Source organism: Carya illinoinensis, chromosome 11, assembly GCF_018687715.1.
Source record: "Carya illinoinensis cultivar Pawnee chromosome 11, C.illinoinensisPawnee_v1, whole genome shotgun sequence".
In the NCBI taxonomy this organism is placed as follows: domain Eukaryota; kingdom Viridiplantae; phylum Streptophyta; class Magnoliopsida; order Fagales; family Juglandaceae; genus Carya; species Carya illinoinensis.
This window is the reverse complement of record NC_056762.1, coordinates 27,727,923-27,800,011: the sequence shown is the minus strand read 5'-3', so window position 1 is coordinate 27,800,011 and position 72,089 is coordinate 27,727,923. Positions and strand designations below refer to the sequence as shown.

The following is a 72,089-nucleotide window of genomic DNA, read 5'->3' as shown; positions in this document are numbered from 1 at the left end:
CATGAGTTTCATGTTGGTTGCTTGGTTATTTTTCCTCATGCCGTGAACCTCATCTTTACCTCTTGTAAACCAGTTCCATTTTCTTCAAATTTCACTTTAAATTTCCTTGTTTTCGAAATTCATTTTCAATCCAAAAAATTGTTATTTTTGGTGATTTCATTTCAGGCTCACTTTTGGCGGTAACCGGGTGCTTGGGTGCTTGATCTTTCAAATTAATTGCCTTTTTAACACTGTAAGTAATTTTCCAAATACCTTTTTTGAGTTTAAATATATTTTGCACTAATAATTCTTTGTGATATGGTTGGTTTTTGCCGAACTTTGAGTCTAAGGAGTTTGGCAGTCAGTTAGATTGGAGGATGGAGTTATTTGTGAGGTTGGATTGTGCTTGGTATTTTTATATCTTGCTTGGGTTCATGTTATACATTGGATAATTGCATGCATGCTCATGAGCATGAATGAAAGCTGGGTTTTTATGTGTAACATGATTTTTGGGTGCGTGTGTATCACGACCACAAGCCGAGATGGGGTATTATCTCGGTGGAGTTCTTTTGGTCACTCGGGAGCGGAATATATTGAGTGACGTCCCTTAGGTTGTCGCTTGGGGACAACGAAATTGGACGGGATGGTAATGCTCTCATGCTGACTTCATGGTCCCTCTACTGGAGAGGGCTAGAGGATGCTTGGCCACGACCGCATTGGGTGCTGAACTGGGTATCGCTCATTACGAAGGCACACATATGGTTGTTACCCGTGGTTTGATGAAGGGAGCCAGGGTGTGTGGATGGTCCCTAGGGGAGATTATGGTGGAAACAGGATATTTGGATAATGGGCCATTTTATGGAAAAATGACAAGCTTTGATAAAAGGATTCATGTGGACTATTTTTTGGACAAATGGTGGATTTCCACATGGGCTGTTTTAAAAAAAAAATGATGATATGTTTTAATGGACTTGTTTTGGGCCAAAATGAGATTTTGGTGTGCATTGGAAAGTAATAATTTTCTGGAAAAATGAGTTTTGGGGTCTCATGCATATTTCATCATATGCATGCATGTGTGTTGCTGCATAAATATATATATATATATATATATTTATCTTTCGGGCTGTTTCGTTTATTACTTACCTGCGATATCGTTTCTTGGTACCATAAATTTTGATGCAGATGAGGATGCATAACATGAGGATGCGGCTCTAGTGGAGGAGTGATCGGGGATCACTTTCTCAAGTGTTGGGATTTATTTCCCACTTTTGACTATTGTAATTTGGCTTTATCATATTTTTATTCAGATGACTATAATACTTTTGAAATACGTCTATTTAAGTGAAATTGTATTTAAAAATTCTGGTACTTAGTTGATTAACTTTAACTTATAAGCTACATCTTTTGTTTTACATGTGTTGCATGTGCGCACACTTCACATTTGTCATTGAGGTGTGTGACTTGTGTTGTCATCATTTCGATACCTCGATTCCCATGTTTCGGTATATGGGAGTTGGGGGTGTCACATTCATGATGAGGAAAATATCATGGAGGGCAACCATGCACTACTGGGGTCAATTTATATTACACTTATAAACAACCAGATCATTTTGCTCATGAATGTCTGAAGAATAAACAACCACAGCCAATTCAGAAAAATATTAGTAATGTGGGGAAATAAGTTCAAGGGCAAGTATATGCAATGACAATGCCAGATGCCCAAGCTACGGAAGAGGTGGTCATTGGTATACTAAATTTATTTTTCATAAATGCCATCATACTTTTCTTATTCTAGATCAATTCATTCCTTTATTTCCAGGGTATTTGCTAAGAATTGTGATAGGGAACCAAAACTACTTGATTATGAGTTAGGAGTTTCAGCTCCTGTAGGCAGTACATTAATGACAAATCTTGTACTCAGGTCATGCATGATTATTATTGAGTCCTGAGAATTGTTAGTAGACTTGACAGTCTTAGATATACATGATTTTGATGTTATTCTAAGAATGGATTGGTTGGCTACATATCATGCTAATGTTCATTGTTTTGAAAAGGAAGTTGTATTTAAACCTCTTGGAGAGTTTGAGTTTAGATTTAAAGGTTGTCCACCAAGTCTCCAAAACGAGTAATATCAGTTTTAAAGGCCAACCGGTTACTTAGGAAGAGATGTTATAGGCTCTTGGTTAGCATAGTAGATGTTCAAAAGGAAGAGTTAAAACTTGTGGATATACCTATAGTTAGAGACTTCCTTGAAGTATTTCCTGAGGATTTACCTGGATTACCCCCGGATTGAGAGATAGGTTTTTCTATTGATCTTATTCCTAGTATCAACCCTATTTCTAGGACTCTTATAGAATGGCACCATTGGAGTCAAAGGAACTTAAGGAACAATTGCAAGAGTTATCAGATAAGTGGTTCATTCATTCGAGTATATCACCTTTGGAAGCTTCGGTATTATTCATGAAGAAAAAGGATGGGAGTATGAGATTATGCATAGACTATCATTAAGCTAAATAAGGTAATTACTACAAGGAATAGATACCCCCTTCCCCGCATCGATGTCTTATTTGACTAACTACAAGGAGCTTAAGTATTTTTTAAGATTGACCTTTGACCGGTGCAAAACTGCAAGTGCACAGTATCGTAGTTTTATAGTAAAGTAATAAGAAGAGTATCGTCCTCAGGGATTGGTACCTTACTTATGCCAAATACCAAAATTATACTAAACCTGATTTTATCTAGAGGAATCACTAAGATTTTTGTAGTTGCAATTTAAACTAAAATCGACTCAAAGAAAAATATGCAAAGGAAATAAAATTGACGTTCGAAGATCAACTTAATAGGGAGGAAAACTTCTAGGAAATCGATTTCACCTAATTCTTCACTATGCTTTTCTCATCCAGCTAACTTAATTTAAATCTCTTTTGTCTATTAGCAAATCTCTAATTCATCCAAAAGCCTCTTTCGATAGTCAATTGGAATTGACTCTTGGTTATCAATTCACACAAGAATATGCAAATTCAATAATTAAGGACGCAATAAGACCAAAGATTTAATTACTACATAGGTTCATACAAGTCTTTCGATCTCTATACTTACCTATGCTGAAATATCCAAGATCTACCATATGATTCCCTCTTTCGATAGCAAATCACAAGATTAATTATCATCTAATCAATGGCCAGTTAATTAGAAGCAATAAACTCAGAATAAATCAGATAAACAAAGAGAGAATTGCATTAAATTAGCATAGATAAACAAGCATAGTTTAGAAATAGGTTACATCGTTTTCCTAGAATAAAGTAAATTTAGCTCATGCTAGAAATGGAATTCAACATAAACGAATTCACCATAATTGTTCTGAGAAGATTGGTAGAAAATAAACACTGAAAAATCCTCCTTGCAGCTGCAACTCGTCTTCAAAAGCTCAAGGGAACGATTCAACGCTTTTCTCCCATCTGTGCTCGTGTATGATTCCAACGTACGTGCAATAATTGGAATTCCCTCTCCAAAATAGATGATTTGAATCCCTCTAGCTATGTTTTTTTGTCCCAAGAAGTGTTCTCCAGTCATAAGTCGCGGCCCTAGAGTGAAAAATTCCTTTTTTATGGTGTGACGGTGGAAAACCTTAAATCTGTCAAAATACGATGTTCGCTCGAGCGGGGTGTCGAGCGCACATCGAGCGTTTAACTCTGCTTGATTTCGCTTCGAGCATCCTATCGAGTGCACGTCGAGCGTTTGACTCTGCCTGATTTCGCTCGAGCGGCCAATGTCTTCGCTCGAGCAATCTTTGTTTTTCAGCAACCCGCTCGAGCTCCCTGTCGAGCGGCAGTCGAGCGTTTGAATCTGCCTGAATTAGCTCGAGCGGCCAAAAGCCTCCGCTCGAGCGAACTTGTAAAATCTGCAATATGAAATTTTGCAAGTTATCAACCTTCATTCTAGATATTATCAATTGAAGGTGAAAAAGGAAGATGTGCTAAAGACAACTTTTAGGACTAGATATGAGCACTTCGAATTTTTAGTTATGCTATTTGGATTAACCAATGCCCCAATTGCCTTCATGGATTTAAAAAATAGATTTCTTCAAGAGTATCTAGATCAATTTGTAATTGTCTTTATTGCTGATATTTTGGTCCATTCTAGAAGTCGGTATCCAAAGATGGAATTATGGTAGACCCTGATAAGGTTGAGGTTGTGACTACATGGACTAGGCCAACTAGTGTCAGTGAAATTCGCAGTTTCTTACGTGTCGTGGGGTATTATAGGAGGTTTGTATAGGGTTTTTCTTGTATAGTGGTACCATGGATTGATGAATGCGAGAGTAGTTTCATAGAGCTTAACCATAAGTTAGTTACTACCCCGGTGTCAACCATACCCTTTGATTCTAGTAATTTTGTTATTTATAGTGATGCCTCATATAAAGGATTAGGTTGTGTGTTGATGGAACAAGGAAAAATGATTGCATATGCTTCCCTCTAATTGAAGGGCAATGAACTAAATTATCATAGTCATGACTTGGAGCTGCTTTCTATAGTATTTACATTAAAAATTTGGAGGCAGTATTTATATGGCGAGAAGTGCAAAAATTTACACCTATCACAAAAGTCTAAAGAATTTATTTACTAAAAAGAATGAAATATGTGGCAATGGAAATGGTTAGAATTAATTAAGGATTATGATTATACGATTAACTACCACCCTGGTAAGGCCAATGTAGTGGTAGACTCACTTAGCAGGAAATCCTTTGGTGTTATATATAGTTGTTTTAGTAACAACTCTGAGGCAAATCATGTTGGATCTAGAAAGGTCTAAGATTGAGGTTATAGTGGAGGATTCTCAATCTTTCCTAGTTAGATTAAGTGTAGAACCCACTTTGAGTGAGAAAATTAAAGAGAGTCAAGGCAACGATGCAAAATTGCTAAAGATCATGGAGGAAGTACAAAATGGAATCAAGTTTCAATTCAACATGTTAGATGATAGTATTTTGAGATTTAGAGATAGACTGTGTGTAACAAATGATCCAGAAATAAAAGGACAAAATTTAGAAGAGGCCCAAAGCTCTCGTTCTACCATACACCCAGGGAGTACGAAAATGTACAAAGATATTTAGGGTACATATTAGTGGAATAATATGAGATGAGAAATAGCTAGATTTGTAGAGCAGCGTTTAATGCGTCAACAAGTGAAAGTGGAACACCAATGACCTTTGGGTTTATTGCATCCACTTCTTATTCTAGAATGGAAGTGAGAGCATATAACTATGGATTTTGTGTCAGGGTTACTGAGGCCAAATAAAGGTCAAGATGCAATTTGGGTGGTGGTGGATAAACTAACAAAGGGAGTTGGAATGACCATCTACCTTTAGTGGAGTTTGCTTATAATAATAATTACTAGGCTAGCATTGGTATGGCACCTTATGAGAGGAAATGTAGATCTCCTCTTTGTTGTGACGAGATTGATGAAAGAAAAATTTTAGGGCCTAAAAGTATAAAATGGACTTGTGAAAAGATAGGATTAATTTAGAACTGGTTGCACACAACTCAAAGTAGACAAAAGAGATAGATGGACAGACGTAGCAAAATGTTGGAATTTGGGATTGGAGATAAAGTATTTCTACGAGTTACACCAATGAAGGGTATTATGAGCTTTGATAAACAAGGAAAGTTGAGTCCTTGTTATGTAGGACCATTTGAGATTTTGGAAAAAGTTGGTCTAGTTGCTTATCAAGTTGCATTACCTCTTGCACTTTCTAGAAAACATAATGTTTTTCATGTCTCCATGTAACGAGAATAAGTATATGATCCTTCCCACATATTGCATTATGAACCATTGCAAATCCAATAAGATTTTTCATACGAAGAGATCACTTCAATTCAAATTGTTGATTCCGCAAGTGTTATGCTCCAAAATAAAAAGATTTGTAAAAGTTCATTGGAAGAATCAAACTTTAAGAGAAGCATCATTCGAATGCAAGGATGAAATGCATGTGAAATACCCTCAATTATTTTTTTATGAATAATATATCAAATTTCAAGGCTAAAATTTCTTAAAGAATGGAAGATTGTAATAACCTAGTAAAAAAAACAAAAATGCCCACCCCACCCCAAAGGCGCAACTTCCCTTCCTTTTTCTTTACCTCACCCCTTTTTCCCTTCCTGTAAATCCCACCCCTTCTTTGACTCTCTCTTCCGCATGAACCCTCATCTTTCCCTTCCTTTAAATCTCAACCCCTCAATCTCCTTTCTCTCTCGTCTCACTCTTAACCCTCGTCATCTCATCTCTCTCTCTGTATTCAATAATTTATTTCTATCTATTTTCTATGTTTCCCTCTTAATTCTTATCCTTGCAACCTAATAACCTTCACCCACAACCATTGCTTCTTACTATTTTATCACCACTAACGACACTATTAGGTAAATGTTTCTCCCTCATAAGTAGTAGATTTAATGAATTTTGAAGATGAAATTTGTTAAGATTTGGTGTTGTGAATTGTTGAGAATATACATAGTTGATTATGCTGCTAGGATGTGTTGAAGATGAATTTAATATTCAAGTGATAGTGGAGGGTATTAGCTAGAATTAATTTAGGTTTATGTCACTGTTATATGGTTGAGTTTAGACCCTATTTACGTTGAAATAATAAGGGAATAAGGGTTGTATACGTCTTATCCAGCAGTATATTTGCAATCTAGAAAATTGGGATTCATCAATTTTGGAGGATAATCTTTTAGGACAATTTTAAATTCATATTATTAAAAATTGGGTGAAATTTTAGAATTAAGTGAGATTATTTTTAGTATAGAAGTTAACGGTTTGTAATGGTCTTGAAATAGGTTCCAAGTGTCTGTTGGTGAAGGAATATTGTGTGATTTAGTTTTTTATAAGAAATGGAGGTAGGTGGCTCTTTAATGGGTTTTTGCTAAAATAAATGGTTGGTTTTGTTTGGAATTGTGCACTTTGGTAATATATTTCAAACTTATGTAAACTTCGAATTTGTGCATATTTTTATGCTATTTTGTATTGCTTATGGGATTTGTGCAAATTTTGTAATGGTTGAAATGTTTAAGAAATGGTATGTGATTTATTAAATTTGAAAGTTAAATGTAAGTATGCTATTTATTCTTGAGCCCATGATTTTATCTCAATGTCTTTGCGACATGTTTGAAATCCCTCATGGTGTGATGTCTTTGTGGCATGATATCTTTGTGGTATATTGGTGATTTCTCTATTATCATGTGGCATTAAATATGATATTTTGCAGAATATATTGTTTGAGATAAAATTGTATTGCTCACATTATTTTATTAGAAATTCTTTTCACTTTCTTGTAGTCAAGAAAACTACCAACTCCCACACTCCCATTAAATTGCTACTTATTGAGCACATGGCGACTCACCACTTCATTTCATGTCTTTTTCAAAGTTGTAGAATTTCCATTCTTTTAATGTGATAGCTTTTGAGCCTAAGATTTTAGAGTGTACTTGGTTTAGTTACTTGAGGTTAGAAGTTTACGGGCTTAATGGTTTTATTGATTGAAAATGGTTTTAGTTGTACAAAGAGTTTTTCTTATGGTCATATTTGAGTTATTTTTACAGTTTTTGTCAGAGTATTTCATGTATTTGTATTATTTAGAATTTAATGGCTTTGGCTGAACTTGTGAATGGATATTTGATAATCATTGTATTATAGTTGTGAATAATTTGGAGGTTGAGTATTTGATATATTTGTAAATTGGGAGGGTTTTAAATATATAGGCGGAGCTTCGTTCATTTATGATTTTGGGTTTAGGGTGTTACACCATTTAAGAATGAGGGGAAGAAGAAGATGATGCAGAATTAGTTTTTTTGGTGGTAGATTTTCAATCAAGTCGTCAAGTTCTTTACGAGTAGACTCTCAACCAAATGTCAACCTGTTACCAAAGAGGGAGTGAGTGCTAGCCTAGAAAATGACAGGAAGCAAATTTGGAAAATGGGGAACTTATTAAATAGGAAGAAAATTGCAGAGAAGTGACATAATCATGTTTCTCTTACATATGGAAGACTCCATTTCTGTGCTTTTGATACCATTTTGACCATTAGGAAGAAATTTTCCGGATGAAAATACTGCCTTTTATCTATTGGAGTAAGCTTATCTTTATTCAATTTGTTATGAGTCTTCTAAATTCCATGCCTGTTAAAAGTGAAAATAAGAACTTGAGGTGAAGCTACAAGGTGGAGAAAATCTGGTTCTCATTGAACTGAATGTCTGATACAAAATTTTGTTACAAATATATATATACTACAGAAAAAAAAGGAAGAATCCCAAAGTTAACTTTTTATCTTATACTGATTTACAAGTAATCTCCTACAGTCAGTTGGTTAAGGCATTGCTTTACATGTCTGTGATGCCCCCAACTCCCACGTACGGACACGTGGAAATCGAGGCATCATGATGATGACAACACGGGTCACACATCCCATCACCAAGTGCCAAGTGTGTGTACATGCAACAAGTATACAATAAAATCACGCAGCAAATAATAAAAGTCTTAGAACTAAGTACCAGAATGTTTGTTTAAATACAAACTCGTTTAAATCACACATAATAAAATATTAGAAGTCTCAAATATTGTTTCAAAACCAAAGCACTGTGGTCGTGGGTTGTAAAGTACCCACTTTTGAATGGGGACGATCCAAGGCTGGGAATAGCTTAGAGGTGTTTATGAAACTAGTGGAAGTGAGGGTTGGCCGTTGGTGGCGGAGGAAACGGCGGTGGAAGGCCAAAAAGCCCAAAACGGAAAGTGTGGTCGTGTGGGCTACTCTGGTGATAGATCGGAGCTGGAAATGGGTGGTTTAGGACGGCAAAAGGTCGGTGATGAAGCTATGAAGAGATAGTGGCCGGAGGTGGAATGACGGTGACGAAATGGCCCAAAAGTCGTGCGGCTTGGAGGAGCTCATGATGGTTAACGATGGCTCGGATGAAGGTGAAATTTGGTGGGGATGTTCACCGATTGGAGGGGAAGAAATCTAGGTGGGTGGTGTAGTACACAGCGGCGGCGTTGGGTGGTTGAAGGCAAACGGTGAAAATGGGAAAGGAGAGTCTTCGTGCACAAGGGAGGGAGAAAGCCGAAGGAAAAAAGAGAAGAAAAAAGAAAGAAAAAGAGAAAAAGAAAAGATGGAGAAAAGAAATGAGGTCCAATCCTCATCTTTGGAGTCCAGAAACTGATCCAACGAAAACAACTTTAAAAGCTATAAAACGAATAAAATAATTTAAACATCACATCTAGCTAAAATATAATAAATAACTAGTAAAAACTAACAACTAAATTTTAAATCCAAAAATAAACTAAAATAAATTGAATAGCAATTTAAACACAAAACAAGAACTAATATTAAGAAAGCACTTCAAAATAAATTTCACAACTAAATAAATTCAATTCAAATTCGATAATTTAAAATAAAAGAACCAATAATTTAATTAAATTAAAACACTCATTCAATAAAAACACACGTAAAAATGAGATATCACATCCTCCCCCCTTAAAATAAATTTCGTCCTCGAAATTTGTAAGGTCAAATATTATTGCCAAAGGAGGATACAAGATACAACTCAAAAAACATTTGAGAGAAGCAGACCATCATTAACACCCAAACAATTAATAATATTTCTCTCTCATGTCTACTCCTATAAGCGATTCCATCAAATCTGCACTAGTCTCCCAGTGACCACCTCTAGTACTCCTAAGGCGATTGTATAATCCGAAATCTCCAATTCCACAAGAACCTTAATAGAACACCCAGTAAATTCCAATGGTTATTATCTTCGCGCCATAAACTGTGTTAATCTCAATCGACTCCTATGGTAAAAAAAAAACTTCCATACCTCTATTGTATTCCGCAAGTTGGTAACCTATTAGTCACTTCCGAAGCAAACCATCAATAAGCATAAATTGTACAACCAAATGATTAATCTTCCATTAAAATTTCGAATCACTACTAATTTCTCAAAATCAGCACAAAATTTGAATACCCAATTATCTCAAAAAAATCACGCTTCCGTGTGCACTCTGATAACTTGCCAAAATGCAAAAAGACTATGTCCTCATAAATCAATAGTACAAGCTAACTCAACACCTGAAAATAATAAAATCATTTACCACACTTCAATAGAAAATAATATATCTCCAAAACCCACTAATTATCACTCACTCCTCATTTGGCTCTTGCTGCCTTAATCAAAATTAACATTCCGCAAAAATACATCCATTAATTGATGATAGAAATCTATACTAATCAACCTCAATGCCCCAAATTGAAAACACATAACATCATCTCAAAATACACCTGTCTCTTCTAGAGATAAGAAACTTATACAAAAAGGCTCAAGTTCTTCCTGGCCAACCAACAAGAGCGCCTATAACTTCTACCCGACAACCCACACTTCCAAGCTCATTTCCTACATTCTGAATATCATCTAATCTGGCAGTGACTAAACTCACTATAAACTACCGTTGACCCCACCTAGACATAATCAAAACGCTCTTGGTAACTCACCCACCTGCTTGTACCCTCAAAACTCTAGTATTAAAACTTTTAATTCCTTCAATCGCACATCACAAATAAACCTCAAGACAGGCTATACTGTTTAAATCTTCAATCCATCAAAAACTATTGAACAACACTCATGGATCCTAATGTGTCATTACCTCATACATATGGTTATGCTATCCACCATTGATGCCTAAATTTCAACTTCCAAGATTTTATCATACATCACACATGGCAACCCAACAATATCGTTCCAAATTATTAACAATGTTCATAATTCTTCCAATTGGATGCTCAATCTCCATAGTAAAGTGCAGCCTCCAGAAATTTAAATTCCTATACGACCTCAATTCACAACTAATTCCTTAAGGTAATCATAACAATTATTGCCAACCAACATTCCATTAAGTAACACGCTTCGACTGAACACTCAAATCGACTCACCACTATCACGTGTCGATCTCATGCATCCTTAGCTAAAACCAATAATCATTCCAACATACAAGTGATCCATTACTACTATTTCTATCATCTGGACTTATATCCGCAAATCAACATGAATCATTCCTAAATTTGCTCAACTTATACCCTTAAAATCAGCAAACAACTATTGCTTAAAGTTTTGTACTGAGATTGACCTCAAACTTGCTATTAATCCATTCCCAAAAGTCTACGGATCATAAAGTCTCAAATTCTACTGCATTCAATATCAACACAAACCACTTTTTCCAACACCTCGATGGACCTATTTCTTCCGAATCAATAAAAATCATTTCCTAAAATCTGCTACTACAACCTCAAGTTAACAATAATCATTTTCTGAATTAGATCGATATCTTCAGTCATCAGAGAAATACACGAACTAGATCATTACCTTCAATCCCCAAAGAAATACTCTCTTGAAAAAAATTTCACACATCAGTAACTCAAATTTGATCAATCCTATTTAATGGTTGCAAACTAATCACTCTCTAGAGTCGATCAAGCTAGCACACCAAGTCCGTAAAACTAAGAACTCAACTCTTACTATAAATCGGTCCTTCAACTCTGCAATTCTAAAACCTTAAATCACATAAGAATCATTTTCTGGAATTTCTAAGATCAATGAACTTACACCCATAATAGAACAATCGACTCACAAAGCTTTCAAAATCTAAAACATTAATGGATACTAAATCATTTTCTGAAATCCTCAAGATTGATGGCCTTAATCCAAAACATTCACCGTAAAAGCTTGTAAATTCTAAAGCCCCAATTGCCACCAAATTGCTGATCCAAATCAGCGAAATTTAAAACTTGAAATTTAATTATTTTCCCCAAAGCTTGTTGAAGCTAACACCTTAATTACCATAAACTTATTTCCTAAAATCTATAAGGCCTCAAACCTTAGATAAAATTCTCTTAAACCTATCCGTAAAGTTCATTGAACCTACACTCTCCTATTCTATAGCCTCATTACATAAATTCTACAAAACCTTAAGCGACTTAAAACTATTTCCCCTCCTCATTGCGACGTGAGTTCCTACTTCACAAAGATTGCCCAAACCGTGACATTCCCTTCAGACCTCAACATCATAAAAGCAAACCACCTCGCTAAGAATTCAAGCCAACTACAATAAATGTTCATGCCTAATAATATTATTCTCAATCATACCGCATTCCTGCTTTAGCGTAACCCTTAACCCCACTTTCAACTCCGAACAAAACAAATCAAAATAAATTAAAAATAAATAAATAAAATTACGAATAAATCAATTAAATAAAATAACATACATTAAAATAAATAATACAAATAAAACAACATACTTTCAATTCAAATAAGATCAAATCAAACCAAACCAAACCAAACCAAATCAAATGGAATTAAATAAAATAAATTCAAATTTAATAAAATAGATTCAAATCAAATAAAATCGAATAAAGTTAAATAAAAACAATTCAAATTAGATAAATAAAATAATTTCAACTCAAGCTTTTAAAACTTTCTGATACTCCACCTATGGGACATATAGTTTTACCTAGAGCCGAATTGCTCTGATACCACCTGTGACGCTCCCAACTCCCACGTACGGACACGTGGAAATCGAGGCGTCGGGATGATGACAACACGGGTCACACATCCCATCGCCAAGTGCCAAGTGTGTGTACATGCAACAAGTGTACAATAAAATCACGTAGTGGATAATAAAAGTCTTATAACTAAGTACTAGAATTTTTGTTTAAATACAAACTCGTTTAAATCATACATAATAAAATATTACAAGTCTCAAATATTGTTTCAAAACCAAATTACAAGACGTAAAAACTAGTAGAGATAATTTTAACATAAAAGACTCCAAGTCAATACTCTAGTGGAGCCGCCTTCTTGGGCTCAGCCCCCTCCTCCTCAACCTCTGTATCAAAATCTACGGTACCAAAATGGTGCCGCAGGTAAGTAATAATCCAAACACCATAAGATAAAAATATATTACACTCAAAACATGAAAATATGCTGAATGCACATGTCCCAAAATCCACATTTTTCCACCCATGCCAAAATCCCATTTTGGCCCAAAACATATCCTTTAAAACAAGTCCTTGCCATTATCCCATATAATAGCCCAAACCAAGAAAACCACCATTTTCTTAGAAAATGGATCACAATAACCTTATAAAAAACCTCGCCATTTTCCCAGAAAATGGCCTATATCCAATATCCAAAACCAGCTCCAAATTAATGCATGCACCATGATCTCCCTTAGGGATCATCCGTACACTCTGGCTCCTGTGCCACACCGCAAGTAACGATTACGCATGTGACACCTAAATGAGCGATACCCAGTCTCGCGCCCAGCGCGTACCTGGACCAGGCCATCCTCTAGTCCCCACCAGTCGAGGGACCACAGAGTCGACACAATAGCATTACCGTATCGTGCGATCCGGTCGTCGCTCAGCGATAACCCAGGGGATTTCACTCAGTATTATCCACTCCCGAGTAACCAGAGGAGCTCTACCGAGATAATACCCTATCCCAACGTGGGGTCGTGATACACATACACCCAAAAATCCATTTACACTGATAAAATTAGTTTTTCTCAAATTAACGCATGCACATGTATGCACCATTCAATGCACACCTTAAGACACAAGTTATCCAACAAAACTCAACATCAACAACAACCAAACAACTCCATCCTCAAATCCAACCGACCCCCAACTCCTCGGTCTCAGTCCGGAATAACCAACTAGTCACAAAATTATTGTTAAAGTAATAATATATTTAAATCTAAAATGAAGTTTGAAAAATACTTACAGCGCTATATAATAATTTTTAGAGGATCAACAAGCTGCAAAAGGCAGAAGAAAAGCAACGTAACAGTGCAAAAGCATTGTGGCCGTGGGTTGTAAAATACCCACTTTTGAATGGGGATGATCCAAGGCTTGAGATTGATAGAGAATAGCTTAGAGGTGTTTATAAAGCTAGTGGAAGTGAGGGTTGGCCGTGGGTGGTGGAGGAAACGGCGGTGGAAGGCTCAAAAGTGCAAAACGGAAAGTGTGGTTGTGTGGGCTACTCTGGTGACGGATCGAAGCTGGAAATGATAGGTTTAGGATGGCAAGAGGTTGGTGATGAAGTTTTAAAGAGATGGTGGCTGGAGGTGGAATGACGGTGGCGAAATGGCCCAAAAGCCGTGTGGCTTGGAGGAGCTCGTGGTGGTTAATGGTGACTCGGATGGAGGTGAAATTTGGTGGGGATGTTCACCGGTCGGAGGGGAAGAAATCTGGGTGGGTAGTGTAGTACACGGTGGTGGCGTTGGGCGGTTGAAGGCAAACAACAAGGCTTCGTGCGCGTAGGAGGGAGAAAGCCAAAGGAGAAAAGAGAAGAAAAAAGAAAGAAAAAGAGAAAAAAAAAAAAGAGAAAGGCGAAAAGAAAAAGAGAAAAAGAAAAGATAGAGAAAAGAAATGAGGTCCAGTCCTCACCTCTGGAGTCCAGAAACTGATCTGACGAAAATAACTTTAAAAGCTATAAAACGAATAAAATAATTTAAAAATCACATCTAGCTAAAATATAATAAATAACTAGTAAAAACTAACAACTAAATTTTAAATCTAAAAATAAACTAAAATAAATTAAACAACAATTTAAACACAAAACAAGAACTAATATTAAGAAAGCACTTCAAAATAAATTTCACAACTAATTAAATTCAATTCAAATTCGATAATTTAAAATAAAAGAACCAATATTTTAATTAAATTAAAACACTCATTCAATAGAAACACACATAAAAACGGGGTATCACAATGTCTTTCATTACTTTATCTGCTTTTGTGTGCAATATATGCAACCTTTGAGAGCAATCTGTCACTCTACACTTTTCTTCTATTGCCTTACTTTTCTGTCCACTGCTTTACACCTTTTAGCTGTTGCATTGTGCTTTTTATCAACTTGGTTGCTACATTGTATGCTATGGTGTGTTTGTTTAGTGTTCTCTTGTTTCTTTTCCTTGTACTTATATTTTGTTTCGTGAAACTCCCCCTCAAGATGGGCATGGATGTTCAGTATTCCTATCTAGGATAGTAAGAACTGAAAAAACAAAAATTGTCAAGGCCTTAGTGAAGATATGTATTAGTTGGAACTTTGAGGCAATGCGGACAGGTGTGATGATTTCAACCAAGATCTTTTCTCTAACAAAATGGCAATCCAGTTCTATATATTTAGTTCTCTCATGGAAGATGGGGCTTTTTGTGATATGGGTGGCTGCTTGGTTATCATGGAGCAAGAGAGCAGGTTATGCATGACTGATGTTGAATTCTTTTAACAGACCAATAAGGCAAATAATTTCACAACTTGTAGAGGCCAATGCTCTATATTCTGCCTCTGTTTCAGACCTAGAAACAGTCACCTGTTTCTTTGATTTCTAGCGTATCAATGAGTCTCCAATAAATATAGAAAAACTTATGACAGACAAACCTCCTAGTCTTGGGACAAGCATCCCAATCAGAGTCACTATAGGCCTTCAAGTGTAGATATGACTTTGATGATAGGAAGATACCTTGGACTAAAGATCCTTTGAGAACTCTGTAAGCCGAGTGTAGGTGAGCTTGTAAGAGTTTGTCCACAAACTGGCTCAGAACATTTACAGTATAAGTAATTTCTGGCCTGGTAATGGTCAAGTAGATGAGCCTTCAAAAGAGTCTTGATCTATAGGTTGTTTGTAGGATTTCATTTGTGGTATGGCTCAGTTTGTGATTTAACTCAATGGGTGTGGAAGCTGGCTTGGTGCCAAGTAACCTTGAGTCTTTAAAGATTTCGAGGGTATACGTCATTTGGCAAATATTTATTCCAGCTGATGACCTTGCAACCTCTAGTCCTAGCAAGTATTTGAGAGGTCCAAGGTCCTTGATTTTGAATTTTCCATGAAGGTAAGCTTTGAGTAGATCAATTTCTTCTTGAGAATTGCCTCCTATTATGATATCATCCACATAGACTAAAGGTGTTGTGAATCCTCCTTTTTGACTATTTTTAGTGAATAAAGAGTAGTCAGATTTGGATTGATGAAAGCCAATGGTAGTGAGTGAATTAGAGAATTTTGAAACCATTGCTTTGATGCTTGTTTAAGTCTATAGATGGACTTATTCAGCTTGCTTACTAGTTTTTCCCCTTCAAGCTACCCTTTGTGAATGTTGTAACCAGGTGGTAAGTCCATATATATTTCCTCATCGAGAGATCCCATGTAAAAAGGACCATGAACATCCACTTGAGATAAAAACTAGTTTTGAATGGATGCTAAGGCAAGGAAGACACGAATTGTGGTGAGTTTAGGCACTGGATTGAAGGTCTCTTGGAAGTCAAAACCCTCTCTTTGAGTGTATCCCCTTGCTACAAGCCTTGCTTTGTATCTTTTAAGAGAACCATCGGATTAGAACTTGACTTTGAAGACATATTTACAACCAATTGTAGTTTTGTTGGGTGAAGAAGAGTAATAGTCCTTGTGTTGTTCTCTTCTAAGGCACTGAATTCAGTGCTCATGGCATCCCGCCAATGCCTAAAATGGATAACTTCACTATAGGAGGATGGTTCAGAAAATGATGAGAGGGAAACAGAAAAAGATTGGTGGGATGAGGAGAGATGTTTGTAGGCCAAGTGATGATGGAATGGGTGAAGAGTTGATGAGGGTGTGGATGAATTATTGATGAAGGGATGGGATGCTGGTACCTGACATAGTATTGATGGAGATAGGTAGGTTGATGTCTATCTCTAGTGGACATTCGGAGAGGAGGGGTGGTTTGCAGCTCATGAGGATGGGGTGGAAGAGGAGTTGAATCAAGGGAGGTAGAGGGGAAAGATGTTTCAGGATGGGGTGTTTCAGATTGTGAGATAGATTGTGAGACAAATTGTGAGTCATCTGGTAGGGCAAATTGTGACATTGAAGTGGGTGAAATTGAATCATCTAGTAGTGTAGGAGGGAGTACCATATTTTGGGGAACTGAAGAATGATGTCCTTAGAGGAATGGAAAGAGGAAATGGAGGTGGGAGATTGTAATGGAAAGATAGATTCATGAAAGATTACATTCCTGAAAATGAATGTCGAATGGGTTTCTATGTCATAAAGCTTGTAACCCTTGACATTAGCAGGGTATCCTAGAAGAATGCAGGGCCTAGCTCATGGCTCAAACTTAATTCTATGATGTTTGGTGGTGCTAGTATAACATAGGCATCCAAAAACTCGAAGGTGAGCATAGGAAGGTGGTGATGAAGAGAGCATTTCATAAGAAGAGTTATTAGAGAGGAGAGGTATTGGTATCCTGTTAATGATGTAGGCAGTTGCTAAAATTGCATCTCTCCAAAATTGAGTGGACCATGCAGGTTGAAAGAGAAGGGCTCGAGCCACATTAAAGAGGTGTTGGTGTCTCCTCTCAACAACACCATTCTGTTGAGGGGTACACACATAAAAATTTTGGTGAATGATGCCATGGTCTTTATAGAATTTAGCCATATCAAATTCAAGGCCATTGTCAGTCCTGATTTTCTTTATAGCTTTCTTACTGAATTCAGTGTGTATGAGTTGAAAGAATGACTGTAAGATAGATCTTGCATCTAATTTTAGTTTCATAAAAGAAAAAAACCCAAGTCAGTCTAGAATAATCATCCACAATAGCAAAAAAGTAATGAAAACCTAAAATAAAGCTTGAAAATATGGCCCCCATATATCACAATGTATTAGGTCGAAAGGGAATGAATTAGTGGACACACTTGAAGGAAAGGAAAGATGTTTTTGCTTGGCCAAATGGCAGATTTTACAATGAGATTGATCCTTGGACTTTATATTAGGTACATGAGAATAAATTAAATTCATCTTTTGTGAAGATAAATGTCCTAATCTAAGGTGCCACAGATCAAAAACTTGTTGTGTGGCTACTTAGTTGACTCAAGTTTGATTGGAGAGAGTTAAAGAAGGATTAATGTTGCTATCATGGGAACAAGGCAGCAAGTAATACAAGCCAACATGAACCTTAGTAGGTGCAATTGTCATCCATGAAGAGAGGGCCTGAATGAAGCACATATCACTTAAGAAAAATAGGCACATATCTGGTCTTTTATCAAGCTTATTAACTAAGATCAAATTGAATGTAAATGAGGGCACACATAGGACATTAGTCAAAAATAGTGATTCTGAAAATTTGACAGTGCCTATGTGTGTGACTTGAGCCTTTGTATCATTTGGAAGCTGCACAAATGCTTGTATGCAAGATGAGGGTTTGTCAAAAAATGAGGTGGGCCATGTGATCAGTGGCTCCTATATCCATGATCCATGGTGTGTTATAAACATCAGGGTGCTCATGTTGGGAAGATGAATTGTGTTTATAGTGATTCACAATACTGAGATGGGAGAGATTAACAGGTAATGAAAGAGTGGAGAGGTAGTGATAATTACCTGCTAAGTTTGAATATGTGTGATGGAGGAATTGGTTTCACAAGTATCTGGTTTGGCAGGTGCAAGAGTAGGTAATATTGGCTTGGTTTGTCCCAAGTTCAGCTGAGAGAATTAAGCATTGACAAGAGCCATGAGATGCTGTGCTTGTGCTTGAGAAAGATTCAGTTGAGAGGCATAGCAGGATTACTTCCAAACTTGGTTTTGGTGAACTTAAAGTTTGGTGTGAATCCTACTAATTTATAGCACTTATCCTTCGTATGTCTAACCTTACCACAGTGGTGACAAACCAAGTCTGATTTTTCCTTTTTCTTTAGGAAATATTGGTAGGCAAGAAGAGTAGAAGGCTCTGAGATGGGCAAGGCCGTGTTCCTTGCTTGCCATTGTATTTCTTCTTGTTAAATTAGTGAAAAGGTTTGACCAATGAAGGCATGGGAGGTAGTAAAATGATTTTTCCCCTCACATAATCATAACTATCATTCAAGCTCATTACAAACTTAAAGACATAATCTCCTTTGTTGGACCTCACCAACAGTTTTAAAAGCATCACACGTACACTTTCAACAAGAACAACAAGAAAGAGGCCTGTAACTGTGTAACTCTTCTCAAATAGCATTAAGTTGTGTGAAGTAATCACTTACTAAGAGATTTCTTTGAACAATGCTATTGAGCTTGTGTTGAAGGTGAGAAATTTGAGCTTCATTAGGTCGAGCAAGTCTTTCTTTAAGTTTTTCCCAAAGACCAACTCATTACCCAACTCATTTTCCAGTATAATTTTGAAACGTAATTCTGGGAAGATTCTAAGCTATATCTCATTGGAAAGTCTCATGTTTCTAGTTTCCAACACATCAAACAGTGTGCAATTTGGAGTCTTCCAGAGGAAGTTATAAGGATTTTACTGAAGACTATGCAAGTCTAGTGGAATGTTCCGAATTTTCAGATTTTCTCATGCCATTTGGAATTCTCTTGGCAATATTCTTAATTAATGTTAGTTGGAAAGTAGAAAACTTTAATTACCCATGCTTGGAGGGTGTTCCAAGTTTTTCTATATAACTTTATGTTAATGAAAAATTCAGATTTGTGTTGATTACAAAATTGAGCATTTTTACTTGTGAAGAAGAGCTTTTTCTTAAAACTCTTGTCCTTCTATGGATTCCAATAAGTGGCGAGTTCTTGCTCTGTATCCCTTGTGAGTTTCTTTAGAGAGGTGATTTTTGTATCCCTTTGGTGTTCTTGTTTGGGTGGTAAGCTTATCTTCTTTTGGGTGGTGATATCCATATCCCATTGGATCCCCTCATCTTTTATCTTTTATCTCCTATCATAATTCATAAGCCTGGTATCATGTTTAGCTGAGGTCATGAAAAAAACATTATATGCAATATCCTTTGAAACAGAGTGTAGGATCCAAGCAAGTAGTGTGACACCCCCAACTCCTAAGTACGGAAACACAGGAATTGAGGCGTCGAGATGATGACAACATGGGTCATGCATCCCATCGCTAAGTACCAAGTGTGTGTATATACAACAAGTCTACAAAAAATAACGCATCAAATAATAAAAGTCAGTCCAATAAGTACTAGAATTTGTTTAAAAGACAAACTTGCTTAAACACAAGTGTATCAAAATATTACAAATTTCCAGTAACATCATAAAATCAAAATACATAATTTATAGGCAAGGAAATAATTTCCAAATAATACAAGCAAAACTCCAATCAGTCCTCCGGCGGAGCTGCCTTCTCGTGCTCATTCTCCTCGTCATCTGTATCCAAATCTATGGTACCAAAGACAATACTGCAAGTAAGTAATAATCCAAACAACCCATAATATAAAAATACATTAAGCAACAACAATATCCATAAACATGATGCCATATGCATGAGGTCCGAAAGTCCACATTTTCCATGCACACCAAAATCCCATTTTAGCCCAAAACATTTCCAATTCAATAAAACATTTGTCATTTTCCTAGAAAATGGCCCATTAACTAAACCATCAGAGCACTGTAGGCGGGAATCACAGACGGGACTCTACTACCATCCCTGCTTACCACCATCCCCATAAGAGCACCGTAGGTGAGAATCGCAGGAGGGACTCTACCATCGTCCCTGCTTACCACCATCTCTACAAGTCCATCTATAGGCGGGAATCGCAAGCGAGACTCTACCACTATCCCTGCTTACCATCATCCTTACGAGTGCACTGTAGGCGGGAATCACAGGCTGGACTCTACCACCGTTCTTGCTTACCCCCATTCCTATAGTACCTCTGACTCAAACCATTCAATTCATTCATTTCAAACATACCTAAAAATCATTTATCACATAAAATCCAGTTTCCATTTTACAAACATGAACATGTGTGTACTATGCAATGCATACTACAAGATACAAAAATATTCAACAACAAGTTACAACATCAATTAATTATAAACAAAACTCCGTCCTCCAATCCAATTGACCCTGGACTCCTCTAACTCAGTCCGGCATAACCAACCAAATCACAATTATTGTTAATGCAAAAATATATTTAAATCTTAAAGGCCATTTGGAAAATACTTACAGTGTTATAAAATAATTTTAGGAGGATCAATGAGCTGCAAAAAGGTGGCAGAAAGGCAATGTCACAGTGCAAAATGCACTATGGCAGTGGGTCTCAAAGTGGTAATTTCGAAGGGGAGCTACGGGAGGCTTGTGTTGGCCATGGAGGGGTTCATGGAGGTCCATGGAGTTGGTAGTGGTGGTTACTGGCCTTGGGTGGCGGCGCATGGAGGAGATCGGCTAACTTTGAGGAGAAGAGGCCGTGAGAGAGTGAGGGAGAGTGGGGGAAGGTAGAGGCGCAGCTGGACTTGGGGACTCTAGGGAAGACTCACCGGTGTGAGGAGAAGACGATGGTGACGGCGGTGAGGTGGTGTGGTGGCTCTCGGCGGCACTACGGGGAGGAACCCATGCGTGAAGTGGAGCTGTGTTTGTGTTGCTTTAAGGGGAAGGATTGGTTGTCGTGGGTTGGGCTTCATGGTGGAGGATGCTGGGAGGTCATGGTGGTGTGGTGAAGAGTTGGCAGTGAACGGTGGAGGCACAGTGGCTAGGGAGCACAAAATGGAGTTGCGTTTTGAAGCCGTACTTGAGGGAGATGGGTGGCACATGATGGGCTAAAAACAGAGGGGAAAGGTCGTAGGCCGGAGGGGAAGAGAATGGGCTGGGCAGTGAGGTACAGAGCGGTGTGACGGTGACGCTAGGGTGGGAAGAAAAAAATGATGAGGGAGAGGGAGTGGGATGTCGCGAGGGAAGAGAGAAAAGCAGGGAAGAAAGAAGAAAAAGAGAAAAGAGAAAGAGGAGAAAAAAGAAAAAGGGAAAAAGAAAAAGAAATGGAAAGAAATGAGGTTCAACCCTCACAACTTGGGTTACTAAACTGATCCAACGAAAATTATTTTCAAAACAAGTTAAATAAAATAATTCAAATGCAGTAATTAAATAAAATAAAATAATAAAATCTAAAAACACAATAATTTTAAAGCCCAAAATAACTAGTTTAGATTAAAAAGTAATTTAAATATAAAATAATAATAAATAGCAAGAAAGCATATTAAAATAATTTCACAACTTAAAAATCATTAAATAATACTGCAAAAATCACCTTTAATTTAAAATAAGGAAAACACTAGTTATAATAATTTTAAAAAATATTCAATAAAAATACACATAAAAAGGGAATATCACAAGTAGGATGTTGTTGCATCTCAGCCATAACACATATGAGGGATTTGACCACTCAGGAGTAGAAATGGTGCCAGCTAGGAAGCCTAACTTGTTTTTGATTGAAATGGAAAGAGGAAATGATTTGCTTCAAGATATGTAATTCTAATCAGTTAATGGGGGTGAGACAATGACATTGTTACCATTGTCACTATGATGTAGAAAGAAGAGACTACTTGGGTAAATAGGAGAAGAAGAATAGGATGTCATGGCTTAGGAAATGAGGTTTGTTTGCAAACTTAAGCACATACAGTAGGACAACTAGCCTGCTCTGATACCATGTTAGAGGTGAAAATAAGAACTTAAGGTGAAGCCACAATGTGGAGAAAATCTGGTTCTCACTGAATTGAATGTTTGATACAAAGTTCTATTATATATATATACACAAAATAGAAAACAAAAAGGAAGAGTACTCCTAAAATCAACTTTTTATCTTCTATTGTTTTACAAGTAATCTATTGCAGTCAATTGGTTAAGGCATTACTTTCAATATCTTTCATTACTTTATCTGATTTTTTGTGCAATCTGTGCAGCCTTTGAGAGTGATTTGTTGCCCCATGCTGCTCTTCCATTGCCTTACTTTTCTATGCCACTGCTTTACACCTTTTATCTATTGCATTGTGCTTTTCATCAACTTGGTTGCTGCATTGTATGTTGTGGTGTGTTTGTTCAGTATTCTCATGTTTCTTTTCCTGGTACTTATATTTTGTTTCAATCCCAGTCCCTCCCTGTTCATATTCTCTAGGTTCTTAATTTTCAAAAATGTCATTAATTCCATTCATATAACCTTAGCTATTTTGTTTTATTTTTTCTGGAGGGAGACATGCGATCATTATAAGAAAAAGTAGATTTCTTGATTTCATATTTGTTGACCCACCTCTGAAGGAGGTATGTTGAAGAAGGTTGGATATTAAAAACTTGCACAATATGATTAGGGCTCTTGACTGTAAGTTAGCTTGGAGATTTCTTACTTCGAGCTCTCCTTGGGCTAATTTCTTGCACAAAAAATATATATTAGCAATTTTCCCTCATTGGATCTTATCATGGCTAAGGTTTTCATTTTAATTCTTAGAAAGTCATTTGCATTTTTCTTTCAATCATTAACCTTGAGAGTCAATGAAAAATTGATGAAGGTTCATGCCTTCAATTTTTGGTACAATAATTGGAGTAGAAACAATTTCTTAGCCCAAAACGGTTTCATTGTCTCCAACCCTCACTTGAGAATTAAAGACATTTGTTCATCCACATGTTGGAACATTCCTTTGCTCATGGCTGCTGGTGATAACTCTCTTCTTCAAGAAGTTGATTCGTTATGGCTCTATTACCAAGTCCCGATGCTAGAGCATGGGAATACACTTGGGATGGCAACTTTTCATCCACGTACGTCAACTTGGAATGTATTTATGGATCATTCCCCTTCTCTTCCTGCTCTTTCGTTTACTCAAAACCAGGTCATCCCTCTCAAGGTCTTCCAAGTACAATTTTTGGGTTGATTGACAATCATTTTTTCTTGGATTTTGCTTTATAGGCTTATGGTGTATGAGATTAGTTTTCATAAATTTTTTACTACATTCAATTGTGGTCCTTTTTTAGGGGCTCATGCCAATTTCATATGTTTGCTCAGCTTACTATAATCTCTCATTTTTTAGGAAGATTTGACTGATAAGGACAAAACTCGATTTGAAGACATACATCTCTATCACTAACATGAATATCATTTGGAAGATCAAGAAATTATTATGAGAGTTAAGTTCCTTTCTCAAGCCCAAGGCTTTAGATTCAAATGTTAATATTCTTGTTCTTGAAGCTCTCCAAATCCGGGTTCCTCCTTCTATTCATATATTAAAGCTAAATTCTGAGGTGCTTCCAAAGGTAATCCTGAGTCAGCTAGTTGTGAAGGTATTTTTCCTGTTCTTTTATTTCTGGTTTTTCCTGTTATTTTAGTACTTGCAATAACACTTTTTTAGAGTTGCCAGCTTTGAGAATTTGATTAACTTTATACTATGAACTCAATGCATCAAAGCTCATTGTGGAGTCAGACTCTCTCATTGCAGTTAACTGTTTAAATAATGATACCCAACCTCTTTGGAATAATTCCAATATTTGGGAAGGTATTTTACACTTTAAGAACTATTTTTCGCTTTAGTATCAATAATATCTACAGATAAATTCGTTTTTCTACATGCAACTTTATCTCTTATGTGGTTCCCGACAATACTGTAAGTTGCTTATACCCTTTAATTTTCAACTTCCTAAGCATATGCTTGGTATTTTTATCTGGGTGTAAGTATTTTCATTTGTCCATGGACTGATTGAATTTTATTAATAATGATTTGATAAAGTCTTCCTAGATGCTTGGTTTTGGGGTTTTGTTGTAACAATTTTGCTAGGTACAGTCGACATATACAAGCGGCAAGTAAACGTGAGGAATAAAAAAAGTAAAAAGGACAAAAGCAAACTAGACCTCTCTCTTTCTCTTTTCTGAAAACTTGTCTTTCTTCTGGTTTCTTCTTTCTCATCTCTCTTTCTCTTTTTTTCCTTGTTTTTTTTTTTGGGATCAATTATTTTGTGGCTGGTTATGTATTTTTTTCCAAAATTTTTCAATAAATCCATCTATTGGATATTTTGTTTTTCATACACTAGCCTGTTATCCATATACAAATTTTTAAGCAACTCTCTCTCTCTCTCTCTCTCTCTCTCTCTCTCTCTCTCTCTCTCTCTCTCTCTCTCTCTCTCTCTAAGTCTGAGTCATTATGCCATAGAAGCAAGATGGGTGCGGTTGTTCCATGAAAGCCTCTAAACCTGAACTCTCATTGGTCATTGACATGGCCATGGGCATGAGACAACCAATCCTGTTTAAGAGCGAGATATCTTCTACCGGCTTCGTTAATGTCACCCTTTGCATTCACTAGATGCGCATTGTCTTGGCTCATAAACAACTCCCAAAACCCCCAAAGCATAATACCCTCTACTACAAGGTGGGCAAAAGCTTCCCAAAGCATTACTTCCAAGTCATCTGCTCTAACATGTTCATTGATGGAAGACACAACTACAACACATAAGTGTTTTTCCAGCTAAATTATTTTTAGTATTGTATGCTTTTGATGCAAACAACAATTGAAGTCTATCTTCTTACGGCGACCAAAACAATGATTCTACAAATGATTTGTTGAGATAGAAATTACAATCACTGCTTCAAATATGATGGAGGATTGATTTTGCACTGGGTTATGATTTATTAGAGCGATCTTTATCCGACACAACAAATCTACACAAAAGCAAATTTAGTTGTAGCATTTTTCCTCACCATAACAAATAGGGGATTAAATATAAGGCCTCTATTTTTCTTCTCACCCATCCCGATACTCTACTGTACCGGAGGCTGTATCGGTCAAGGCATTGGAATAAAATATTTCGATACTAGTACCGTTTCATGTACCATTTCGGAATAGTCTATATACGAATATATACAAAAATTATATTCCAAAATAATAATCTATATATGAAGAAATTATATATAAATATATATATATAAATTATAAATAGTCTAAATTGGGGTCAAAAAATAAGTTTGCAGTTTGAAGAAATGAAATGAAAAAAAGAAAAAAAAAGTAAAGACTGAAATATCAACTGGTATAGACCAAAACAACTGAAATTTTAACTAGTATGAAACTATATTCTTATTTATACCTGCTAAGTCATGGAAACGACATATTTTGACCGTACTGGTATTGTACAAAATTCAAAACTATAAGGTCCCTGCATGGTTTGTGTAGACATCGAAGGAAGTCCCCCACGCCTCTACGTCACCGCCAAATGGAGCAAGTAATCTCTCTCTCTCTCTCTCTCTCTCTCTCTCTCTCTCTCTCTCTCTCTCTCTCTCTCTCTTTCTCTCTCTCTCTCTCTCTCTCTCTCTATATATATATATTTGTAGTAGAAATCGAACAAATCGTTGTCGATTGGAAACCAGCTCTCCCCCTCCGTCTGACATTTTCTCCCGCCCATAATCATGCCTCCCCAACAATAAGGTACATATAACTTGTAATCTTTTCTTTTCCACTCATCTCAACCTATGATTTCCTTTTTTATTACACATTCATGACTTGGTCTGTTTCACCCCCCTCTCTCAATATCTCTTGCCCTGCCCCTATCTTTGACGTGGTTCTTGTATATTATTGTTGATGATTGGTTGACTACACCCATTGCATGAAACCCTCAAATTCATGAATTATATGATTGTAAATTTAGTGCACAATCATATTTACTTCTGTCGTGAGTTGGGTTCTTTGTTTTTGCGTGTGGGTTTGAAATTATTGACCATTTCTAGTGCTTAATACATGCTACAAAATTAGTGACCAAGAATTTCAGATTTTTTGTCAACTATATTCACATGTTGCATACTGCCATTGGCTCCTTACGTTAATTTAAATATTTGATATCTGGATAAAATAAGCCACCAGCACTAGTCTAGCTTAATTGAAGGGCTGGATGTCACATTAACCTCAGGATTTAAATGCATTGAGGCTGGGGGTTGGATCATGCTGTATGCTCACGTCTTTGTGAGCTAATTCGTTGCATGACTTTTGCAACAATCTACCCATCAAAACTAAGATCAGCTCACCGTAGCCCATTAATTCAGTGGTTCATGAATGTTGAATCCTTGAGTTTCGTGTGTAATACAGTATATATATATTGGAATGTATATGTATATATACATTCCAATATATATATGCATTATAAGTAGCTTGGAGCTTATCTAAAAGCTTGCCTATATATATTTTCCTAATATTAATTTCATAAAGTTAAATCCTTTAAAAATAATTGGATATATTTTTCTTTAAGGATCGATGATTTTCCATTAAATTTGTGCATTTCTGCTGTTGTTTTTGTAATAGAACTAAAGAGACATATTAGATCAATTTTATAATAAAAATAATGTTACAACTTTTTTTTAACCACAACGAGTTTGTAAATTTTTTTTCTTGTGAGATCTTTCTTTGAACCAAATGTTTTTCTTATGAAATATTTATCTTATTTGCAAGGTCGCTTAGTGACACACTAAATATACTATTGTAATAAGGCTAAATCAGTCTAACAATAGCTAGTTTTTTTTATATATTGACCTCTAAGTAGCAATACTTGAACATAAAAATTAAAAAAAAGAAAAAGAAAAAGACCTTTTGATCTATATTTTGTAATTTTATAGTAGCTAGAAATTGAGTAAAATTGATCGACGACCCTGCCCTCATTATCTCTTTTACGCATTCATGACGAGTCTATAGGAATTAGTTGGCCTACATATACCCATGAGTTTGTACATGTTGCATTGATAGCTCCCTTCTTCTTCTTTTTTCGAATTTTTAAGGATATATTACATCTATCAACCTCGATGTATAATAGTCAAACAAAGTACTACGTCTTTCCCATGTGAATTCCAGATTAGATGTTGCTCTAATATTATAATTAGTAAGTAGCGTTCCCATGCATACCTTCAGCATACATACATGTTGTTGGCTGATGACATTGACATATTTTGTGACTGGCTTTCTGGAGTTATCATGGATGGGTGTTTGCCGAGAGAGGTGGATGTATCTTTGTTTGGACAACAAAGTTGGGGTTTTTTAAGTGCTTTTAGCCTGGCTTTATAGGTAGTAACGAACTCCCTCCTTTCTATATAGATAGAAGGGACTTCGGGTTGATAAGTTGGATGTGAAGGAGAAATGAACACAGGTTGGACTATACGGGAATGGGTTGTTATGAACCCCTGCTGTAGCCATGGCCAGTAAAGAGGGAAAGCCGATGGTACTGAAGAGTTAGATATGTGCAAGATCGCAGGACATGTTGGGGCAACAACCCTTTCAAACAGGTATTTTTCAAAAACTCCTACCATCTAGTTTGGTACTGCCTTCTCAGCATTAATTTAGGAGCATTTAAATGGCTGTCTCGTTTGATAGGGTAATTTCTGTTACATAATTCATTTGAAGTATGGGGTTAATTGATCTTTATAATAATGTTAGTTATGAAATAATTTTAGTTAATACATACACTTATGATTAGAATGGGTAGTTCTGAATGGCATTTATTAAGTTAGACGATAGACATTTAAATGTTGTGATGGTTTTATTTGGCACTATGAGTCAATGATATATGGACTGAGGATGCAGTTTCGGGGGACTTAATAGCACGGTTTTACAATTCTTTCTAAGAGGTATGAGTAGGGTACACTCACCTGTGATGGTTTAGGTTCCCCACATAAAATTTGTTCACCTTAGGTACATGTTTAGTTAAACAGCAATGTACTTGATGGATGTAGTTTGTTGTAAATTTATATTACTCGAATTATCTAACCCTACTGACTTTCTATTTGGATGCAGGAAAAACTGTTGGGCAAGATGAGGGCTGATGGGTGATTGGTGAAACTAAGATAGATGGCCAACTTCTGGTTCTGGGCCAAAGGGATACTGATGGTTCCATGATAGAAAGGACTCAAATGTTGTCTACTAGGGTACATTGTCTGCATATTTATACATATTATAGTTTCCTTGTATTAAATGTTCAAAAACTATTGCCTCATATGAATGAACAGTAAGAAGTTGCTAATTTAGGTTGCCTCATATGAATGAACAGTAAGAAGTTGCTAATTTAGGTTGCCTCATATGAATGAATAGTAAGAAGTTGCTAATTTAGGTATGTTGTTTCCTTCCTGCTATTATATGTAATAGAGTGATTGGTAAATCACTGGTAGTGGATGAAGACAGATCAAATCTTTGGTACATCAAAATTATGATAGCTTTCAGTGCATTGCTCTATGGTTGGAATATAAATGATACTATTGTAATTAGTTAGGAGATGCGTATTTCTGTTTGAGACCATGAATAGGTTGGATTATGTTGTTAATCATGTTTTAAGTAGCTAGCTAGCTACTTAAAACATTTGAGGTTTATTATGATTTGATTTGAGACCCAGGTTTATTTTTATTATGATATCACTACAACAAATTTCGGTTTTTTCCACAAGGCAATTTGGTGGCCATATCTGGGGGTTATGTGAGAAAAACAGCTTTTCCCACCAATTCCGTTCGTGACTCGTTGGTGGCATATAATTCATGAGCACTAACCTTTTCACATGAATTCATTAAGTGGTGGGAAAAAATCACTTTTTGTCACGACAGCTCGGGGTGGAGAAACCTGTTTCCCTTCATGGCAAATTGCCTTGCTACCTTGTCCTTTGTGGTGAGAGGAACATCACTTGTCACCACAGCCGCAGTCCGAAAAACCTCTATAGCCATGAATTTCACCGTCACTCGTCTACTCGTATAAAAGTTTTAGCCACTGACTTCATCGTGAGTATAAGTCGTTTCGGATTAGGTGATATAGTGATAAATAATATTTACTTACCAGCGTCCTTGTCAAAAGAAGGAATTCCTCGAAAATCCTTCCATTGCAAATAAGTATTTGTCATGAAATGTATCATTGCTAATAAGTCTTCCCCTCCATTTAAGATACTGGGTAAAGTTCTATAATCCATGAACTTGTGCCGTGACAAAAGTATAGTGCATCAGTGCGTTTGTGGTGGCTTATCTTGTTATTTCCATGAGTAACATTAGTCGGAAAAACATGGTAGTTACGTGGGAATTAAGAAATTTCCACCAAATGATGCCGTGAGAGTGTGGTGGCATATAATTCATGAACAATAACAGTTTATCACAAAACCTGCATTTGGTGGGTAAAAGTTATGTTTTTACCACGAAGAATATGATCGGAAATACAAATTGGAATCCATTTGTTACTCCATTTAGCACCAATCATTTATGGTGACAATAGGCTATATGGTATAATTTTCCCTGGTGGCTATTAGTGAATTCGGATGGTTTCACTCGTGGATACAATTTCAATAGTCATCAGTCCAATAATTACGGTTGTTGCAGAAAATGGAATTTTGCCATGACAACCTTCGTGCTGTCTATCTTAATTGGGAGTCCATATAGCTCCTCTAATTTTTTCCCCACCATTCCATTTCTTGGGTAGTAGATTTTGTACCACGAATCTAAGCATGCAAATTAAATATATATTGGCACAAGTGTTTCCTTTATACACTGCCACCTTACCTCACATTTTTGTTTCTTAACAATGATCATTGCAAAAAAGAATAGAATTCACAGTCATTGACACAAAGAATTATCATTTGACACTGGGTAAATCAGTGTAAAATCCATTCCAACAGTAGTGCATCCAAATATCTGCTCAATTTCAAAACCAATCACACAAAACCCCACCAATCTGGACAACCCTAATTATAATTAATAACCTGTTAAGCAAAAATCATATCCATACCATAAAGAAGCAATAATCTACCAACATCCATAGAAATAGCATTTAATAACCAAATTTGCCAACATATATATTAAACTGCTAATTACATTCCTTTCCACGTACAACAAGGGAAAGACAGAATTCATGTTACATATAGCAGGTGATAACACAACTCTCTCCAGCAGCATCTATTGTGAACATGAAGAATGTCCATCTAGACAGCTTGTGTAGTGTGGGTATGATGATGTTGCTGACATCTTTCTCCACAACAATCTGAAATCCTGATGAACACAAAAACAGGTTGCTAAATGTTACCTTAACATTTAGCAAAAAGTTAAGTGTAAAACTAAGAGAATACTTCTTACTATATGACATGGCATGGGGTGGGAATGTACTATACTAATCGTTGATAATACCCTTGGGTTTATTTTTAAATACAGATACTCAAGCCCTTATAGCATATACAGATTTATTAATTATAATTAGCTGTATGAATGCAATTCGTGCGTGTATGGAAAATTAAATATTGGAGACTCAATTGGCACATACAAAAGACCATCATTCAATGAGCATGTACACCTACCATTAGAATTAAGCTATTGTGTTCCTGCATGCATATTCTACAAGTTGTCATAGCTATAGCAGGTCTGCCATTCACATGCTTGCAATACATTAATACATGCTTAAATATATCCGTTATTTAAGAACAGCCCAATTGCTATTCGGAATTGGGCTAGTGTTGCAAGAAAACAACCGACCCATATTTATACCCAGAAACATCATCTTCCATAGCAATGGTAGATTACAGAGTATCTTGAATCTCCCATATGAGAGTATGGTTAGATACACATCATCACATGACCCACAATCTGTTGTAACAATTTACCCCTTCAACCAATATACATATGTCAAATATCCCCTCCTCTAATTTATGAGAGAGACTCATTTAAATGCACAATCCAATATCAAACTTAAAAAATTCATATGCTGAAAACTACGAAAACAAAATAATTTAAAGCTACATTATTTTCGCACTATCCATCAAGTGTTGGTCAATCAGCAATACCAGATATACATGCCACTTTATTATCCACACATAGATGATTACGGTAGTCCATTTTACTACCATTTCCTTATATATCCGAAATAGTTAGATAAGAGAGGGTTTCCTTATCTTATCTAACTACTTAGGTGTGAATATTTAACTATAGCATATAAACTAACAACTTGGGCTGTTAAACCAAACCTCAAACAGATTACTGGGTGCTTTCGATGGATATTAGTGAGAAAATTTCCACTAAGTGTGTAGAAATATAGAGTCCTAAACATACCCAAATTACAGCCCAGCTAATTACCTCCCGCTCTGAAAATGTATATCATCAGATGAGCAAACCCTGCATCTACTTTCCACGATGGACATTATGACTGAAAGCTGGACAGTACTCTTCTAACCTGCAATTTTGAAAACACTTAAATCAGCCTTCTGATTTGGAGTTTTTCTGTCAATTTAATCAAATCTGACCCAAGCATAAGATCATATCTTTACTATATGAGAGAGAGAGAACTTACCCTCTCATAACAACAACATAGCTACAACTCAAAAAGTAATACCCTTCAGCTTTACATTTCCTGCACTATTAATAGATATGCACCCTAACTATAATACTAAAGTACCAAAATACATATAATTAACTATAGTCTTTGGCCATTGGATTGTTACAAATGTTATAAACAACACACAAAAAATAGAGTCCCACAAAATATTTCCAATGGCCAAAAATCCTGGAATATCAAGTGAGATGCCTAAGCATCTCGCTGAGTCTCTCCATGAGACTCACTACCATAAAGTTGCTGATCAGTGCTCCTATAGCTCATTAAGACCTTCTCATGCTCAGAAAAATTCCTTCTCAACTCCGCAATATCGCCCATCATTGCATCGAGTTTGCTCTTATACATTTCCGCTTCACTTTTGTTCCGTTTATTCTCCTCCGATAGCCGGATAAATGCCCTACTGTTCTTCATTGAAGGAGAGGGGTCTGGAATCACCATGTGCCCTAAGCCTACCGCATAGCCAGGTCTGTTTCCCAAAACTTCTTTGAAGACCGTGTCAGCAGCTTCTTCTACATCGTCTTCAGTATCCTTTTCAGCTAACCTTTCAATCATCAAATTCTGAAAATGTTATCAAAGGAAAATCAGGGGGTTGTTAATGTTACTTTGAAACCTGTTAAAAGATATAAAATTAAATCTAACACTCTTACGTAATTGTGTTCGGTCGCTGCATTGATCCATTTACCCTTCCGTGTTGACCAATGTGTTTCCTTGTAGAATTCTACCATATTAGAAGCTTTCTCCCGCTGAAACACACAAATAAGAGTAACTTTATTGTCTGATATACCCATAATCTGGAAGGTTTTATACCATATGCATATGACAAACCTTTTCCTCAAGTATCCGTATGAAGGATTTTCGGCCACCGGTGTGTTTGACCTTGAGTTTCTGCCTGTTTGAACTGTTCCTTCTGGATTTCTCCTGCATCCGTTTCCACTTTATTAATGCCCCTTTATAAACGACATTATGTCTATATTATTTAACATGTGCGAGAAAAACAGGAATATGAAACCTAATTAAATGGGAGGTGCCTTCAGCTATGTTGCTACAATACTGAACAGAATTTTGCAGACCTTGTTATAAAGGTCTAAATAGAGCAGAAACTTAATGTCCATAAATTATACCTTGAAAGCTGCACTTGCCCACCGTTCACAGAGCTTTTCCCATACAGCTTTCTCCACCTTGTCCGTCCCACCACGTAGGGCCTCTTCATGTGAAGCATATTTTAAATATACTTTGTGTAATGCATAATGATATGTATTATACTTGTCGGCCAAATGTGTCTCAACCATCTCACGATGGTTGTCTCTATTCCAATCTAGAACAAAATCTGCCTGCAATATCAAAGAAGCAAAGCTGTTACATAAAGTAATGCCAAACATGATCCAGCTTGTGGGTTGGATATGTACGAATGCAGCTTATGTTGTTTATCATTAAAAAACAGAGTCCTACCCTAACACGGTCAATCAATTCTTGCTTTTCATCATCAGGTACACAACTCCAACTGGCATGCCTCATGTCGGCATGTACTTTAATGATATCCGTTAGTCGCCCAGTGAATATTGCTGCATTCTCGCAAGATGGCCCTCTATGTCCATCTTGTATAACAAGTGGTATTTTTCCCACTTTTCTCATCCTTTCAAATAGAGTGCCCTTCGCTGGCCCTCTTCCCATTTTCTTAGGGGGTGGATCTACATCAATACAGAAAATTGTTATAACTATTGTCTCATATATATATAGCTACCATTAGTATAGATTGCATTAGGCTACTATTTGATTGTGTATCAATTGAGAAATACTTAGTAAATGCTATAGCTTGGATTATTGCACCGAATGACATACCTCTATTAGTGATTGAATCTCCAACCTGGTGTCCACCCAAAACCTCTATTGCACCCGCTGCTCCTACATCCTGAGTTGAATCATTTGAGTCCGGCTCATCCCGCAACACGGTGCTCGGAGGCAACGTGTCCTGTACTTGACTACTACATAGCTGAACTCTACCATGTCGGACTCGACCCCCCCGAAACTTTATACTTCTCACCATCCTTGACTTTGCTATTGGGTGGATATCAATACTGTTTTTGCTGCATCCAACCAGGAACATATTTACAACATTAAGTACATATTTGCGAAACAAAACAGTATCGACATGTAAAATAATGATAAATAAGCCTCTAATTGTTATGTTTGCCACATTATAGTATTGATTTCCTATCATACTAACATGATATAGCCAGGGGGGAAATATTTGACAAGTTTTTGCTCCAACTTTGACCCCATGCGACAAAGTTTGCCCTCTGTGTTTTATGTAAAAAACACTAAGTAGCAGGCCAGCTGGTTTCACAAAACAAGGCATGTAAGGCTCTTCTAAGTTAGTGGGGTAAGAGACTAACCATTCCCCATGTTACTTTAATATGTCTTCTTGAAGTCTTAACTCTGTGATTGTCATTTTAACAAAATATTCTAACTATCATAGGGCTCAATTTTACCAAACTGAACCTGCCAAAATGTCTTTATCAATAAGAAGTCATTAACCACTTTTTTTTTACTTCTATTTTCATTATTCTACAATTTATAGCTAAATTGTAATACTAACATGATAAAATCATCTGTACCTACCCTATTACTGGTGCTAGTATTGAAGTGGTGTCCTGCTCTTCAACTGTGATGTGCACATAGGTGGATGCTATTATGTGTTAGAAAAGTAAAAAAATTTATCTTTTACTCCACCCAGAAACTACATTGATATGTAAAAACAGGGAACAACCTATTTCACCAACGTTCTGTAAATTCCAGCCAGGTAATACTCAATGTAGGGAACTAAACATGTCCATGTCTATAAAAATATAACTGAGTAGCGCTTACAGCTCAGAAGAGAGTTCAATGCATGCTATGTAATGCATGATGTATTAAGGATGATCACTTTGGGTATCTGGTTTACCACAGCTACTACAATATTGCACAAAGCACCCATTGTGTAGCACTGTTCGAAGTATGAAGCTGGTGTAAAAAACAGCATGGTTTTTTGACAAATATAACATGCTTGTGATGTATAGTGCATGAACTTTTTTGATGCAAACCGATATGTAATCAACATATGTTCTTAAATTTAACCTACCACAATTTAGTTGCTGCCTAAGAAGAAGAAAAATCCATGCTTTACATGAACAGGTTTTTGTAAAGTGATATTACACGCTAAAAAAACAGAGAACTGTCGAGAATGTATAACCTTTTCATCCATTCAGAAGGAGTTGCACAAATATAATTGTGTAGAGTAGCAATGTGTACCTGACTATTCCTTCCACTTTGGCTTGCCTGGCAGATGTGAAGAGGATAGAGAAGCTGTGGGGTTGTGAATGGATATAGAGGAAATGGCCAGCAGCTCAGAAGGGAGTCTAGGTGAACCCGTGCAGTGAAGGAAAAGGTTGAGAAAAACTCTCAATTTTTTCTCAACTGGAAGTGTTGCTTTACGTGAACTGAGGAACCCAATATGTTATGTATGACTCTACTTCAAACCTCTCAGCTTGCTGTACGATGCCACCAACTCCCCTGCTGTCAATTCCTCATCAATCCACCCTGCAGTTCAGCTTTGCTGTGGACCCCATCACTGGCGCCATTTCCCAGCCAAAAGGCATCATCACAATTAAAATATCCCGCCCTGAATTTTACAATTTTCCCGCTCTGTATTTTGACTTAAATTATCTATGTCCACCACTTTTCTAAGTTTCACCCATTGGGTTATTAATCTGTGTTGGATGCCTTGTAGAATGCTATTTACGTGCACTTGCAAATATCCCTTACTTAAATTGCTATACAGATATTTCAATCTGTATAGTACATTTTGCACTTGTATATGCGCTGGACGCGAGATATTCATGTTAGTGGAAACTATAAATTATTCCCTATAGGTAGGTTGGTGAGCAATAAGTAATTATTGATTTATTCACCAATTCTAGGTAGGAGACTTATAATTTATTCTGCAACTTTTTAATTAATTTTGCTTGCATTCTGATTTTATACTCACTGGAATTTGGTGGTTATTAATTAGGCATAAAAGCCTCTTCTAGAAATATTTGGATCTGGAAATACACCCTCGTTCCCCTCCACAATATATATGCTGACATTGCTATACATATAAATCAATTTCTATATCCTTACATACCATTAAATGAACTACTTTTGAAGAGTAACTAAATATTGCTTGTTAAAGGATATTTAGTGTTATAAAAAATATCCTGGGGATCAATAACTACTTAGCTCTTTACACCACTGCCCTGTTATAGTTATATATTGCGGATGTACTTTGGGTTTAAAGTAGGAGAAACATATTCCAATTGGAACCATGCCTGCTAGTCATGAATGAATCTTGTGCCAGCATAATTGGTAGACATTTCTTTTCTTTCCTGGCCACAAATATAATGCATACTTTGGGCAGAGTATCATAGTTAATAATCATCCACAAGCTAAGCTAGCTTGTGGATGATTATCTGAACCTCACTAACCCTTTATTATACTTAATTAATTCATTATTAATCAATTTGCACCTAGTCAGGAACATATTAGAAGCTGGACTCTGTTTTAGACAATTCAATCATATAGAAACACTTTGCTTCTTCACTTTATGCAAATGTACTTTACTGGTTCATCTACATATAACTTTCACAACCACAGATGCTATATTCTCGAAGGGAGACCCCTCAAAAAAATCAGACTACAATTCTTATCAATTTTATATTCTATTTTCTGGATTGTGCTAACTTAATGATCATGGCATCTCCATCACAAATTTTCCCGCATGCCTGCGAATGGAAAATAAAATTTCACTGATCTTCACTCAATATTCCATTTATGGTTGTATAACTGCCGCAGCTCTTTACCTATGATTTCACACATGCCATATCATATAAGTCAGTAGTAATACTTACCTATATGATATGGGCAATGTAACTTTATGCATTGGTTTCTACTTAACCCCTTAAGTAGGATTAATATTGTGTGAAACAGATTTTAAACCTCTGATTCATCCATATGGTTTTCATAAAGTGTTGTTCTTTACGTAAACGAATATTACATAACTTGCATTCACCATGGTGTGTGAACCTGACTAACTCGCAAACATCTTAGTACATAATATACCCTAGATGAGCATAACTAGCCGCATGTACGCCTATTATAATTAACTTTGCAGCAACTACCAAATGTTATTTCACCCCTTAACTAGGATTAATATTTATATCACTCCCCCATTCGGATGCATTATACCCTATGTCATCCATGCAGCGTGCTTTTATGTCATCTTATATGGACACATCTTGTTCTACTTGCATTCAATTTTTCCATACTAAATCCACATGAGCCAGGACAACCACATTCACTTATTAGTGGAATATAGAATTCAGTTGAGACAAATTACGCTTTAAGACTTAAATTGTTCCCATTTGAATATCAACCTAACATTCAACTGTAACCATAGCCTAGCAATTTGTACCATTTAAATCCCAACACACTATCACAAAATATACTAACTTAGATGCTCGACATTTCATGTAGGTTCTCCAAGCATCACGTTAGCTTTAATGTGCAATCCCCGAAATCTGCACAAAATATGTAATGACCATCTATGAGTAACTGAGCAACTTATATTTCTAAGTTAACAAAGATTATTAGTTACATTATCATGTATACATTGCCTTGTTATGTATACCAAACTTCATACCCATGGAATACCAATTGAGCTCTATCTAATTTTGTTAAACAGCAACCTTTCACAACCTAACCCAACCAATTTGGTTATCAATTTAATGGTCATGGGAAACCAATGACCACATGTTTTACTTAATTTGTTCAACTTTGGCCATTGGAACATTGTACGCTAACCACATAAAGAACATACCTATATGCATTCGCATGCTTGCTTCCCATTGATCTTCTAGCAAAATGGAGTCGATACCCTATGTCATTCATTGTCTGCGCATTACACACATACACGTAGTCAGCAAGTACGTTAGCTTAACTAATCACCTATAGTTTATTAGTTACAACTACAGGTGAGCAACTATAAAAACTTTATGGAACCTATATTAGATTGTTAGTCTTGGTAAAACTACTAGACAGGCAATATTAGACATACTCCTAAATTTTCTTTTCAACATCATCAAATAAACTCACTACAATCATGTCTTGGGGCACTAATCATCATCCTCCCTAGTCAGAGGATGGCTGGACTCGTTGTCCGAGTTGTCATCGTCACTTATGTCCTCCAACAACCCATTTCATCGTCACCTGGGTCAGGATTGGAGTCGACATCATCGTCGATTGATTGGGCCGGGTCTGGACGCGAGATATTTGTTGTCTCAACTAGCAAATGCTCTTCACCGAGTCGGTTCAGTGGATCGGGCATGGCTTCATCAACATCAAGAGTAGGGGGATAGTTGTCTAGTGCATTACGAAGGTCATCGTCTGAGTCATCCCATGATGACTCACCATCATCAAGCGCATCCTCAACAGGCGTCATTGCGCGAAGGTTGTAAACATTTCTACTTGTTACCTTATGGACGACCTGCCAACTTCCACCCAAAATTGGATCGGACAAATAAAATACTTGACTTGCTTGGCACGCAAGGGCAAACGGCTCATCTTTATACCACTGCCTAGCAGTATTCACCAACGTTAAGTGGTCCCTAACCCGTATCCCCCTTCTCGGGTCGCCAACATCATACCAACAGCATTGAAATAGATAAACCTTACGCCAACCCATGTAGCGCATTTCTATAATATCATGCAACACTCCGTAGAAGTCAACGGTGGATCCCCGATGCTCACCATGCACCGCAACCCCGCTGTTTTGAGTGCGGCGATGCCTTTCACGCTCCATTGAATGGAATCGAACACCATTCATTATGCATCCAGCATAAGATGCGACCCATGGATCTGGACCACATGCTAATGCATATATGTCGTCGGATACCTCTGTTGGCCTAACTGCACGTAGCTCTCGAATCTACCAGACAAGAGGAAAGCGAAAGTGTAAATGATTACAGCTAATTATGGAATATCAACGTTAACTTAACTACATGCGACCAGAAGGAAACAAACTCTTACCCGTGCCCTGAACCACGATGGAAATTGACTCTGGTGCCTACGATCGATGTTATCAGGGTTCTCTTCTTTCATCTTGTTATAGTGCTCCCTGTCAATACAAGTATTTTGTTAGAAGGTATCAGCAATTGCTGTTGATAACCTAAAGTATTGAACAGTAGGATGATGGACGTACTCAATGTATTGCTCTACCTCCACGCAATTATTAAGAACATACCATCGGGCCTTGACCATTAGTATGTCGGCTAATTTGTGGTGGTGCCCTGTCCCCAATGGTCTAACTTTCTGTGAGAAAACCGATAAACTTGCCCTATTCCCCTCCTCAGCAGAACTGTTAAGTACATCACTATTGCGTTCCTCTCTATTAAACTTAGTTTCTATATCATGGAGGTACATAGAGCAGAATGTAAGGCACTCGAGATGCACATATGCCTCAGCAATTGAGCCTTCAGGACGGGCTCTGTTGCGGACGTACCGCTTGAACTTTCCTAAGTACCTCTCAAAAGGATACATCCATCTGTATTGCACGGGTCCTGCAAGTAGAGCCTCCTCTGGCAAGTGAATAGAGAGGTGCACCATGATATCAAAAAAAGCTGGAGGGAATATCATTTCTAATTTGCAGAGAATCAAGGGAATATTAGCATGAAGACGATGCAACACTGGTAAGTTCAAAGTTCGGGAACATAATTCTTTGAAGAACCAAGACAACTCTAGTAAGGCTTGACGCACGTCGGCCCGTAAGAACCCACCAATAACAACCGGCAACAGTGCTTGCATAAATACGTGACAATCATGGCTCTTCATTCCACTGATCTTTCCCTCACGAACATTGACACACCGGGCAATATTCGATGCGAACCCATCAGGGAATTTAACTTTTGACAACCACTCACAAAAAGCCCTTCGCTCATTTAAATTTAACATGTAGCATCCAAGACCCATGGTTATAGACTCGCCATTTTGTTGTAAATGCAATTCTTTCCTTATTCCAAGATTGGCCAAATCTTTACGTGCATTGGCAGAGTCCTTAGTTTTACCTTCAATATTCAACAATGTTCCAACAACGTTATCGCATATGTTTTTCTCTATATGCATGACGTCCAGATTATGTCTCAAACCTAAGGATAACCAGTAAGGAAGCTCAAAAAATATTGACTTTTTCGTCCAATTAAGATGATTGGGAGTTCGTTTCCTTTTGGTAGAAGATTTACCAAACTGAAGATGGGACACTTGACTCAATTGTTGTAGCAATTGCTCTTCCTGGACCCTTGATGGGGGGAGATTGTGCTCTTCATGTCCATTAAAAGCATTTTTTTTCCGTCTCCAACTGTGATCTGGGGCCAACCATCGTCGATGACCCAAATAGCAATGCTTGCGGCCATATACCAACCATTGTGAATTTGTGTCAGTCATGCAATGGGGGCATGCCATCTTGCCCTTTGTACTCCACCCAGAAAGATTGGCATATGCGGGGAAGTCATTGATTGTCCAGAGTAGCGCTGCATGCAACATAAAGTGTTGTTTGCTGTATGCATCATACGTACGAATACCCTCTTCCCATAACTCCTTCAACTCATCGAGTAGAGGACGCAGAAAGACATCAATATCATTACCTGGTGACTTAGGGCCAGGTATTAGCAACGAGAGCATAGTGTATGGTTCTTTCATGCATAGCCAGGGGGGCAAGTTGTACGGCACAAGCAGTACTGGCCAAATGCTATACGGTCTACTCATGTTGTTGAATGGGTTAAACCCATCACTGGCCAAACCAAGTCTAACATTGCGAGGATCTGTGGAAAATGGCATATGTTTCTTATCAAAGTCCTTCCAAGCCTTCGAATCTGATGGGTGTCGCATGCACGTCGGATCGTCAACATGCCCATCTACATGCCATCTCATGTCTTGGGCTGTCTTCTTTGACATATATAGCCTCTGCAAGCGCGGCTTAAGGGGAAAATGTCGGAGTACTTTTTGTGGTATCCTTCGGCCCTGAATTGTGCTCTGCTCCCACCTAGATGCTCCACATTTAGGGCAATCATTGTACGATGCATTTTCCTTCCAAAACAAGGTACAATCATTTGGGCAGACATGAATCTTTTCGTAACTAAATCCCAATGCCCGCTCCAAGCGACGGGCATCATTATATGAATCAGGGAATAGAGCATCAGGAAATGCCTCTTGCAAGAGCTTTAGGACCATATCAAAAGACTTCACGGTCCACCCACCTATGCTCTTGATGTGAAGCAGCTTAACGATGAATGATAGCTTTGAGAACTTAGTACATGAAGGATAAAGTGGACGTCGTGCATCAGCTACCAAGTCCTCGAAATTAGAGTTCACAGGAGGAGTAGAGGTGGAGGGCTGATCGCCACCATAAGATTCACCGTCAACTCTGATATGATGATCCATATACGACCCATGATGGATGTCATCTAAAAGCTCATCGAGATCATCAATATAATCACTATGAGCCAATGGATCATCTTCTTCTTCGTCCGAAAAAGTTGAATTCCGGAATGGATCATCTTCTCCATGGAATATCCATGGAGTATAAGTTGGATCAATCCCTCTAAAGAACAAATGATCTTCAACTGTACGAATGGAGTGGAAAGCTCTATTCCGACATCTTCTACATGGACACCTAATCTGATCAGTATTAGCAGTGTGGGAAATGGCCATAGCGACGAATTGTCTAACCCCTTCAGCATAGTCACTGGAATGCAATCTATCATTGATATGCATCCAAGACTTATCCATAGTATGAAGCTGACCAAATGGAAGCAAACAACATATTAGGATATTGGTAGATTACAGAGTATTTCAGAATGATTTATAGCTATGAAACTGTCAATAGCTGTTAAAAATCTTGGAGACCTACAAGTATTTTCACCTTGGGGACTTCAAACTAAATATCCAACAATTAAACCTCAAAATCATCCAATACTGTGATGTATAAGGTCAAAGATCACATACATGAAAGTATATTGGCATGCCTATGGTTGTTGCGTGTAGTTAATTAATGGGAACATGCGGCATCCTGATCCATTTAAGTCAGAAGGCGGTTAATAGCTGCACATTAGTGTGGTGTGTGGCCATCATGAAGAGATTGACAATGTAATGATCATGCCAATTACAAGCTGGTCCCACAAGATTGTTGTTTAGGGCGAGGTTGCAGATACAGAGATAGTTATTTAAAAAATCCAAACAGATTAACTATATGCTTGGGACCAAATGCATATGGTTAACAGCATGTGTAGTCCACATGCTGTTAATCTGAGTTGGGTATCTTTCCCAAAGGATTAGAAGCTAGCATCAGAATTGGAGTGTCCTGCCCTCTAACTTAGTAATGATTTTGGTTACACCTTAAATTAAATTTAAGGTGATTAGACGCAAACTAGGTGGATCCATATGGAAGGTTTACATATGGATAACGGCAAATATATTTTTGTAGCTGAACATGTATATGGATTATCTGTGCTGCAGTTTTTTTTCCCCGGATATAGTTGTTGGGATCATTGTGAAAGTTTTACATACTGGAAGGTTTACATATGGAAGGTTTACATATGGGAAAATAGTATATGATGAATAAGAAATGTTACAAAGTCATAATATTACAAAACAATATAGTCGCATGAATTAATAAGATGATGTATAACTCAAGGGTAAAATTCAGTATGTGGGAAAAAAAAACGAAAAAATAAATACGAAAAAAAAACAAATTCCTTCGGCTTCGGGTGATGTATAAAAACAGGATAGGATAGAGAAACTGAAAATGGCCCGCACCAATCATGAATCCATTAAAGATTAACCAGTTTATCCGCAGAGTGAATATCAATATGAGTGATGAACCACACAATAAACGGTGAAATAAGGGATTGAATTCACCGTCCGGCAAAATCATTGGTATTGAAATTTAAACACACTACATTTACATCCTTACGTCTATGTTGAGAATTAAAATCATTTGAAGTCAAGAGAATCAGAAATCTGAATTAAATTGTTTGTGACACACAGCCTCTGCATAAATTTGACAGGAAAATCTGAATTCATGTATTGGTCAGGTGGGGATAATAGACCCAAGAAGATCAGACTTGATCAAGATAACCAACATTACTATATTAGGACATGACATGAGACACTAAAAAGGAGAGGATATCTAGTGTGGACAGCCCGTTGACCTTGGGGGGAATCAACCTAAAGGGGTGAAACCGAGACCAATGTTTTTGCCCTCTGTTTTTCCGTATATAATTAACTATATAGGTAGAGGAGTGGGTTTATGTGTGTGTGTGAATTGGTTGGATTACCATTCCCCAATTATAGATTAGGTAGCAGGTTCAAATTATGCTAAGCATAGAGTGTAAAAATCAAAATGGTTTAGGGTAATGCAGAAATGATCCAGCATGTTAATGCAACCATGCTAAACATGTATTAGGGGTTATGTAGAGTAATGTGCAATCCCCACATACATGAGATATGAGGGGAGAAAAAGCTCTTATTCTATTATAAGAGCTATGTTAATCTGGGCCAGTCCTAATAACCCTAACCTTTTGAAGAAGAAAGTTGTGTATGAAAGTATGGTTAATGTAAATTTTCATAAAGGGAGTACCTTCCAATACAGGGTTGAGAAGTCGGTAGCAGAATGAAGGAATGAAAACAAGAAGGGTAATCTTCCATATCAACCACATGCTTTACTAATCCCTTATTGAAGAGTTCATACCCTAGTGTATGAGTAGCCCCATTAGAATATATATTCTTAGCTGACTTAACATACCAACATACAAAAGAATCCATTTGTTGTTTCACCTAAACACGAATCAACCCTGCACTATTAAGCTAACCAATTATAGTGACCAACAATAATCAGAACTTGTGCGGGACTGCTAGTATCAGAAAAATTGTCTCATACCAAGTTGAGAAAAACATGAAAATACCATTTAAAGCAAACCCCACTACAAGATGTTAAAGTGGATCATTGGAGCAAATCCCACTATAATTGTGATTATAGTGGAGATGTGAGTCTAGAAAAGCAAAGCACATCAGCTCAATGTGAATTACGGCACATTGAGCTACTTACAATAAGGGCTATCTTTGCTCCAAAGAACCAGCCTTGGAAGATTGCCCATCTCCTAAATTCTAAGATCTCAGCTAATGATTCATAGAATTTAGGAGTTAAAGAAGCCAACCATAATAATGGTAAAGTGAAAATTGACCATTAGCAGTGGACCTTCATGACAACAATCTGGTGCATTGGGAATACTAGTTGGGATATCATTTGAACTGATTTCAGCTTTACTACATCATGAGAACAAACACTAAAAAACAATTCCACCTTCCAATCAATAGAGTATGGGTTAAAGGAAATTTAACCACGAGTCTGGACAACCCTAATTACCATTATAACAGCATGGACAACATTTCTGTTAAGGGTATGATGCAACCATACACAATATAGGCCCCTAGCCAGAATACCTATAATTTGCATTCCCACGTACACTAAGCTATTGTGAGTAGCTGGGCATGTATGCATGCATGTCTGATAGACAAAAAAATCATGTGTGGATTCAGACAATAAGTGTGCGAAGAACCAAATAGTACTAGCTTATCATGAGCCAGCTGGTTAGATACAATCACAAGTGAGTATGTGACACCCTAACAAACCTTTATGTTTTCAGACCATAAGTACTTATTGCCAAAAAATTTACCCAAGGAGATTGTGTATAATAACCAAACAAGAGCAATAAAGATCTCAAGGGAAATATAAAGGTTTGGGGCTGCTCACGAAACGTCAACATCTTACCTAATAATATTCTCCACAACAATCATGTTCTCTGTTCGTATGCTTTTTCATTACAAAGAATGTCCAAAAAAACGTAAAAACTTTCGATTATTCATTGAAGGAGAAAATGATGATGGGTTATCATTTGTGCAATACAGTTTACAAATTCCATACAAACTAATTAGAGTGCTGAATTAATGGCATTTTAAGCAACTAATTTCATTTATTATAAATCTAAATGCTAAATCTAATACAGGGGTATTTTCAGAACATAGGGCTGGTCTACCATTTCGTTAAAACTAAAAAACAACCAAAATCTGATTGTTATCCTTCAGCTTTTTTTCCTGTCTAAATAGCGGGCATATGCAGATAATATAACTCCAGAAATCTAGATTCAGTCAAGCAATTACCACTCAAATCTGTTGTGACAACCATATCATAATATTTTCCCTCAAATCGTATACAATCATACAAAAGTTTCTATAATGGTACACAATCATACAACCGATAGATAGAGAACACGGAGGGAGAAGAGAGAGAGGCTTACTGTGTATATCAATTGAGAGAGAGAGGGGACGCACCCACTGATTTCCGGCTGAAGAGAGGGTTCTGGAGTCTAGGGCATCATCACAATTAATAGGCACCAATCGGTGAGGTTGCGTTGGTGGGGCGGATCCTATGCTCCCTGCGAATTCGCCGCCGTCTATAGGGAGAGGGCCATGGTGATTATCGCGAGGTAGGGCATAGGGGGATGGTTGGGGAAGAAAGGAAAGGGCGTACGGGGAAAACAAAGAAAGGGGAAAGGGAAGATGGGTTTCGCGGGGTAACGCGGGGATTATGCCTCGTTTCTATTATTTTTCTATCAATACCGGCCACTTTCAGTCGTCGCAAAAAGCATACATCATCGTGGCAAATAAACAACTACCGACGGATACAATAATGTGAGACCTCATAACCTTTTGCGATTAAGTCCTTATCATGGCAAAAGAAAAAAATTCTACGTTAAAGGATATAACCCATGAGGACCAAGTTTTTATTTTCACTTTTTTTCCTACTAATTCCAGTGGTGGCAAAAAATATATTTGTTAGTGATAAAAATTCATTTTCCCACTAAATTATTCTCACCGAACTAAACTCATGGTAAAAAGTATGTTTCCTTTCCACGACTAGTTTTGGAGAGAATTAGTGGATGTTTGCCACCCTCTTGTGTCATGGAGAAAGAATTGGTGGCAAAAACCTCAAATTGTTGTAGTGTATTTACGACCAACTATCATCCCTTTTGCTGCGAATTAGTTACTATTTGCGACCAAGAAACTAGTTCTTTGCAGTGAATATATTGACATTTCTGACAAAAATTAGATGAATGCAAAATCATTCGCGGAAGAAAAATACAGTTGCAATAAAATCATTATCGCTGCAAAGAATATATTGACATTTGCAACCTTTATATTCTCTTTTGCTGCAAATTGTTTTGCTATTTGCAACCAAGAAGCTACTTATTTGCAGTGAATTTAGTGACATTTGTGACCAAAATTTGATAAATGCAAGAAAATTTGTAGCAAGAAAATTGGGTTGCAAAAATATATTATTGCTAAAAAAATTCGCCATAAACAACCATTGCATCGTACAGAATGGGACAGAAATAGCATAAGGATCCATCCTCTCATGGGCGACATAAAAGGGAGCAACACTAGAAATAGGTTATTTGTGGCGCAAGTGTATATGTTGCGGAGTGGAAAATCGACGTTACTGAAGCTATTTACCACACAAAATGTTCTTTTGCGTCTATTCTGGATACCTTATTATGGTGAATGAAACTGATGCAAATAAGCTTTCATTTGCGGTGCTTCATGTGTGCGCTATCTAATATCTTTTGAGATAGGGTACTACTGACCATGTAGCAGTGAAACATAGTGGACAACAATAATTATTCGCAGTGAAATTTGTTTTAGCGGCGAATGAATACTCTGCAAAAACACGTAAAACATTTTTTTTTTTTAACAAATAAGATAATATGGTTAAATGGATAAGAAACCAACAACAATGTCCCACCCAACCACGACCACTGTACAAAAGTCTCATGATGTTTGATCACATGCTAAATAACAAAAATCATTGGCAAGCAATCATATATTAATTGCATAAAACAAGGAAAAAAACATAAATGCTTCTTAAAGACACCAATAGTCTTCCCCCTATGGCTTGTAGTCTCGGTGTGCTGACCATGAACACGAAGGCCCCAGTAGTGCCTCAGATCACAGTGGTTCCTAATCTTCTTCAATCATTCCAAATCATCCCTCAACTTCATGTTAAGTGCATTGGAAACCACTTGAGAGTACTGGCTGTCCTTTGCAATCCTCCTTCCTATTTGAAAACCAATATGAGACTTTGAACTGTCGAGGGTTGGCAACAATAACCATGAGATTGTCCAGCTCAGCAGCAGTTATTTCACCTGCTCTCTTGTTCATGTCGATGCCAACCTTCTTGCAGATGATGTTGGCTAAGCAGCGACCGATACCTTTGATGGAGGTGAGGGCAAACATAATCTTCTGCTTTTCATGGACTTTGGTGTTCAGCACATGCAGAATGTGCTAGAGCTCCTTGTTCGCTACTGGCACCATTTTGGATTCACAAAAAGGAAACAAGAGAGAGGATTCGGAGGCAGCAAGCAAGCGGAGCCAAATCGGAAGCTACAAACAGAAAATAGATCTTTTTTACAGAGAAAAGAATGGTGGGGGTCTCTGAAAGTGCATTTCAGATTAATTTTCCACAAGTATAATAATTACTAGGAGGCATCTGAAGAGATGATGTTTTTCATCCTAAAGTTAGTCATATTCTTATAAATTTATAAGATCATTTAAGAGTCATAAAATACACACTGATCATTGCTACATCACTTTCTACCTCAATAGGATATTACCCAAGTGCTTGGAGATAATTCTCCTAGAAAAGAGCAGCATCAGGCCCACACTGACACTGCTTCATCTGCTCTATCTCATTGTTCCAACGTCTAAAATATTTCCTAAACAGCAATAAAAATTGGATCTTGAAAAACGCTGACAAGTATAAGGAAGAACACGAACATGAGAAAATTCAATGAAGAACAAATCAAATTGCTGGAAGTTATGTTCGAGGTAGAGTCAAGACCAGAGTGTAACACCCTACTTTTACGTGCTGTTTTAATTAAGGATTATTTAAATTATTATAAATAATAGTTCTATTGTCTTAAATTTAATTTTTTATTCGTTGGATTTATTTTATGATTTTTAAGTTGTACAATTTATTTTAGTATACTTTCTTGTTATTAATTATTATTTGCATTTAAATTGCTATTTGCTTTAATTATTCTATTGTTGGGCTTTAAATATTTTATTTTATTAATATTGAGTTGTAATGTTTTAAATATTTTATTGTGCCTTTTCCTTTGTTAGACCTTTGATTTTTAGAATGGATTTATTTCTAGTGGATCTTTCCTTTGTTTTCGGCCAAGCCTTTTCAATTTTCGGGCCCAACCCTCTCTTCCTTTCCATACGGTGTCGTTTTGGCCTTAAGCCCTTAGTGCTTTATTTATTTCTTTCTTCTTCCTCCAGCCACAGGCCCCTGCCTCTTTCTTCTTCTTTTTGTTTTCTCTTCTTCTCCTTCACGCCGACAACTCCTCCTTCTTCATTTCTATTTCTTTCTTCTTCTTGTATCTCAGTTTCTCCCTCTATTCTTGGCGTGGCGCCGCCGCTCTTCTTCTCCTATTTCTTCTTCATTTCTTCTTCTCCTTTCCGTCGTTTGTTGCTCGATAAGTCCTCCATTTTCGGCTGGTGGTGGTTCCTTTGTAAACTCTTTAAATTTCAGGTTCCTTTTTGCTATAATCGTGTGATTTCTTCCTCTTTAGTATTTTATTTTCTCTAGATTCTCCATTTTTCAGGTCCGATTGCTAGCTCCATTTTCATGCTTGGTTTTCTCTGATTTTTCTTAGTAATTTCATGGTTCATGCTTGTGATTTATCCCCTTGCATTTCCTATTTGTTTTGGCCTAATCGTTGCCCTGTTTTAGCCCCAATTATTGCTTCATCTTCTTCTTCTTTTTTCTTCTTCTTTTTTTTTTTGTTTTTTTTTTTTTTGTTTTTTTTTTTGTCGTGCCCCTGTTTTGCCCATAAAACTATGAGCTTCATTTTTAGTTCTTGTGGATTTTTGGTTCTAGCCGCGAGCTACACTTCCATCCATTTTTTTCTAGATTTATTTCAATTAATCAACCCTTTTTATTCCCCAAATATCAATCAAAATTTCCATGTTTTGAAACCCATTTTCAGTCCCAAAAGTTGTTATTATTGGTGATTTATTTTTTACCTCGCTTTTGAAGTTTAACGAGTGCTTGATCTTTCAGCATTTGCCTTTAATCACTATAAGTATTTTCCAAATAACCTTTGAGATTTAAATATATTTTGTGTTAACAATATTTTGTGAAATTGGTTGGTTGTGCTGGATTGAGTACGAGGTGTCGGGGGTCGGTTAGAATGGAGAATGGAGTTGTTTGTGTGATTGGTTGATGTTGAGATTTGTTGGTTGTTTGATATTTGTGTCGTGTATTGCATAATCGCATGCACGTTCATGAGCATGAATGAAAACTAGGTTTTCATGTGTAAAATGGATTTTTGGGTATATGTGTATCACAACCTCAAGCCGAGATGAGGCATTATCTTGGTGGAGCTCCTCTAGTCACTCAGGAGCGTAATATACTGAGTGATGTCGCTTGGGTTATGACTGGGCGATGGATCGGATGAGATGGTAACGCTTTCATGCCGACTCCGTGGTCTCTCTACTAGCGATGGCTAGAGGATGCTTGGCCACGAACACACTAGGTGCAAAACTAGGCATCGTTCGTTACGAAGTCACACGTACGGTCATTACCAGTGGTGTGGTGAAAGGAGCTAGGGTGTGCGGATGATTCTTAGGGGAGATCATAGTGCATACAGATTAAAATTGGATATTAGTTTTGATAAATGGATAATGGGCCATTTTCTGGGAAAATGATGAGATTTTATTAGTAGAAATATGTGGACTATTTTATGAAAAAATGGTGGATTTATGTTGGGCCATTTTTTGGAAAAATGGTAGATGTTTTAATGGACTAGATTTTTGAGCCAAATGAGATTTTGGTGTGTGTGGAAAATTATTCATTTTGGTAAAGGATGATTTTTGGGCCTCATGCATCTATCATCATGTGTATGCATATCGTTATTGTATGAATGTATTTTTTATCTTGCAGGCTGTTTGGATTATTACTTACCTACGGCACTGTTTCTTGGTATTGTAGATTTTGATGCAGGTGATGAGGAGGTTGGACCCAAGAATGTGGCTTCGTCAGATGAGTGATCGGGGATCACTTTCTCGATTGTTGGGATTTATTTCCCATTTTATTTTGGTTTATTTATGTTTTCATCGGATATTTGTAATACTTTTGAAACACTTGTATTTAAATGAAATTGTATTTTAACAATTCTGGTACTTAGTTGACTTATTTTAATTTTTTCGCTGCATTTTTGTTGCACACTTTTTTGCATGTACACACACTTGGCACTTATTGATGAGATGTATGATTGGTGTTGTCATCATCCCGACTCCTCAATTTTCACGTGTGTGTACATGAGAGTTGGGGGCATCACACATAGGCTCAAATAAAACAGCAGCTAGCTAACGACCTTGGACTGCGACCTCTCCAGGTTGGTATATGGTTCCAGAACTGGAGGGCCATCTGTTGAGAAAAAAGAAGGGGAGAGAAAGAGGGAGGAAGAAAGTGACTACACAGTGGGAGGAATTAATGGAGAGAAAGAGGGAGTAAGAAAGTAGGGGCCATCCATACAAACTGTTAAACGATTGCATCTTGACTGCACCCACTGATTGCATATAGAGTTTTTCTTGTTGTAATCCCAAGCTACTTTTTTTTTTTTTTGGTATTTCTCCATTGTAAGTGATAACTTATTAATAAAAATTGAGGTATTGTCTCTTAAAAGTATATTAAAGTCATCGTTACTAACAAAAAATATAGGTCATGTCAATGTATACAATGGAATGAGTTTCCATTGATTATTATATTTGTTCAGTAGCTTTATTGGATTTATTAATAAGATTTTCAATACGTCTTCTTTAGTGAATTTGCAGCCAAAATATGCATGGTTAAAATAATTAATACAGGCTTGAGGCTACAAGTTACCACTTGAACGTGACTAAAGCCCTTGGTCTACATGTGTAGAGTAGTTTTTTTAGGTTTTATTACAAGTGTTAGAAATTGTTAAGAATAGAAAATGAAATTAAGAAGAAACAAATGAAACAGAGATTGACAGAGGTTTGAAGAAGTTTGATTCTCATTGATACTTTCGACTATACAATAGTCATATATATACATTACAGAAAGCAGAAAAGTAAAAAGCTACTGAAAACTAACTTTTTGATTATCTACACAACTACAAGCATCAATTCAGAACTTTATGGACAGTATGGTAGAGTCAGCTTTATGCATCGTGTCCCTTGTACTTCTTTGTGTGTAGCCATGCATTTCCTCAGCTAATGTTCTTGTTTTCTGTGCCATCTCTTTTCTTTTCTTTGCTACTGCTGCCATCGTGTACTATAGTATGCTTTATCAGCTTTAGCAGCTACATGCATCTCTTGAGTGTTGCAATGTATTTCATGTATGCTTTGGCTGCTATCCTTGTGTCCTCCTTGCTTGCATTGTATTCTATAAGACTCATTCTCAAGATGGACATAGATATTAACAATTCCTATCTTAGATAATAAGAACTAAAATGTATAAGTTGGTCTTAGTGAAACTATCTACCAACTAATGAGGACACATGCATTGGTGTGATAATACCAGCCAAGACTTTTTCTCTAACAAAATTGCAATCTAGTTCTATATGCTTGGTTCTCTCATGAAAAATTGGATTCTTTGTAATGTGGATGACTGCCTGGTTATCACATAAGAGGGAAGCAGATTGTGCAGGATCAACATTAAATTCCTTTAGCAAACTAAGAAGCCACTTGATCTCACAGCTTGTAGAAGCCAGTGCCCTATATTCTACCTCATCTAAAGATCTAAAAACTGTTGCTTGTTTCTTATATTTCCAGCTTAGTAGTGTCTCTCCAATGAATATACAAAAGTCTGTGACAGATCTCCTTCTCTCAGGGGAAGCAGCCCAATCAGAATCCCTATAGGCCCTTAGATGTAAAGTTGATTTGGATGACAAGAAAATGCCTTGACCTATGGATCCTTTGAGGTAGTTGAGAATCCTATAGGCTGAATGCAAATGAGATTGTGAGGGACTGTCCATGAACTGGCGTAGAACACTTACAACATAATTAATGTTAGGTCTAGTGATGGTTAAGTAAATTAACCTTCCAATGAGTCTTCTATAAACTGTAGGATCTTGGAAAAGTTCTTCTGTGGTGTGGCTCAATTTATGATTCAGTTCAATAGGTGTAGAAATTGTCTTTGTGCCAAGTAGACCTGAATCTTCTAATATCTTGAGGGTGTACTTCCTTTGACAAAGGTTGATTCCAAATGAAGACCTAGCAACTTTCAATCCTAGGAAATACTTGAGGGGTCCAAGGTCCTTAATTTTGAACTCGTTGTGAAGGTAAGATTTGAGTGAGTCAACTTCTTCTTGAGAGTTACTTCTAACTATGATGTCATCTACATAGACTAAGAGTGCTTTAAAACCGTTGGGATTGACCTTAGTGAACAAGGAGTAGTCAGATTTGGATTGATGAAATCCAATGGCAGCGAGTGAATTTGAAAAATTTGATAACCATTGTCTAGATGCTTGCTTAAGTCCATAGAGGGACTTATTTAGTTTGCATACCAGTTTCTCCCCCTCGATCTGCTCACTCTTGATGTGATATCCTTGAGGTAATTGCATATAAATGTCCTCATCAAGGTCTCCATGTAGAAAGGCATTGTGAACATCCATTTTTCACATCCATTTGAGTGAGGGACCAATTCTTAATGGCTGTTATGGCAAGGAAAATTTGAACTGTGGTGAGCTTTGCAACTGGACTGAAGGTCTCTTGGAGGTAAAATCCTTCTTTTTAAGTGTAGCCTTTTGCCACAATACTGGCTTTGTGCCTTTCAAAGGATCCATCTAATTTCAGCTTGGTCTCATAAATATATTTGCAACCAATTGCAGTTTTGTTGGAGGGGTAAGGTGGTGACAGTTCAGGTTTTGTTTTCTTCCAAAGCATGGAGTTCAGCTTTCATGGCATCTTGCAAATGCTTAAACTTGACAGCTTCATTATAGGACTGGGTTCATGAAATTGTTGGGGGGTAAGGTGCTTTGATACCATTTTAGAAACTGTTGAGACCAGAAAATGAAATTAAGAAGAAACAAATGAAACAAAGATTGATATGGGTTTGAAGAAGTCTGATTCTCATTGATACTTTCGACTATACAAAGGTCATATATACATTGCAGAAAGTAGAAATGTAAAAAGCTACTGAAAACTAACTTTTTGATCATCTCCACAACTACAAGAATCAATTCAGAACTTTTTGGACAGTATGGTAAAGTCAACTTTATGCATCATGTCCCTCATGCTTCTTTGTGTGCAACCATGCATTTCCTTAGCTAATATTTTTCTTTTCTCTGCCATCTCTTTTCTTTTCTTTGCTGGAGCTGCCATCATTTATTGTAGCATGCTTTATCAGCTTTAGCAGCTGCATGCATCTCTTGAGTGTTGCAGTGTATTTCAAGTGTGATTTGGCTATTGTCCTTGTGTCCTTCTTGCTTGCATTTCATTTTGTTGCATTATATTATGTAAGAACAAGTTCAACTCTTAAAGCTGTAGCCTACTATATAATTTTTATTTTTTTTTTTTCCATTAGTAAAATTTATCTTGACCATAGAAATTATTTCAATATGTGCTTCAACCACCAAGAGGTCATTTGCAAGAAGGCTCCTCGATGGATCCTTGAGCATACTTAGCGACAGGAACTTTGGGTGATCATATCCCCTTTTCGAGGTAGAAAACCATTTAGAATCTGCAAAAGAGCATTCAATGTAGTAGCGTGATTGATGGTAACAAAATTCAGATTGAAAACATCATTTTTCATCAATGGAAGTACTACTTTCAACCATTTGAATATCATCTAGAGTTTTGATACTTGCAAGCCTAGTAGTGCGTCAACACGCCACTATCATAAGCATCGATAGTTTTTCATCGTAACGGAATCCACTTCAATGATATGTTGGGTGTGTAAAAAAAAACTTGAAAGCATTTTTTTTTTTTTTCTGTCCTTTAACAAGAGAAAGCCATTAAAAATATTGAAATAACTTATTCTTATTAATATATAACGTTTATTTTCCTAATCACAATTTATCGATTGTACCAAGAGTACCTTTTGATTATATAACAAGACACCAAAATGGGAGCTAGCTTACCTGTTACTTCCTCATGTTTTCCATTAACTCTTCGGTCCCTTATACGTAGAATATATTTAGCATACAATTTTCCTTTTGGGGGAGTTTGATCCCAACGTGACACTGACAAAAACAACTTGATATAACTTTCACCATCGTCAGCTGAAACTGCTTTCGGATATAGCTTTAACTCCCTATGTTCATCGATGGAATTAATAGAGGTAAAAATTTGGGAACAGTAGTACTTAATTACTAGTACTACATGCAAAATATGAGCTAAAACGACACATACCATTTACGTTCCCCAACTTTGAACTCTTTTGACAAACATTCCACATTTAATGCTGAAAACTTTCCAATCTCCCAACAGCAGTAACCTTTGATTGGAGGACTCAACATGGAGATACGCTCCCCCTTACCAGTACATTTTATGACAAAAACCTCAGCACCAAATACGCAGCAGTCATAAAAAAGGTATCCACTTTGGGCATCACCAAACTTAGTAAAGGGGAGAAATTGAGCAAATCCCCATTCAGTTTTCATTGCATTAAAACGCCTTATTTTCCCCTTATCATCTATATAGAGGAAAAAAGCCTAATTATATTAACACAAATTAATTGAAAGAACAAGAAAAAAACAATAAGGGCATGCAAAAGGATTCTTAAATTGCACATATTTAATTTTATTCCTGCATGATATAGCTATATATATCAGACCAGTGATGCTGGTCTTTATTCTAGATTTTATCATCTCAATCATACCTGTTGATCGACTTATTTCAAGTGGATTCCTATATATGCCTTTCATTTAAATGGCAAGTTACTTAAAATTTGTCACATTAATATCGTGATTGGAAATGATTAAATCTAAAATAAAAAACAATATTTCTCATATCAGACAGCAGCTACCTTGGACGGCCAAGTACTCGCCTCGAATCTGATCCAACACAAACAATTTGAACATTGCATTAACCTCCCAACAAAGAGGTAAAGAATCTGTATCTTCAATTGCCAAGTAGAGTGAAATATTTTCAGCGTTGTCACATTCTTTTCTTCCAATTGGGTAGAGAGATAATTTCCTAATTAAAAATTAAGATCAGAACCAAAAGCCATCAAATTACTCTGACAGGAAAGCAATATCAATTAATGGTACCATATAATTAAGGGATTCATATAGGCATACCATTTATAGCCACCGCATTCGAAAACCTCTGAGTCATACTTGGGCTTTTTCTCCCCTGGCAACATCTGTATGATTTTTGAGAGTGACTCAATCTTCAAAATGTAGTGAGCTGGTGGCAGATCTCTCGTAAATCTTGTCACTTCTGTTGATAGTAGGAATATTTGGATAATATCATCATAGTGCATTTAACATGTTTTACAATAAGCCAATTTGTAGAGCCATTCATTCACATCATGACTTGAATGGTAAGATTTGATATATAAGATTCAAATTTTAAAATTTATTTTCTAAATTAAATTATGCTATGATGATAGAATGTCGTGCAAATGCAGAGTATCAGTTTAGCCCAACAAGTTTCAAAAAGCTAAAGGAAAATATTTTTCTCAAATACTTTATGCTTGCATGCATGCCATCTGTTGACTTCCTTTAGTATCTCCTCTTTACTGATGTCCTCTTGAGTTTTTCTTTCACATGCCCACGATTTCCAAAGAACTGACGAACTTTGATTTGAGAAGGCAACTAATTATTGGAAATAATAATCTTCAAGATAATTATATTCTTTCAACTTCCTTCAGTTATACTTATGAAAAAATTATACTCGATATGTATGCATTCACAACCCTGCACGTACCTACGCCAAAAGATACTCAAAAATTACAGAATAGATTTTAAAAATAAACCCCATCATAAATCTACTTGGGTGATCCTCTTTTGTGTGTGTGTGTGTGTGTGAGAGAGAGAGAGAGAGCATACCAGGAGCTGGATTCGTCGGTGGTGGGCCGGCCATGTTGATGAGGACGTTAATCTGAAAATCTGCTTTTGGGTGTTCCTTTGCGATCGAAATATGTGTATCGTTCTTCGTGCCCTACTCTCTCTCTCTCTCTCTATATATGTGTGTGTATATATATGCTACAATATTCCTTCGTAAATCTCCTAGGTTTACTCACTTACATGACCATTAAGAAATTTTAGAGTCTAACGTCAATTATGAAATTGGGATAAAAGCAAATTGAGAGGCAAGGCCAAGTATTGCCATATTATTTTTTGCTTCAGCAACATTTGCAGTTAGTTTTACTTTTTAAACAAAAAATAAATCTTTTGGCCTTGGTCTTTTCCCTTACTTTTCCTATATTCTTGCTTTGCATTTGATAAATCCTGATTCTAGGAGCCCAAAAAGTTCTTAATTGGCGGCATTTAACCAGCTAGTTGATCTTCTTCACCACAATCTATTCCAGCTATATATAGACCCGTACGTCTATCTCCTTCATTCGTCACTATTAAGGCATCTCCCAGCAGAGTGCACACCAACAGAACCGAATGCAGCAGAGTGCACACCAACAGAGCACCTGCGTCACAACAAAATGCAGCAGAGCGCACACCAACAGAGCACTAGCGTTTGTAATACTGCTGTGTAATAAGACAGCTGTCATGTACTGAGTGAAGAATATTCTATTTGTTATTCTTTTGTATCTATAAATAGGAGAACCTATTGTATACGATGTAATGAGAAAAGAAAAGAAGTATTTGCTGCAGCCTTCTCTGTGTTCTCTATATGGCATTTATTCAAACATTTTGTGAGTCACTTGTTTCTTCATGGTAGTCAGAGCTTCTAAGGACAAACGTCCCCTTTACAGTGGAGTCCCCTGGTAAATCTCTCACTGCAAGTCCCTCTATCATTACTGCAGCAACTGAGTCTATCAATATCAAACTCACCATAGAAAACTATCTTCTATAGAAAGCCCAAATAGTCCCCTTCCCCAAAGGTCAAAAACTTTATGATTATGTTGATGGTTCTCATCCCATGCCTACATCTCAACTCGACGGCAAATCCAATCCAGCCTATGATCAATGGATTTTGCAAGACCAACTTGTCATTTCTGCAATTAACTCCTCACTCTCCGAACCTGTCTTGAGTCAAGTGCTCGACTGCACTACTTTGCAACAAGTCTGGACGATATTACAAAACTTGTTCTCAGCTCAATCCTTTGCAAACAACATGCATACAAAGTTTCAACTAGCCAACTTTGGGAAAGGACCCGAATTGATTTCATACTACTTTAATAGAGCAAAAAATCTCTCCTCTCAACTTGGTGCTGCAGGCCACCCACTCACCGATTTTGAATTTACAATCTATCTCTTGGCAGGGCTGGGCACTGATTGTAAATCACTAGTCACTTCGTTAACTACCCTCCTAGATCCTCTTACCCCTCATCAACTCTTTAGCAATCTCCTAAATCATGAGTCAAGACTCTCTCACCAAACCAACTCTCTTCTTTCAAGTACCTCTATCTTTGCCAATAACACAACTACCTGCCCCCCCCCCCCCCCCCCCCCCCCCCCCCCCCCCCCGATTGCCATAACAACTTTTGTGGTGATCGTGCAGGACATGGGTTTGATTGCGGTAACAACCCCTCTCGTGGCTCTAGTTCCTTGTCAAACTCCTTCCCTAATCAAACTGACACTCAACCCTCATGTTAGGTCTGTCAAAAACTAGGGCACACTGCCCACCACCATCGAATTTGGCTGCTCACTTCACTGCTATGCCTTAATGCATGTCTTCAAGCTCGAGTTGGTTTCCCTATATGGTAGCTACGTATCATTTTACTCCAGATTACAATAATCTAAACCTTGACTCTGCTTCTTATCAAGGCTCTGACCAGGTCAGCATCAGAGATGGGTCATCACTGCCTATTCAACACGTCGACTCTGCTCAACTGAACTCCTCATCTGGCAACTTTCTCTTAACTCCGCTCCATTGTATGTTCTTCCACCATCCATTGTTGCTGCTTCGTCACCTTCTCCACCACACGCCTTCATCAACGCAAAAACTTCCGCTCACCTATGGCACTTTAAACTTGGTCACCCTTCCACTCGGGTCACGGCACTTACTATGAATCGTTTCCATCTTTCCACCTCTAACCATGGTCTTACTGCATGTGCCCAAGCTAAGGCGCATGCCCTGCCTCATCCTCTCTCTCCCACTCGCTTGTCCAAGTTGTTTGAACTTCTTTTTCTTGATGTATAGGGTCCAGCTCCAACTTTATCTTTAAATGGATGTAGCTTTTATTTTTCAATAGTGGAGGATTTTTCTAAGTATATTTGGATATTTCCTATGCAATCAAAATCTAGTGTTTCCACTTTATTTCTTGCCTTTTCTATTATGTTAATACTTTCTTTTCCTCCAAAATTATTTCTGTCCAAATCGATTGGGGTGGTGAGTTTCACCCCGTCCATACTATTTTTCAGAAAATTGGTATTTCTCACCTTGTCACATGTCTCTACTCTCACTAATAAAATGAGAGTGTAGAACGTAGACATCGACACATAGTCAAAACAGGCTTATCTCTTTTAGCTCATTCTTCTATGCCTCAAAAATATTGGATTGAGGCATTTCAAACGGCCACATTTCTTAAAAATCAAATGCTCACTCCCATCCTCCAAAATAACTCCCAATATGAGGTCTTAATGGATCATGCACTAGACTACTCTTTTTTAATAGTTTTTGTTTCCTTGTGCTGGCCTAACTTGAGACCTTTTAATAAACATAAACTGGACTACACGTCCAAGCCCTAAGTTTTCATGGGCTACAGCCTAGATCACAAGGGATATCTTTGTTTGCATACTCCCTCGAGTTGCATGTATGTTTCACGTGATGTCAACTTTAATGAAAATACATTTTTGTTTGCTGCTTCACTCACTACATCCACTCAGCCTTCATCTGCTCATGGCCTTTGGTTCCTACTCTCAGCCCACCCTCACCTTGCCCTTTACGTACACCCACTTCACCTATCTCCCCTTCTACACAACACGGCTCATCCTATCAAAGTCTAACTTACAATCCTTTACAACCAAGCCCCTATTCCCCATCCATTTCATCTACGGCTTCACTTTCTTCTTCATTGGAAACCAACCCCTTGCCTCTTCAACAGCAACAAACCCAAACACTTCATCGCCTACCTCGACAGAGGTCACCTTCTTACCTTCACTTATCACACATCCTATGGTCACTCGTGCTAAATCCAACATCCATCGACCCCTTGTGTGTTCAAATCGTACGGTTCCCTGGCCTTAACCCAAACTGAATCTCTCTCTCACCACCTCCTTAGCTCCCACCTCTTCCTTCACCTCATTTACACCTGAAGAACCTTCCTCTTTCTTTGAAGTCGTCAAGTACCCTAAATGGAGATCAGCCATGCATCTTGAGTTCCAAGCTTTACTTCAAAACTGCACGTGGGAGCTTGTTCCTTCATCACCTTAATACAACGTCCTGGCCTCCAAATGGATTCTTAAATCCAGACGACATGCTGATGACTCCCTAGAACACCACAAGGCTCGCCTAGTGGCCAAGGGGTTTCATCAACAATTTGGTCTGGATTATTCAGATACCTTCGGCCTTGTAGTAAACCCGTGACTATCCACTTGCTTCTCTCACTTGCTGTTACTTTAAATTGGCCACTCCATCAATTAGACATACAAAACACCTTCTTACACGGGGATCTTGAAGAGACAATGTTTATGCACCAGCCACCAGGGTTCATCCATCCCTAATGCCCTACTCATGTCTGTAAGTTGCTTAAATCAATTTATGATTTAAAACAAGCCCCTAGGCTTGGTTTGCTAAACTATTTGATGCTCTAGTTTCCTTAGGCTTTCATGGTTCCAAGTCATATTCTTCATTGTTTATTTTTAATAATTTGGCTGGTTTTATTTATCTTCTCATTAATGTAGATGATATACTCATGACTAGTTCCAGTAGTGCACTCATCTCTAACTTCATATCTTCACTCGATTTGCATTTTTAGTAAAGGATCTAGGTAGTTTACATTACTTCCTAGGTATTGAGGTCACCCATAACTCATTTGGTTTGTTTCTGTCTCAGTCCAAATATATTTGTGATTTACTTGTCCACACCAAAATGCATGCTTCTAAACCTGATTCTACCCTAATGTCAACCTCTACCAAATTGACAGCTCTAGATGGCTGTACATTTGAGGATGCTTAATTATACCAAAGTGTGGTGGGTAGCCTTCAGTACTTAGCCTTCACCTACCCTGACATCTCATTTGTTTTTAATCGCATGTGTCAATGCATGCATTGTCCACGGTTGCCCATTTGGCAAGCTGTCAAAAAGATTTTACGCTATCTTAATTATACTCAGTCTCTTGGTTTGTGTTTCTCACCATCCTCGTCTTACACTTGTTTGCCTTTTCCAATGCTGATTGAGCCGGATGCCCATACTTTGGGACTCACCTCATTTCTTGAGGTTCAAAAAATTCATTGTTATGAGAACTGGGTATTTTTCTTAAACAGCCCCCATACTCTGGTGTGACAACTTAGGTGCCACTTACTTGTCGACAAATCCAGTCCTTCACTATTGCTCTAAACACATTTACTTGGATTATCACTTTGTTCGTGATAGAGTGGCAGCGAAGACTTTTCAAGTGTCATTCATCTCTAGCAAGGATCAAATTGCAGACATCCTTACCAAGCCTCTCTCCACTACACGGTTTCATCTTCTTCGATCAAGCCTCACTATCAAAATAGTGCTGCTTGACTCATGGGAGGGTATTAAGGCCTCTCAACTAAATTAAACATAGCGCACACCAACAAAACGAATGCAGCAAAGTGCACACCAATAGAGCTCTAGCGTCACAACAAAATGCAGCAGAGCGCACACCAACTGTGAAATAAGACAATTGTCATGTACTGAGTGAAAATAATATTCTAGTTGTTACTCTTTTGTATCTATAAATAGGAGAACCTCTTGTATACGATGTAATGAGAAAAAAAGAGAAGTATTTGTTGTAGCCTTCTCTGTGTTCTCTCAATGGCATTTATTCAAACATCCTGTGAGTCACTTGTTTCTTTAATCACAAACTTCTTGAAGCCCTAGAGATGCCGTTTGTTTCCCCAAATCATGCCACACCTTCACTATAAATTTCTATCAAGCAAGATGCGGCCACCATAACCCTCAGCATGCATGTTACTCCCAAAATCCCAACGTCTCCATGTCCAGGAAATAAGCACGGCAACATATCCAATGGCTACCTCATGGTCACGTCAAGCTCATTTCTTTCTAAAGGTTGTTGCAACCGTGAATTTTTTGGTGAAGCTCCTCCATGTTGCTGCCTACTTCCCTCAACCCTCTCACATGGAATTACATGAGTTTCCCAAAGAGACCAAGCCATCGTACTCCCCTTCATGCTATCCCAAAAAGCCAGCCATCGAGAGCCATCCCACATCAACAACCTCTCTTCCACTGGAACCACCACCACCACCACCACCTCTCGTTAGAAGCCAAAACCACATAAACCACTCCTCACGTCCATCAAGTCCCCACACGAAAGTCTGCCAAACCCCACGTCGTAACCAAATCCACAACACATGAGTCGCTTCAAGCAGCAACTCCACTCCATCTCGTAGCACAACAACCCTGAACAGAAATCCAACATGCTGAGATCTCCCCTGCACGATAGAAGCCACCATATCCATTTGTCGTGAAACCAACCTCCACACCATAAGCCCTCCTTCCATTCAAAACCACCATGTGATAGCCCCATTGCCCAGCCCATACAAAACCATTAGCCACCTACTTAGAGAACCGGAGTCATCTCAGTTTTTTCACCCCAAAACAAAGAAAGAAATTCCCTCCCCATGCTCCTCCATTGACAGCCATTCTTTCTTGCCAAAAACGATCACACGTCACGGCCACAGCTCAATCGTGTTATTCACCACGCCACCATCGTCTCGATCAACACACTTCACTGTACATAAGTCCCTCTCTCTCACCACATTCTCTCTCTCTCTCTCTCTCTCTCTCTCTCTCTCTCACACACACACACACACACACACATCTCTCTCCCTCTCAGAATTGCATTGTCACCCATAAAGGAAGTCGTCGTGAAATCGTTTCTATCTAGCCACCAGGTCTATCGTCAGAAAGTGTTTGTTCTCTCTTAGTGATTATCTCGCAGGTTCCCTTCCTCACCATAGGTAGCCCCTCTGAAACGTTTTTCATTTTCTAGCCTTTGATTTCTACCAAGTATTATATATTTTTACATAAATACCCTTAAGACCACACATAGCCTCCAGTGTAAGATTCAAGTTTTTCCTTCATAGTTAATTACATCCCACCCTTTATTTGTAACTCATGGTAGATGTTGTTACTTAATTCTATGCTAAGTCCAATTTTAATTGTTGCAAAACACCTATAACATCTTGTGTTCGGTTGGGCTTGAATTTAAATAGACTAGTGATTGAGTTGGGATTATTTAAATAAAGGTTAAGTGGATATTAATAAATTTTAGAAGTGATGATATTTTAAGATTACGAGGATTAGAGATATTTTTAAGAGAAATAAGTTATTTAAATATTTTAGGGTTAAATATCAAAATACATGTTTAAGTGGAGATTTAAGTAAGTTTTGCGTTTATTTTATAGGTTACAATTGATATTATATCGGCAATGTTCTGAAAAAATTCAAAAAAAGCTAAAAAAATCTAGGTAAGTGGGGTTCATATGCTAGACTTTGCATAAAACGATTGGACTGAGGTTAAATTTACAAAAAATATATATGTTTTATTATGAAAAGTAGAATTTGAAAACAATCTAGGTCATTTTGTTCTGCATTACTCATTATATTTAAATAAGAAAAAAGAAAAATATTTTTTTATCATGACTGGTATAGATATGAGCTATTTTGGTATTCTGTTTCAGAACTGTGCAAAAGAAAAGAATATGAAAATTTGTGTATATATGATGATGATTTGATTTTGTTGTGTTCTGAATATGTTATATACTCTGATATAATATGATGTGATTTTTAAAAACTCCTGTCATGACATTCTATTTCTGTTCTGTTCTAACCTTACCACGGGTGTAAAACTGTGGCCTTTGTTCAGGTTGGCACCAATTTTTTTTGTTTTCGGTGCACCTACTTTAGAAGTAAAATGATTTTCTGTATGGTCTTTTCTGTGCCCATACTCAGGGGTCCGAGAATAGCAAAGGAAAGATTTCACATTCTATTTTTGTATGGTTAGCCATCGGAATTTGCACAATCCTACCATGGGGGTTAAACATGGAATTCTATTTTGATGTGATGTTTCAGTTATGCTATGTCAAAAAAATTTTGAATAAGAATATTTCTAAACTTTCTCTATGATATTTTTTATAACATATTCTGATCTTGCATTCTGAAAATAAAAATATTTTTTCTGTATTTTGAACTACGTAAATACTCATGTTTACATACTAGCATATATTCTCTGCTTATTGAGTTGGTAATAACTCACCCTTTATTTTCACAATATTTTTCAGATAATTTTGATAAATTTGATGATCATAGAGGAATAAGTACCAAAGGATACAAATAATTATTAGAGAGTCCTTTTATTTTCTGTTATTCTAAGTATTTTGAGACATGAATATTTCTGAGTCTTTATGGAGTTTTTTTTTTTTTTTTTTTTTTTTTTTTTTTTTTTATGTTGAGGTATTTCTTTGGTGTCCCTCTAGAGTAACACATATATTTGTGTTTAACAAATAATTTTATATTTTATAGTCTTTAGATTATATATAATTGTGTTATGAGAGATGATTTTAGGTGAAAGGAACTAACTCATTGGATCTTTGGACTGGGCGTTACAATATTGATTTCCAACTTTTTACGTCGTAAATACCCATAAATCACAGCCAATGATCAAGTGGACACCTTGGCAAAAAATTGAGAAGGCTAATATATCGAATGTTTGCACACCAACATCAATGTTTCGATCCTCTTGAGTGAACCTGGTTGATACATCATGCAGATACATCGACGAGAATGTCAAGCTTCTATATGAATATATGCATAAAAAATGAATCCTTTTGGGTGAGCTTTGTTTCTCACGTACCACTTAAATTTTCCCTAATGCCTCTCAAATTGATGCATCCACCTGTATTGAATTGGTCCTGCAAGCAACAACTCTTAGAGCAAATGGACAGCTAGGTAGACCATTATGTCAAAGAAATTTAGTGAAAAAATGGGTTCCATCTTACAAAGAATGAGTGCAATGTTAGTCTCAAGACGTTTCACTGCTTCTTTCTTACACGTTTGTGCACATAATTCTTTGAAAAATGTGCTAAATTCCATCAATGCCAAACACATATCATGTCTTAAGTGCCCTACGATTGCCGCTAGCAGTAGCCTTTGCATGAATATGTGGGCATCATGATTTTTCATACCAACTATTTTACAGTCTGTAACATTAACACATCTTGAAATGTTAGATGTAAAACCATCAAGAAATTTTACACCTTTCAACCATGCACAAAATTCTTTGCTCTCACCTCCATGCAACATGAAATAGGCATGAGAGATAATAACTCGATCCCCATCTTCTGTCAAATGTAACTCTTTTCTTATATCAAGTTCGGCCAAGTCCCGTCGAGCATTGATACCATCTTTTGTTTTACTTGAAATAATCATCAATTTATCCAACACATTGTCACAAATGATCTTCTCGATGTGCATAATGTCAAGATTACTTCTAGATTTCCAAGATGGCCAATAGGGTAGGTCAAATAAGATACTCTGTTTTGTCCAATTTAACTCCTCAAGGGTGTGCTTTCTCATCTTACTACCTTTGCTAAAATCTACATGACCAATGCTATTTAATTTGTGCATTATATCTTCTCCCAATAGCTGCATAGGTGGCATCAAATAATCTTCTTTTCCATTAAAAATATTCTTCTTGATTATCCAAACATGGCCCGTCAGTTGAAATTGGGGATGACCCATATAACAGTGCTTTTGCCCATGTCTCAACCACAAAGATTCCATATCCAGATTGCAACAAAGGCATGCCAACTTCCCTTTAATACTCCAACCAGAAGATTATCGTATGTAGGAAAATTATTAATAGTCCACAATAAAGCTACATATAATCGAAATCGTTGGCCAACTATGGCATCATAGGTATCAACCCCATTTTTCCACAAATCAATTAGTTCATTGACTAAAGGGCAAAAGTAAATATCAATTTAATTTCCAGGTAATTTTGGCCTAGGAATTAGTGTGGACAACATGAAGAACGGATATTTCATACATAACCATGGAGGCAAGTTATATGGAACTAGAATCACTAGCCCTATGATGTATGGTTTGCTCATAACATTGAATGGGTTGAATCCATCACTAGCAAGACCGAGCCTCACATTTCGAGCATCTTCAACAAACCAACAATGTTTTTTATCAAATGTGGTCCACACCTCAAAGTGCATTAATACTGTACTCTTTCTAATTGATGCCACATCATGGATACTGTGATTTTCTCAAACATAAATAGTCTCTGTAGCCTTAGTTTCAGTAAAAAACACTACACTACCTTTTGGGGCGCTGTTCGTTGAGAAGGTGTAGAGGACAATCACATGGTGGCTTTGCACTTAATGTACTCTTGCTTATTGCTATTTTCCTTTCAAAATAGTATGCAATCATTTGGACATACATGAATTTTAATGCATCTAAATCCCAACCCTTACTCCAATGATCGTGCCTCATAGAAAGATTCTAACAATAGTGATTTGGGAAAAGTTGTTTCAATATATAGTTTAAGCAGCATGTTGAAAGACTTCACACTCCACCCACCAACTATTTTGATGTGGAGCAACTTCACAATGAATAATAGTTTAGAAAATGTTGTGCAACCATCATAAAATGGACGCTAAGCGTTTTCCAACAGCTTTTCAAACATGCATGGTTGGTTTGGATTCAACAGTGTTGGTTTCTACAGGATGTGGAGTCATGTCTTCATCAACGCCAACGATGGTTGCCGCATGAATGTCACCCAACACATCCTCAATTTCATCAATATAACTACTGTCACCATTGTCATTATCATCTTCATCCTCGCCCATGAAATTCATGGGTCCTTGCTTCCCCTGAAATATCCAATCAGTGTAAATTTGGATCTATATCCGTCATAAATAAATGTTGTTCTACCTCGTTGATAGGTAGGAAGAAATTATTACAATATATATGGCATGGACACTTCACACTATTCTTTCCTAGGTTTTATTATTATAGGTATCCGATCTAACAAACATGGATTGGTTCAAATAAAAAAAATACACATTGCTTGCAACATAATGTCAAAACCTTCCCTTAATCATTATAAACTCCGAGTCTCGTTTTTATTGATTAGAAAAAACTCTAGAGTTTGTATAGATCTATACGATCTATACGCTTCGTATACATTGTGAATCATGTATGTAAGTTCAATAGGGGATGATAGTGAAAATATGAAAGGTTCATTTTTGCTGAAAAAAAGGCAATACACAATATTACTGATGCTAGAGCCACAAAAGAAATATTGTACCGAATACTTTTACCGATTATGTAAAAGGCTTTTTTTTTTTTTTTTTGTGTGTGTGTGTTTTTTTTCAAACATTTTTTAAGTCTTTAAACATTTTTAAAAAAATTATAAATTCATTAAAAGACACTGCCATAATCATTAAGTAAAAAAAAAAAAAAAGTAATTTGGTACAGATTTTTGGTAGATATTTTATGTGGGACTAGCTAGTGTTTTCCATGGAAATATACCAATGGCTCAAGAATGCCAACCCCCAATGTTTGAAGCATTAACAATTTAAGTATGCTTCTACAATTGGACCAAAATGCCTCTAAATTGCACCCATCAATGAACTTCTAGATTCCTCAATAAGACACAAAAGAATGTTTAAAGTATGTAGGGGTTACATGACTTTCCTGCCACCAAGTTGGTATCCATGATGCCTCCATATGTATGTATGTTTTCTTTATATGGCAGTGGGTGATTTTGTTCAAAAGGCACAAGGTTATAAAAAAATTGGATATAATTGTGAATAAATTTGGCAGAAATATAGTGCTTCAAGGTTCATCAAGAAATATAAACCAGAAAATTAATATTACATAAAATCAAACAATAATAAAAGTAAAAAGGTTATGAAATATATAGTCATTCTTACGAGAGAGCCTCCAGGCCGGTTGGGTGTTTCACTTCATTTTACACCAACCAATGAAAAAATGCCACATAAGCGTTCTAGCAAATTACAATCTACACTCGCATACAGGTGAATACCTTATTTTGACAGCTATTTTTTCCCCCTCTTTCTCTCCCTTCTTCTCCCCTCAAGGACCGAGAGAGCCATCAATGAGAGATTTGTGGTCATCGAAGAGGGATAGCTGAGGGTATTTCTTTTTTGTTGCTTATCTACATTTATGTATGTTTTTGTAGCCTTTAAATTTATGTTTGGAGGCTGTGAAAATGTATTTATGTTTAGATGCTAAGAAAATGTAGTGTTGTTTGCATGGTGAGAAAAGGTGGCATCTATTTCAAGTTTTAATATGCACCTATGGTAAAAGTCCCAAGGTAAATAAATATTGCAGATATTTTAGAGATTCTTTCTGTACATGGGGCCTTCTTCAGTTATTCATAAAAAAACTCAAAAATAGATATTAATTTTCTCACGCATTTTATTGTTACAGTCAAGAAAGGTGATAGCTATCATGAGATGATCATCTTGTTAAAAATTATGAAATGTTTGATATTTCACTTCATGATCCACGAACCAAGCAATACTAGTATCTAATATTGAAAAGAAATGCAAATATCAGCATGATCCTTTACCAATCATCACAGCAGGCCCAAGCATGGACCAATCGACCAAATATCAGTACCCAAGATTGTTATGAAGGTGATGCAAAACGGTAAGGTTCATAACAGAAGGAGAGGAAGATGGGAGAGCTTTGGAGAGAAGGGAGAAGAAGGGAGAAGAGAGAGGGGGAAATAGAGGTAAGTTCAGTAAGTCCCCTAGGTCTTACAATTTGACTGGTGGGTGTAAGAGTGAAAGGGATACCCGACCGGTTTGAAGTTTTTCCCTACTCCTATAATCTTCTATATTTCTTTTCCAATAATCCAAACACCTACCATATATGATCATGAGATTACCTTGACTCATCATCTTGGATAAACACCAACTCGTTGACTTGGACAGGTACAGCTAGCGGCAGCTATTAAGTCAAAATATCAAGGGTTTGCATGCACACCTCATTTAGATATTTAAAATTCTCGATATGGTTAGATATTAAAGCTTCGTTTAAGTTGCAAGCAGGGATCTTTTAGCTTGTACATGTTTAGTATGGAATAAATCTACTATATTCAAATTCCCGAACATTGATCTCATGTTTACAATGTATATTGCATCCTTAATCATAGGCAATTAATTACATAGTAATGATGAGGTTGGTAAATGTTCGGGAAATTAATTATATCTAGATGGGAATGAAAAAGTGTAACCGCGTATAGCATAAATGACACTCAACAAAGCGAGCTGACTATATATATTGCTTTGATTTTTGAGCGCTTTTTCCTTTCTAAAACAAGAGCCCACCAATGTTGTCTGTTTCAAAGACCCTACAAGCACTCGATCGAGATTCAGGACCTCAGGTTCTCTTTTATAAATATACACCACAACCTCCTTCATTCATTCCCACATCTCTCTCTCTGTTTTTTTTTTTCTTCTTGAGAACACCATGTTCAAAAGAAAAAAATTACTTTAACACTACGTTCCTCAACTTCATTTATGAATCTCAATGATACCAAGAGCTTGAAAACTTCCGATCATGATCAATTCACGAGCACAATTTGCTTTGCGCAAACTAAGCCGTCGTACCGCATCCGGGTGATCAAGAGCTCGATGAAATTAGAAGCGCAGCTCTCACGTGAGAGGATGACCTTGAATGGCACCGAAGGGTAGTGGGGAAATGATAATGATCATGAAAAGCGAGAAAACCTTCTGCCCTCTCTGCTGGCATAATCAGGATGGAAACGATTCAAGGGTTCCTGTGTTTGTGATGCTGCCAATTGGCACAGTAACGCACGGAGGGAACTTGAACAAGCCACGAACAATGAATGCGAGCTTGATGGCGTTGAAGAGTGCAGAAGTGGAAGGAGTAATGGTGGATGCATGATGCGAGCTTTATGCGTTCTTTCCTGTGCACACACCGGGGCTCCGAGATTGGAAAGGGAAAAGTTTCACAATATGATACTGCCTGGTTTGGCCACCGAGGATAGCACAGCCCTACCACGGGAGCTAAACGTGGAATTTGATACGATATGATATGATAAAATGAGAATGTTCAGTTATGTTATGCCAAAGTGTTTTTGAATATGAATAGTTGTTTTATTCCAAATATGAAAAGATTGAAATGTCATTCTGTTTTTCCTAATAATATATTTTAAGATCTGCATATGAAAATGAAATGCTTTTGTTTCCTGCATATGAAACTCTATGAAAATGCTCATGTTGTACACACTAATATATGTGCTTTGCTTACTGAGTTGTTGATAACTCACCCCCTTATCTCTAAATATTTTTCAGATGATATGGATGGTACAGCTGAGGATCAAGAATAGAAATTTGTGAATGTGGATGTGGAAGGTTCAGATGATGGGAATAGAGTGTTGAATTCTTTAGGGTACTGTTAATAGAAGGACTTTCTGTTGTTCCTTAGATTTGTTATTGTTTCTGGACTTAGTAAGACATACGGATTTTATTTTTTTTCAATTATTTCTTTGGGACAAATGGGGAATTGTGGACCCTTTGATTTATGTTATTCATGGAAATGACTATATGTCCATCATTAAGTGTTAGTTGTGGAAAATATGATATTGTTTATTTTTTTCGAAATCTTTAAGGATTTTAGATTTGATGCGAGGCAAGTTTATAAGTGACAATTAATAATTCTTTGACCCCTATAGGACCGGGGCGTTACATCTATCCACAAAAAGTTCTCAAAATTCTTGATCTTGATCCTGATTTGTTAACACTACTAATCATGCCATTGAAATTGACATTTTCTCGCAAATCTAACTTAAAAAAAAAAAAAAATACATAGATTTTCAAGCACGGCAACACAACACAACACAGAGCACCAAAGCACAACACAGAGCACCAAAAACCACAACATAGACCTTACAAGCCACATGTCCTATAGGTGCAACACCATAATATTTTAAAGGTTTAAATTGAAATTATTTATTTATTTAATTTGAATTGTCTTTACTTAATTTAATTCAATTTTATTCGATTTGAAATTATCTTATTAAAATTGAATTTGTTTTACTTACTTTAATTTTAATCTATTGTTTATTTTATTGTGTTCTTTTATTTTGTTGGTTTTATCTTATTTTATTCTATGTTTATTTGTTATATTATAATTTTTGTTGAGTTTTAAAGTTGGCATTTAAAATTATTTTATTTGAAGTTTGTTATTTGAATTATTTTATTTAATTTGACTCATTTTTTTTAATTGATTTGAAATTATTTCATTAAATTTGAATTTATTTGAGTTAGCTTGATTTTAATTTACTTGTTTATTTTATTATATGCTATTTTATTTTATTGTTATTTTGTTTTTATTTTGTATTGTTTATTTTTTCTGAAATTTAAATGGGGTCAGATAGTATGTTATGGCAGGAAGATGGTAAGACCAAGAAGGCCTACCGATGAGCGTCAGGATGATTTACCGTGTGATGATGGGAACTACGCCATAGCTCGAGCTTTAAATCGAATGACAGAATTTCTTCAGCAAAATTTTCAGCCACAACAAGGACAGCAAAGTAGAGCGATGCAAGCTAGATGCACCTATGAGCGCTTTTTAACGCATAGAACCCCGGCTTTCACTGGAAAAGAAGATCCACTTCGGGCTGGAAAGTGGATTAGAGATTTGGAAAAGACATTTGAAGTCTTTGGTTGCACTGAGGCGCAACAAGTGTTGTATATAAGTTAATTGCTGCAAGGTAATGCTACTGAATGGTGGGAGACCAGGAGGGAAATGTTAGTGATGGAGTTGGGGTCCTTTGCTGTTGTATCCTTCCAATGCTTCAAAAAGGAATTTAATGACCGTTTCTTCGTTGCTTCAATGAGGCGGCAAAATGTAAGAGAACTTAGTAGCTTGGTACAAGGAAGCATGACTGTTGAACAATATGCCCAGAGATTTATGAAGCTCGGGAGGTTTGCTACTCACCTCATTGCCACAGAAGAGATGCAGGCTGAGCGTTTCCAGGAGAGTCTGCGACTGGATATATACATAATGGTAGTTTGTCATCATATTACAAATTTTCGAAGGTTAGTTGATTAGGCCACCCTTGCAAAGCGAGAGAATAGCTTGAGAGTAGGCTCCCATCTAGGTTAGAAGAGGCTGAATGTTGATGGTGAAGGAAACAGTTCTGGGTCACCACAGAAGTTTATACAGAGGACAGGAATCTGATCGTTGGCAGCCTCCTGTGTGTGTATGGGGGAGGCTAAGTCCCAGTTTGTGGCAAATGTAATAGAGCTCACGGAGGAGATTGTCGTCTGGGTAGGAAACAATGTTTTAAATGCGGTCAAACGGGGCATTTTGCTCGTGAGTGCCCTAGTCTAGTTCAAGGAAGCCATGGAGCTCGTCGCGGTGGTAGAACTAACCAGAGGCAATTAGTTCGGGCTCAGATGTACGCAATGACTCCTAGTACTGTTGGAGGCGA

General features: G+C 37.0%; 3 protein-coding genes and 1 pseudogene across 4 annotated transcripts; all 4 read right to left on the bottom strand.

Moving 5' to 3' along the window:
• Positions 1-38,345: 38,345 nt before the first annotated feature.
• Positions 38,346-41,602, bottom strand: LOC122282347. Its single transcript, XM_043094306.1, has 3 exons — positions 39,411-41,602; positions 39,197-39,284; positions 38,346-39,095 (listed from the first exon to the last, which is right to left on the bottom strand). Exons 1-3 carry the CDS (start codon positions 41,600-41,602, stop codon positions 38,346-38,348), a joined length of 3,030 nt encoding a protein of 1,009 aa, XP_042950240.1.
• Positions 41,603-47,067: 5,465 nt separating this feature from the next.
• On the bottom strand, positions 47,068-47,590 carry LOC122282345 (annotated as a pseudogene).
• Positions 47,591-51,783: 4,193 nt separating this feature from the next.
• Positions 51,784-52,923, bottom strand: LOC122282344 (uncharacterized mitochondrial protein AtMg00810-like). Its single transcript, XM_043094305.1, has one exon. It carries the CDS (start codon positions 52,921-52,923, stop codon positions 51,784-51,786), a length of 1,140 nt encoding a protein of 379 aa, XP_042950239.1.
• A 435-nt stretch (positions 52,924-53,358) lies between these two features.
• Positions 53,359-57,889, bottom strand: LOC122280585 (ubiquitin C-terminal hydrolase 12-like). Of its 2 annotated transcripts, none has more exons than XM_043091545.1 (4): positions 56,305-57,889; positions 55,552-55,693; positions 55,278-55,447; positions 53,359-53,990 (listed from the first exon to the last, which is right to left on the bottom strand). In XM_043091545.1, the coding sequence occupies exons 1-4, from the start codon at positions 56,336-56,338 to the stop codon at positions 53,779-53,781; spliced, it is 558 nt and encodes a 185-aa protein (XP_042947479.1). In that variant the 5' UTR covers positions 56,339-57,889; the 3' UTR covers positions 53,359-53,778. The 2 variants fall into 2 exon arrangements, with proteins under 2 accessions (XP_042947479.1, XP_042947478.1); XM_043091544.1 differs by lacking the exon at positions 53,359-53,990 and adding an exon at positions 54,035-54,944.
• Between the last annotated feature and the right edge of the window lie 14,200 nt (positions 57,890-72,089).

Excerpts from the sequence above, each read along its gene's own strand:
- LOC122282347 (XM_043094306.1), bottom strand. The coding sequence starts at position 41,602 with ATGGATCATCATATCAGAGTTGACGGTGAATCTTATGGTGGCGATCAG. Across the intron at positions 39,285-39,410 it reads CTAATGGTCAAGGCCCGATG|GGAGCACTATAACAAGATGA; the intron begins GTATGTTCTTAA and ends TTGTATTGACAG. Across the intron at positions 39,096-39,196 it reads CATCGTGGTTCAGGGCACGG|ATTCGAGAGCTACGTGCAGT; the intron begins GTAAGAGTTTGT and ends CTTGTCTGGTAG.
- LOC122282344 (XM_043094305.1), bottom strand. The coding sequence starts at position 52,923 with ATGGATGTTCACAATGCCTTTCTACATGGAGACCTTGATGAGGACATT.
- LOC122280585 (XM_043091544.1), bottom strand. The coding sequence starts at position 56,338 with ATGGCCGGCCCACCACCGACGAATCCAGCTCCTG. Across the intron at positions 55,448-55,551 it reads GAATGCGGTGGCTATAAATG|GAAATTATCTCTCTACCCAA; the intron begins GTATGCCTATAT and ends ATTTTTAATTAG. Across the intron at positions 54,945-55,277 it reads CGAGTACTTGGCCGTCCAAG|ATGATAAGGGGAAAATAAGG; the intron begins GTAGCTGCTGTC and ends TCCTCTATATAG.